A 71,431-nucleotide genomic window follows, 5' to 3' on the forward strand; every position below is an offset into this window, starting at 1 on the left:
AGCATAAAGGGTATGAAATAAACTAGCAGTAAGCTCAGCAAATGCCCCAAGGCGCGTCCCCATTAGTATTCCCATTTGTGAGCTCACTTCATAAGACTAATGGAGTTGCTACCTGGGGACATTAATTGTGCATGACACCATTGCCGAGCCTTTGTGCACTCTTACTAATATCACAGTGCCTCCTTGACAAAACGCCTGCAAAGATTACAAACATACCTAAAATAACTGCCACATTCACACTCATATTTGACAGGGATCTTCAAGTTCAGTTACAATAGAATTACCATCATTTCTTACACCTCTGGCTTTTTATTACATTAAACAATGGTTGATATTGCTTCCTTAAACCAGTGTCATATTGTGTAAAATCTATCTATCTCAAGCTTTTCTATTAAGCCTCCCATTTATCAGGGGAATGTATAGCTTCCATATTTGACTCTTACTACAAATATTATATATTATATACTTAAGCACGCGTGCACACGTACACATGCACCCTCCCTCTGTTTTAAAGGCACAGCAATATTTTTGAGCTCTCGCAATTAATACCAAGAGGATCTGACATTGTGTAAGGTGCTCGCAGGTCTTCCAGTATTAATTATAACACGATCAGTTGGGAGAAGTCTTCCTGTGCCTGTGTTTCCTATTTTGAATTCTAGTGTCCAGGATTAAGATGATGGATGAGAGGATTTGCTAAATTCTCTGCAGCCAGAGCAATGTTGTGTTTAGGGAAAGAGATGAACAGGTCTTTTGCAGCTCCGACATTGGGTACGGCCTCTCCAGGGTGCAGCGGGTGGCACTGGTGGGCTCGCAGTGTCCTGCAGTGCTCACGCAGCGTTGGCTGCGCTGACCACTCCTCCCGCCGGCACCTGGGCTCCTGCAGGGCTCCCACAGCTGAGCAGAGAGGTGTCTCTGGGAGACCAAGGGAAATCTCATCCTTGGAGGCAGTGTGCAAACACAGTACAAAAATGAAATCATGAAAACCCTTTGGGGATTCAGAGCTCCGCTCCTTGGAGTGGGGATTTAGTCCCTGACAGATCACATCTACATACATATACACACATATATATAACCGTAGGAATCAAGTCTTGGGCTTTGTTTTCAGTACTGGCACCTTCCGTGCATCATCAGCACTTGATTCTGCTGTTTTGCTCTCTGCAATAGAGTCCCCTTTGATGTTTCCTTTTGGAGAAGAACAATGGTGGGCTGCAGGTAAGTTGACTGCTGTGAGATGCACAAGGAAACTTCTCTACACAACTTTTCTTGCTGGCAGGCAGTGTGGACGTGAGGCCATGGATGTGTTTTCAGCTGTCCCAGGACCTCCTGATTTTATCAAGTGGCAGCACTGAGTGCCCAAAGAAAAGTCTGATTTCATATTCACAAGACAACAAAACGCTTTGTCAAGGGATTGTCCTCTGTTAATCAGGGCTTACTTCAGATTCCTAACTTCTGAGGAGGCCAAGACAAAGCTATGTCCTTTGGTGCATCTTCACAGGGTTCCCCTGGAGAATGTCTGAGGCAAGTTTCAAAGACAGGCATTTCTGCTCTGTCAGGTTTGCAGCTGGGTGAAGTTGGGTAACTTGTTTTCTTGGTTCATTGCAGTGAGTGATGCAAACACAGGAGACAACTGCAGCTGCACCAGTGCTCACCGCTGTGTTCCACATCCAGCACACCAGCAGCCTTCCAGTTCACAGAGGGCACCGGTTCCTCCTGGCATGCCTGAGCTGCAGAACTGCTGGAAAGAGCCACAGCCTGGAGTGGAATGAAGGAAGAAGAGAGCATTTTTGGCAATGTGAGTTCAGCTGCCTCGAGAGCAACACCCTCCTGGGGTGAGACAGCCAGGGGCATGCTGCTCAGAGCCTGGCAGGGTGCGTGGGGAGGGCTGGTGTCAGCTGGTCCTGCATAGTGAGGACCTGACCTCAGGAGACAGAGGGGAGGTTTTGGCTCTGGCAGGGTGTCTGGAAGGGCGGATGGGTACAGTAGGGGCATAGATCTGAGTTGCAATAGCTTGGACATGCAGGTTTGGAGGATGACCTTGTAGCAGTTCAGTAGTGGACACTCCTATGTCTGTTTCTTGAGCCTAAACAGGGATTTATTGGTAGTAATATTAGATATTAACTTGTGGCGGTGCCTGGCAGCAGGTGATCCCAACTTCTTTAAAACATTGCACTACACAACTTGCTGCAGCAGGAAAAGGTACAGAGGAGACCACCAGACACCCATCTCCCAGGTGAAGAGCATCTGTCCCACCACCTGTGAAGGCAGTGCATGGTGGGGTTTGGACAGAAGCAGGTCTGTGCTCAGCTACGGTGATGTCCCGGGCAGACAGACTGAGCAGAGTCTGGGGGCTAAGCTCTGACACTCCGGTGTGGGTCCTTTTCAGCAGCAGGACCCTGCACTGCAGCTCATGGCCCTTGGAAATGCCGCCCAGCCCCATGCTGCCCAAGCAAGAAGTGAGAGCGGTGTCCTCTCAGAAAGCCAGGGCTTCCAGGGACTCCTCCTGCGTCCTGCCACGCAACCTGAAACGCGAGACAAGCTTATGCAACAGACAAGAGGAGCTACCTGGATATAAAAGTCAGCTGGTCTTTGAATCAGGCACTGAAGGGAAGCTTTGGATAAATGAGTTTGAGCTGAGAAATAAACAGAGTGTGCATAAGGATGATCTGCCCCTTGGAGCTGGCACTCTGCGTTTTCCTGCTGTCTCATTGACTTCTTGCCAAAAAAGGCTGAAGTGCCAGAGTTTTGTGAGGAATTCTGAAGTTAGGACTTAAAAATACTTCAAACACTTGGTTTAATAGACCTTTACATCAGCGTATTCCCAGTTCCACACAGCTCCCTAGTGACACGGGACCTTTTGTCAAGCACATATGAAATTAAGTGAAATAAAAATCATATTAAAAATTATTACCATCTAACAGCCATTAGTCTGCACATTGCTGTCACGTCTTGATGGATTTCTCACTTAGTTCAATGAATGTTCTAACGACAGTGATAAAATCACTCAGAAAAAATATAATAAACTGTTAACCCTTTCTGCTGCTGCTTGTTTTTCAAAACCCGTTAGGGACTGCTCAGCAAGAAGTTGCTCCCAGGGTGAGCGGATGGCGAGGAGCGCCTGTCACTGCCCACCTGGGCACGCCAGGGGGGCTGGCAGTCCTGCCCCCTCTGCCCCAGCAGGGGAGGTCACGCAGGGCTGGGGACGTGGCTCTTGCTGCAGCCTGGTGCTTCAGCAGGTGCTTACCAGAAAGGCCGTGCTTTGCCTGTCCGTCGAGCCCAGGAGGTGAGCGCTCACTGGTGCCAGGAGCCATGGTGTGGGTGCAGCACGTGCCTCTGCTGCAGCCCAGGGACCTGCTGGTCCCTGCCTGCCCCACACGCTCCGAGGTGATGCAGCCTGACCCCGCCAGTGCTGCAAGCCTGGGTTTGGCAAGGCCCATGCCAAGGCTCCTGTTTTCCTTTGGGAGTGCTGGGCAGACTCTACAAAAATAATGCCATAGACCAGCAGCACATGGATACTGCATGGCATCTCTCGTTCTCCACAAAGCTGACTCAGTACTAAGCAGGTCTACAGACTTGTCAGGAGTGTTTGGAAGAAGACGTGGCTGTGAATGCCCTAATGAAGCAGGAGAGCAGCTGCTTAGCTCCAGCAGGAGCAATGCAATCACAAGGAAGTGTTGCAATGATGAGACCTGAGAATGAGACCTAAGCACATCTCGTGAGGGGACACCAGCTCCACGCTGTGAGCGTCTGCTGCGGTCATTACATACGGGAGTGAAAAAGAAGAGGGATGCTGCTGTCATGCTTTGGACAGGGAAATCAGACCAGGTGCCTCGGAAGCAGAAAAGCAGCACTGCCAGTCTGCCCTCCACACAGCACGTCTGGCACACACTGTGTCGGGAGCAGCCTGCTCCGCTTTGCTGACAGTTTGGGAGTGACAGAAACCCAGCTCTACGTGCAACAGCCGCTTGGCAAGCCCTGCAGAGCCCTCAGAAGCAGCGTGATGGGGGACAGTGGCTTGGGTGCTTGGGCACATGTGAGCTCGAGCTTGGAGTAGATGTGAAAGTCCAACACGGCTCCCGTAGAGGGGCATCCGCAGTTGGTTATTAACGTAGAGCTACGTAACCAGCAATCAGCCCAGCCTTGTTAATAAAATACATCCATCGGAATCACATGCATTGTGCTGTATGCTGCTGGAGCTCTCAGGCTAATAGCAGCCTAGGCAGCCTGGCATCACAAGGGTTTGTTAGGTCCTGCAAACTTAATACATGCTTACTTCTACATAAAATAGCTGCTAAGGAAGTAAATGATAGACTGCAGGGGCAGGCACTGCAATATAATAAACTCAGCTGGCACTTTTCCTGCGTTGTATTTGGCCTCCCACGTTCAGTGGAGGCCTGGCTGCAGGGCAGTGTGTGCAAGCACAGCCGTGCACGTGGAAGTGCCGCCACTCACACGAGCAGAACAGGACCCCCGCACGGTTTCCAGGTGTGTCGCCAGTTCCAGTAGTGGCTCTTCTCTGCTTGTGTTCCTTTCACGATCTGTCCCATGTGAAAGAGGCCAACAGCTCCTGACTTCACATCAATCTTTAAACCTTTGAGTCTGAGTAGCTTTGAAATCACGCAGAAGGAGCCTGCCCACCCAGCTGCTGAGAGCATTTCTGATGGTGGGGAGCGGGGAGGGAAGCGAACGTATTTTTGTGAGAGTTGTCACTCAGCAAATTGTTCGGTGAGACACCTGATTGCAGTATTAGAAAGACAGATTGATGTTCTCAGGAAGATCAATGAATTCGCTAGGTTTCCTGATGACACACAGCTCGCTCCCCCCCCCAGTGTAAGTGACAGCCCGCGCCTCGCTGCCCGCTCCCTCCGACGGACGCGGGTACCGGGGCTCACCCAGCCTGCACCCACGCCAGGCGGCTCCTGCACCGACCCACCAGGGGGGAGCCGGCAGTGTGAGACAGCCCATGGAAGAGCAGCAAAAATTAGCAGCAATTGCAGAGAACCAGGGACAGGGATAAATGAGCTGCTGGGCAAACTACGTTAGGCAGAAAGCAAGCGCTGAGCATGTGCGAAGCCAGGCTGATAACCGCGACGGGCAGGCATGGGGCTGCGAGGAGCGGCAAGTGGTGCACAGAAAGCACGGGGGATGTGGGGGGCAGGCTGTGGCTTGGGGGGCATGGGGGAGGCCCCAGGCTGGGACCAGCCAGCGCTGCTCAGCACACCCCGCACAGCCCGGCCCAGGGGCTCGATGCCCTCCGGCCTGGGGCAGAGGCCGCCCAAGGGACGCGGCACCGGGAGGGCGTCTGTGGCTGCTGCAGCACAGCATGGAGCCTGGGAGGAGCTCAGCGATGGAAGAGCCAGGTGTTAAATGGGAAATCTGATTGTTCATCCTTTGTTTTCCTCCTTCCATGCCGAGAGTGAATTAAGTCAAAGCCAATTCTGAGGAGAAGCAGATCTCTCCTACCATCCATCAAGAACGAGAGCACGGCTGGGCAGATCTACAAGCCTCTGAAGGCCTGTGCAGAGATGTTGTCCCAAATCTCATCTCCATGGCTCATGGTGATTGATCTCAGCTATTCAGATCTGTGGAGCTCAATGATTTCTCTCTCCTAACCTCTACCTGGTTCCTGGCTGTGTTTTATTAGGAAAAGATTCTTGTAGGATGGTCATGATTTAGAAATAAACTTAATCAGCTCTTAAATAATGGGATTGAATCCATTCACTGCTTGTAACCCAAATGTGCGTATCAAAGCTGCCCAGTAGCTATCCTGTGCTCCAGGGAAGTTCGCTTTACATGCTTACATTACATTTTGGCAGGAAACACATAGAATGAAAATGTGCCCCGGGTTTCGGGGAAAGAAGGTGTTTCTATGTCACCAGGCAAGCAGCTCTGGAAGGAGCGGACACAGTGGATCGGACAGGAAATCCAGGCCTGGCTTCTCTCTGGGTGCTTTCCCAGCCAAGCACCAATGGCAACCACAGCTCGTCTGCTGCTGCTGCCCTGTGGAAAACGGGCTGTCAGAAGTCCTGGCTGAACTGCTGGGCTGAAATGTGCCTATTTTATGCACCTTCGCATTTGTAGGGTGTTAAATACCTGCCTTTCTGAGCTTGGGGCACTGGTTATAATTTTAATACAAAGAGTTACAGACATGGGACTGGAGCTGACCTCGAAAGATCACCTAATCTCTCTATACAGCAAGGCAGGTTCACATATTCCTGGATGATTCCTAACAGGTGTTTGTCTCCCAGTCTGCAGAACCCTCCTGTGACAGTCCATAACCTGTTAGCTGCTCTAGAGTGTAACTTGCTTATGCTCTGGAAGTTGTCTTATTGCACCCGGATTTTGCTTCCTGCAATGTTAGCGTAATAATTCAGTCCTTCCCTTTACACAAGGAAAATGGACTACTCTTCCTTCTGTCTCAAACTTTCCTATGCTCACAGACTTCACGGAGTAGATCTGTGCTCTAAGCTAAGTAGTTCCTGTTCCACCAGTTTTCCATCACACACTGTATTTTCTAATGCTGGTATTTTTGCATTGCCCTGGGATTTTCTTCCATTTTCTGTTTTCCTCTGAAAGGGAAAGATGAGGCCTCCCGTGTGAGGACTGAAGCTGAATGTTCACTTCAGGATAGAAACATGGGATGTCCTCTGCTTCCTAGCATAGAATCTGTACCAGAGCACCACGTTGCTGACAGATGCAGTGGTGACTGCAAACCCTGGATCTTCCCTGTCTTCTGCTGACTCAAGCAGCAACACATACTCTGCATTTGCATTTGATTTTTCCTGCTTCCACGTAGAAGTGTGCTTGTCTTTACTGAGTTTCACCTAATTGCTTTCAGACCACAGCCAAATGCATGCAAATTATTTTAAATTCTACTCCTGATTCTGAGACGCAAACAAATCTCTCTGCTTTGCCATCTGCAGCTTCTGCTTTCTGCCCAAGCCCCGCATGCAATGCTGACAGCCGGTGTGCCCAGGACCCGGGGACGACTCTCCATCAGCCTCCTCGGAGCGGAGGCTGAGGCCTCTTCCCTCGTGACACCCGGCTCAGCCCAGCCCGGGGGAGGCGGGGGAGCAGGAGCGCGCCGCAGACGTATTGCTGGTGTAAATTAGATCAGACGGTTACTGCTGCCTATAAAGAGGTCTGTGTAACTGCAAGTGCACCACTCCAGAGACAAACGCGGTGAGTTTTTATCATTGTAAAACGAAGAGGATGTCCTATTTAGTATAAAAGGTTTTAGAGGATAGGTTACAGTCTGGTAATGAAATCCAAAGGACATGGAAACAAGATAGTTTATATCTTTCATCCCCGTTTAATGGATTTGGGGGCTCGTTTTTGTTTTTTAGAAGTACATGTTGGGGAGCTTTACCTGCTGCTGCTAAACAGAAAGGGAGTAAGCCAGGGGCTGTGAGCCTTGTTCTTGGAGCAGTGCATGTGTAATAGTTTTGCATAGTACATAAATTAGACTCCCGCATCCTAAATTACTGTTTAACATGCATTAGAGAACATGAATATTTTAATGGGCAGAACACAATAGGAGAGAGCTGCTACCCACCGTGCTGTCGGTGAGCTCTCAGTTCTCACTGGTTATCACCGCCACCAGACACAGGCACCCGAGCGGCTGCAGGGCTGGCACTGCCGGGGCAGGACCATGCCTTGCAAACACCCCGGCCTGGCCAGGGACCCTGCTGAGGTGGCCCCTTGGAGCCGGGCAGGCTCTGCCCTGGGGAGCACCACAGGGTTGGGGGCCTTCACCTGGGTGCCCCCACCCAGCAGCGGTGGCTCCGTGGGGCAGCGAGCTGTAACAACCATTCCTCTGTGTAAGGTGGCCCTGGGCTGGGTGCTGGGGGCCTGCTCCTGTGTGCAGCCCTTGGCGGCCAAGGAGCATTGCTCTCTCCGCGAGCTCTCCAGGGAAAAACTCTACCTTCTGTGGCAGCTGGCAGCCCTGGGATGCCGGGCAGGGGCCCTGCCTCTGCCAGGATTAATAGCACAGCAGATACCCTGCAGAAGAGCAGGAACTGGAAAAATTAGCTATGCCCAAACTCTGCTAAATGACCTGGCAAACAGTTCCGTCCCCTCCCTGTTTGTGCCTGAATACATCTTATTTGTCAATGGAAAAGTTTCCTCCTAATGAATTTGCCACAAAAAGGAGAAAAATGGCTGTGGCCTCAACTCTGAGAAAACGGCAAATCTGATCATGGCAATTAAGCAGGCACACGAGATGGAAAATCTGTGGGCTTCCCGGAGAGAAGGGGTTAAATTGCCATGGAAACAACCATGCATTATTTACATGGCCTAATGAATAAAACATTTAAGTAGTAGGCTAATAAATTTCAGAACACAAAGCAAAGTAAGCTATGATTTAAATATATGCCTCTGATGAATATAACTTGAGTTATAGAGCTGAAGCGGTGGGAGACCCAGCTCAGTTTTACACCCTCATCTCACTAACATGAAGGTATATCTTCTTTTTAATAAATGATTTTTCCAACGAGCACACAAATTGGCATGAAATTCTCTCCTGTCAGGCATCCTGAAGCCTTTTCTAATAGCTTTTCTTGTGAATTTCTGTTGAGGTAGGAATGCTTTTGTTTTTGTTTTTGTGTTGTTTTTTCTTTTTTTTTTTTCCTTCTCTCTTTTTTTTTTTTTTTTCCTCCTCCTGCACATTATGCCAGATTTCAGAGCAGGATAACATTAGCAATCAATTTGTTAAACTGTTAGCAGAACATATGTTGGAAGGTTTCAAACAGACCCAGACTGAAAGATGTGTTGTTTATTGTGTATTGTATATACGTCTGATCCATATGGCTCGAAGTGCAGCATCCCTTTGTTTTCTGCCTGCTGTGGGTTTCTGCGTGCTCTCCTCGCTGAGCAGGAGGCGGACTGGGGGCAGTGAGCAGCTCATGAGCACGGGGTGGATTGCTGGGGTGAGGAGCCAGCATATTTGGTGTGCAGGATGGGAGAGTCCTCTGCAGCCGAAGGTTACCTCTTTTGGAACATCCCTTTCTTACATTTCCCACTGCTTAAGCGGTCCCGAGGGGTAGGGCTGATGCACATTCCAGGGAATACTGCATGTGCGAAGGGGATCTATTGCACTGAGTGAGCTGATCTGTCGCTGATTTCCAAACACACCCTCAGTTTTCACAAGCGGGACACCGAAATCTTCCCTGGCCTCAGAGCAGTTCCACACATGGTTCCACACATGCCCTCGGCGGTGCAGCAGTCGGGGAGCGGGGCAGCAGGGGAGGGGGCAGCAGGGGAGGGGGCGAGGCACTGTCCTGGCGCTGTCCTGGCGCTGTCCTGGCAGCCCTGCTGCTGTCGGACCCGGGGCTCCCCCCGCAGCGCTCGCTCCTGCCTGTGCTGAGAATTAGGGTTTCTGCTCAGGAGTGAGGGGCTTGACCACCCACCCTGCAGGCAGGTGGGACGCTTTTATTACCTGCACCATTTTCTTACCGCGGACAGGTTGAAATCTGCAGTTGCTATTTTTAGAAGGATGATATCTATCAATTCAGGTAGCAGATTGCTGGCCACGAAGATAGATGAAACAACAGCTGGTGCTTCTGAAAGAGATCAGGATGGTGAGATAGCTGCTGCATGCTGAGCCCGCACACTTCAGTCGTCAGCGGCCAATTTGGATGCAAGAGGCCGCGCGAGGCCCGTGGTCCCGCAGCCACCCCAGGGTGCTCCTGCAGCTGGGGAGCCCTCGCGCTGCTCCCAGCCCCACTGCCCCTGCAGCCCCCGCTGCCCCCGCTGCCCCTCCTGCTCCCCTCAGCCGGCCAGCAGCTGGGTTGTGCAGCGCTCGGTGCCAGCCTCTCCCTCACCGCCACCCCCAAGCTGCCACTGGGGCCGCGCTGGAGGCTGCCGTGGTGCCCGTGCTCCCCGGGCCGGTGGTTGCTGCCGCAGGTGCAGTGGGTGGCAAGGCTCAGCATGGCGCTGCTCACCCCTTCCTTCAAGCTTTAGCTCCTCTGGCTTGTTGCTGAGCAATTGGCCCCTGTTGCAGCTCTGACAGAGGAAGCATCACTGTGGGATGGACTCATAGCTGGAGTTAACCAGCAAACAAGCAGGCTTGCCCTTCACCAGTCAGTTGTTACTTTTTTTTTTTTTTTTTTTTTTTTTAACAAATTTTGCTTGGGAAGATCTCAGTACCTCATCACTAGCAGCCTTTGAGGAAGTCCTCAAAGCCCAGCAGATGAAAGGCTCACAGACAATCTGGGTACAAAAGGTTTCTTGTTTTCAACAGAAAAGTTGGCTTTGATTTCACTCATTTTAAATTCTCTTTACTCAAAAAGCATAATTTAAGCTTGAATCATGAAATATTTGCTAAAATTAAATTTTGAATGATGTACATCTTTGCAAAAATGCCCTTTTTAGTCCTAAAACCTGATGTCTTCTGGAAGAAGTCTCAAACTGGGTGGTATTTCTGATGAAGCAGATAAGCTTCGGAGACATCTCTTCATCAGGTCAATGCGTGCCCAAAAGCAAATTCCTTTCTAACAACTTGCCAACTAGTCAATAAAAGAGACATTATCCTTTGCCTTGATCATCAGGATTTTTTGGTTCAGAAAGAATTATTTTCTGGAGAAATCCTGGAGTTAAAAAGAAAAAAAAAAAAGAATGAAAGATCACATTGCCTATTTGTAGACAGGAGATTGGGGAGGGGTGGGGGGAGGGGAGAGAAACCAGATGAATTGTGTTGTCTAAACAATTTGTTATGAATTATCCAGTCAACTGTAATGAAAACATATGGACAAAAATCTCAAGAAACTCGTCCAAAGGTTTGAAATCTGAGTGATGCTGATATTGATTGGGTGTATTTTATGCAGCTTGGTTAAATGGTGCTGCAGTGCAGGAAAGGGCACCTGAAAGAACTGCTACGGCAAAAATTGCACTGTATTTTTTTTTCATACCAGAAATTATTTTGATCAAGCTTATGTTTATGAACATGCAAAGTTATTGAATTCTTTTAGATGCAAGATTTGTTTTGGAGATGGATAGGAATGTTAAAAATATTTTAACGCAAAATTTCTAGGTGTCTAATGCCTATACTTAAATGCTGCTGTGAACTATTCCTACAGAGGTTCAATTTTTGCTGTTGAAATAGCCTTCCTCTTTATTTTATTTCTAAAAGCCTGAAGGAGACTTACTTAACAATGAGCTAACTATGACTGGAAACCAATGTATTTACATGGAAATTACAGATCTTAATGTTGAGGGTTCTCAATTACTGTAAACAAAATATATACTTATAGTAGTACCAGAAAAACTGTACTCCAAAAGGAAAATGGAAGAGTTTCAGAATTTCAGGATAAAGCAAAGAGCCTTTCACTTTGTATAGGAAGCTTTCAAAACGCTTCGTTTTATTCTGATTTTGGGAGGACTACCTGAACCGTCAGGATGTCCTTCAGCTTCGAAGGAATGCGAGGTCTGCTGGTGCACGGCATGCTTTCTCCGCTCCTGGTGGGTCTCACCCTGCAGATGGGCTGGGGGGGTTCCTGTGCCCTGCGGAGCCCCCCACCACGGGCAGCCCCCTGCCATCCCCTCCTTATCACCCCCACCCTGCCCAGCACCCACTGCCCCCCGAGGGGTGGCTCCCCCAGGAGAGCCGCAGCGCCCGGCCTGCTGCCCGCCCCCGTCCCGCTCTCCCCCATTAATAGCACCACAAATTAAATGACAGCGATGCAAATGCAGAGCGCGGCGTGGGGAACGCTGCTGCCTGCATAATGGCCGTCATCGCTGCCTGCATCCCGTCACTCTCCTCCAGGTAATTAATTGCCCTGTAAAGTGCTTTGAGATACACTGTATGAAAAATGCTGTATAAAAAAGACTGATACAATTGAGCTGTTGGTATTTAAAGTGGTAAAAACCAAGCTAGGAAGACTGTTAGCAAATACATTTTTCGTCACTCTTCAAATGAGAAAGGTCCATAAATGAAAACTTGGCTAATTTGTTACACACACACACGGCAGTGTTATGTTTAAGGTACAGGCGTACACAGGCCAGAATCATAATTTCCATGTGAACTAGTTATTTATAACTACTGACAGTAGGAATTATGTGAAATAAACATAATTTATAGTTATTCCAGGAAAAGCCATCAAAATGAAAACTGATAAAGGTTTCTTTCAGCTAAAAAGGTATCAATTTGTTAGAAACCAATGGGCAATGTTAATGCACCTGACAGAGTTATTAATATATTTCCAAACTACATAATTGTTTATAGGCAGTCCACCTGGCTGGGCCAGGGACCACGGTGGTGGCTGTACGGTGAAGGATGTTGTGGGGTCGACTTATCCATTGACTCTCTTCTTTGAATTGGCAACTCCTGTGTTTTACAGCAAGCACCAGAAGCAGCTCCGGCGCTGTGACAGGCCCCTACCACCAATACTGCTTTTGTATGTGGATTGATGGGATTGTCTTCTTGGTCAATTCTATTTTTTATTGACAAATGCTTTATTTCCTGCAGAAGTTGCCATTGCTTACTTAACTACATAGTATTTTTCATAGTGGAATGTGAAAATAAACCCCAGGACCAGTCTTTGTAGGATGCACCAGGCACCACATGCAAGGCAGGGGCAGAGCAGAAGCAGTGGAAGGGGCACTGAGCAGAGCAGTGCGTGGAAGTGAGGAGCTTCAGGACCTCTCCTGACAGCAGTAACTGCAGGAACTCAGTGACTCATTTTTGTTCCTTCTCAACAGTTCACCAGAATTCTTCAGACCTGCAGTGACGTGCTCTGTACCAGCATTTAAAATGTTCCTGTAAAGGCTTCCCAGAGCTTTTCATTTACTGCTTTTACGGTTCAAGGGCTCTCACCTGCATTTCATATTATTTAATATTGCCACAAAATTTGAGAGAGCAATTTCAAATCAAAAAAGAAAAGAGCAAAGGAGAGATCCTTGATCCAGCACTGTGCTTCTACCTGTAACAAGGAAATTGCCAAGCTGTAAAAGAATTTGTTCAGGTTAGATTCTACTCACAAAGCTAACGTTGAAGATCTTTGGTAAAAATGTGGTTCTAGCATGTCAGCTGGTAAAGTATTTCAGCTTACATACATGAAAAAACCTCCACTGGCTGGATGTAGAAGAATAACCTCTGCTGCTGGAACAACTTTCTCATGTTTGCTGTGGGAACATGTGCACGTTCCGTCTCCAGATTGGTCAGATATGGAGTACAAAGATTTTTGTGCATGCTTCTTTAAGTATTCAAATCACTTAGGCAGATCTTTCCAAGAGATTTTGATTTTTTCTTGATCTGGAATTAAAAATTTGAAATAAAATTATTAAACCAATAATACAGTGTGGTTTGCTGCTCTGTCTCTGAGCTTCTCTTTATCCATTAACCCTTCTAGCACTGTTCTTCCCCATGTTTTGCATTACTGCAAGGAGATTTACTGCTCTTGTTACTTCAGCAACGTCCCTTATGGGCCGCTACTGATTTTACCCTGTCTGCCACTGTCCGTAGCACCATGAGAACATGCTGTGGTTTGATGGCTGATCTCAGGTACCACATGAGGAGCCACAGTGGAGAAGCCTCCCATAAGCTATTCCCTGCAGAGCTGGAAGTGGCCAACCCCAGCTGGGACCACCTAGTTCAGCAAGAGGGACCCCGACAGATTCATATTTCAGTCCTAATCTGTGATCTGTTCCCACACTGTTGGGTCTTTGTCACTTGATGCTGCTATTCAAGGTATCCCCTTGGATCGTCACATGAGCAGCTCGCTTGGCTTATTTGATACTGCTCTCAGTCGGTTCAAATCTTATTTATCAAATAGACAGCATTTTGTTTCGATGGGTGATTTTTCATCTTCCATTAGTGAAGTTGTTTCCAAGGTTCCCCAGGGCTCTATATTGGGCCCGTTGTTATTTTGTGTTTATATGCTGCCACTGGGTTATATTATTCATCAGCATGGAGTAGCTTTCCATTTCTATGCAGATGATTCTCAAATTTATTTGTCTGCTAAACCTAGCGCTGTCTCAGCTGTCTCTGTGCTATCAGCCTGTCTCTCTGACATCACAAGATAGATGTGGCAAAACTTTTTGCAGTTAAATTCAGACAGAAGAGGTGAGGCCTGCCTCGATACCAGCATTTTATTTCCTGCGATGACACTCGCAGTATGATCACTACCAGGATTTCATCGTCGTGTCCCCCCTCATGCACTCCTGCTGTACCTAGCTGCTCCCCGCTTGATTTGTTAGCATGCACAGCATCCGACACTTGCCTCTGTCTGCAGCGTGATTTGTGGCTGCCATCGGAGGTGCTGTTCTGATGCATATTAAGGCGGTGGGATGGGGAACAACATCCTCAACTCCTGCTTGTTGACAGCCTCCAGTCTGCAAAGGCTTTTGCTTGTTGGCAGCAAAGTGGAATGGTGTAAAGTGTAATGGGTGTTTTTGAAATGTTGCTATGTGTGTAGGTGTTTATGATCATGTAGCATTTAAAGTACAAGGTACAAACCCCAGGTAGCCCCGTGTATATTCTTTCTACAGATGCAGTTTGGAGTGTTTACTTGTTAAGAGAAGAGCAGACAGTCCTGAACTACCACCGAGGACTGACGCTGGATCTCTCTGGGTGAACCACTGTGTTTCTGCTCCTACCTCTCAGCTCCTCCCTGTGGGCTGGGGGCAGCCTGGATGCTCACCTCCCACTGGCTGTGAGCCAGGCAGTGCAAGCCCACACTGCTCAGAAGTTTTGCACGATGACAAACGCATTACAGTCATCGGTATTAAACCTGAAATAGCTTAAAGCATGTATGTGATGGAATGCAATAAAGCAGGCTGTGGGTTTCAGGACCTGTTGGATGGAGGAGGAGCTGCGTAGAGCCCCTTGCTGGGTGCGGGGGCTGACGTGCCGCGGCATGGGACTCCCACAGTGCTCCCAGGGGCTGCTGTGCTGGCGGAACTCATGGTGCTGATGTTAGAAGAAGGATTGGATCACACTGAGGACAAGGGACGTTTGGTAGAGGCCACCAGGAGCTGCAGCCCGATCAGCATCCCCTTTCACTCGCGTGGGTTCATTTCCTTCTCCAGCAGCGTGCTGGTGCGGCGTGGCACAGCCTCTGCCAGTGCTCGACATCCCCCAAGCCCATTTTGACATTTGTGGTCATCCTGGAGCAACCCTGGCTTTCACTCTTCAGTGTGCTGCCTGGATCTTTAAACAGTCCTTCAAAAATAGTCAATTTGTTTCTATAAGGATGAACCAACTAGCTCTTTCAGAGACATCAAATAAATCCATTTCATACATTATTTGTTAACTTCATCAAATAAAGCACAATTTTATGGCTTAAATGTCACTCTCCACAGCTCATTGAGTTCTTAAAAACAGCAGAGAGACTTGCCTGTTTACAGAAGCAAAAATTAGGCAGGCAGCTTTCAGCTAGTGCAGGGAAACTGTTAATTCTTACACTAGGAAGAATCATAAAATATATTCAATGTGGAGAGTGTGCAATTTGACAAAGACAATTTGATTTGTCCATGGCTTTTAAAATATTCATACCACTTTGATGGACTATAGTTTTATAAATATGGATTACCATTAACTGGCACAGGCAGTCGCTGCCTACAGATAGTGTTGCGTGAGGCTTGTTCGGAATGAAGGCGTCCAATAAAAAAAATCATTATCTCTGCCTAAAAACCCTAATCAGTAATGTTTGGTTCATTTGCAGCTCAGAGGTCAGTAATTCACTTTAACTGCTTATGTGTTTGTGTCATTTGGGAGGAAAAGGGTTTCATGGTTTTACTCCTCAGATCTAGAAAGTGCCTCTGGAGCCAGGAGGCAGGCAGGCACCGGAGGAGGGGATGGAGCAGAGGGCTCCAGAGCTGCGCAGCCCCTGGACAGGAAGAGGAGACAACAGCAGGGCCAGCGGCAGGGCTGCCCACGGAGCACAGAGCCAGCGCTGGTGGCCGTGTCTGGCCCACATTGAAGCTGGCAAACAGCGTGCTGTGAAGGCACAAGAGTATGTTAAAAATAGGAAAGTCCCTATCCTGGATGAGCAAATGGGAAGTGGCTGGAATTCAGTGAAACTCCACATAGTCATCCGCAGTTTGCTGGAGAAATGCCTCCCTGTTGTGCTCGTGCTGTTTGCACGGCTGCAGCAGCCCGGCTCGGTGCTCGCACGCCACGCGTGGCCGGGTGTGCCCTGCCTCCTGGGACAAAGCGAGGCGGCGTGCGGCACGCACGGCAGCAGCTGCAGCACCACTGAGACCGAGGGAGCGGCGCGCGGCACCTGCCCAGCACGGCGGCAGCTGCGCAGCCACGGCTCCCTGAGCGTTCCTGCGGGCAGCAGCAGGAGGTCTGGGGAAGAGCAGGGCCAGCCGTGGGCAGTGAGCACGGGGCCGTGCTGCACGGAGAGGGACCGGACGGCCAGCCATAGCGCCTGCACCGGCACGGCCCAGCGAGGGGTCAAGAAGGATGTGCAGAGAAACTTTACTGCTGCATCTGTCAGAGAGTTAAAGTGGCTCTTTAAGAGAAGGAAAAATGAAGAGGTTGATAATAAAACAAATTAAAAACATAGAGTTGAAATCCAAGGAAAACAACTATAAGATTGGATATTGCTTTTGTTGGCTTCGGATCAGAAACGAAGTCTAGGAGTACGGGTAATGAGCACGTTACACACTACTTCAGGCTTGTTGAAGCAATAAACTAAAAGTTAGCATGTTCTTGGCATAAACTATTTTCTGTATGGTATGTACACAGTCACGCATATGCAAGGAAGCGCTCATGAGTCTAGTAAGCAGCCCGAGAACCTGAATTAGCTGAGAAGTGCTTGAGTTGCTAACAGTAATTCAACTTGTGAAGTAGCTTCGGTTCCCAGCCCAAAAGTTTATTCAAGTTAAGAAAACACATCCTCGGATTAAAAAGAGTATTGCACCACTGTCAATTTTCAGACGTTGCCATCAAGAAAAAAAAAATTACATTTCAGGCTGACGAGCGACTAATCAAGGCAAGTGAAACGGTGCTGCAATAAATTACTCCACAGCGAAATAAACCACACAAACAGACCGATGATAATAAATGTAAATTATTTCTCTGAAGAAATTTTCTTGGTATATGAGTAATACGAACCATCAGGAAGGAGTCTTCCTTAACATTAATTACAGAAAATGACAAGTGAGCTGATGACTGCGAAGGCTCATTATCTGAGAACATATTCACAACTTTGCAATTTGCGCGAGATGTACTCGGGCTAAATTAATCTCCCTTCTTTGCATGAGCCTCTTCTAATTTTCATGTTATTAACAGGTTTGCAGTATCACTCAGTGCTTGTCACTCTAATCAGGTTTCGGCATGTTCGCAAAAGCGAAGTGTCATTTATAAGGATAAGCCCTCATAATGGCGCTCTCTTTCATGTGGAGAATTCTACAAGGTTGCTTTTAATAAGGTCCTTTAATCATCTCCCTTTGCTCAACTTTTGGCCCCTCTGTTTTTTCATGAAGAGTCATTAAAAGACTTTGAAGTTCATCAGGGATGAAAAATTCACGACATTGTTGCGGGTGGGAGGCAGCGGGGCACGGGCTGCGGCCGGGCCCGGCCCAGGGCAGGTGGCGGCGCCCCCGGTTCCCCCCGGCTTCCCCCTGACACCCCCCGGCTCCCCCCGGGCCCCCCCAGCACCCAGGGGCCGGAGGGCGGCGGGGAGCGGCCGCCCCTGCAGCGCCACCCGCTCCTCCCAGCCGTGTGCACGCAGCAGCATCCTCCCTCCTCCTCTCCTCCTCTCCTCCTCTTCTCTCCTCTTCCTCGTTCTCCTCCTCCTAATCAGCAGGCCTGGGGGGGGTCAGGAGGGGCCGGGGGTGGCCACCAAGTGCCATCCCCGTGGGTGCCGGGGGAGCAGCGGTGCTTTGGGGGGAGCGCTAATGGAAGGCGACGTTGCTGTAGGTTTGCGGCGTGGCTGGGCTGCTCGGAGGTTAACCTTATTCTTCTTCCTTGATTTGATAACACCGGACTGGTGTTTATGCTGAAGCTTTTGAACACAATGGAAGGAGGGGGAGCGCTTTATTAAATTTTTGAAATTCATTTAAGCAGGGATAGCATAATGAATTGCCAGATCTTGTGTGCACATTGTCCCCGGAAGCAACAATAATTTAGGTGGACATAAACCAATATGTAGATTAAAAATGTTTAAGCCAAGTGTCGTAAAATATATAAAAACATAAGGCAGAATTAACATATCAAACTTTAGCATTATAAGTAATGACGGGTCAGATATAAGGTTATGTCTGCAAAATTGCATTTCAATATAATAAATCCATTCAAACTCTGTCCAGAGACACAAATTGAATCTATAGACGAAGCAACTGCAATCCATTGAATGTTATGAAGTATTCAAGTGAAAACAATGCATTTAGAAAAGGAAATTGAGTATTTTAAATATACAGGTGCTTGGTACTTCCATATAGCTTCATGCTCGTACAGATTTGTATACACTGCATACACAGCCTACTTTTGACAAAGTCCTCAAAATGATGAATTTCTGATGGAAGACTTGATATTGCAGCAGATCTGTTATGCACCGCTTATCCTGTAACACAAACCATTAATAATAATCACACTTCCCACCGTACCGAGCTCTCTTGTTAGGATTTCAAAGCTTTTGTCACTCCACACGCCCCGGGAGGTGGCAGCGCGCAGCGCTCGGGCGCAGGCGTGCAGGGAGCGGGACGGCGCAGCCCTGGCTCCACTTGGCCCCGCGCGCAGGAGCTCCCTGCTCCGCCTGCACCCCGCTCCACGGCAGCGTTTTGCCTCCCTCTGGTTTCTCAGCCTAACCGGCCCAAATGCTGGAAACTTCTGGCAGAGTTTCCCTGCCTCCTTCCTGCAGCCCAGACAGAGCAGGAGACACCATGCTAACGAGCGTGGCTGGGATGCTGCGAGCCCCAATATCTAATGAATATTTGATAGAAGCACAGCCCTTCCCTAGCTACATTAATACATTGCTGAGCATTATTACTGCTCGTAATGCACTGCAAGGCTGGAGCACAAGCATGGAGCTGTGGAGGTTTTGCTGCAGCTCACTTTTGCCCTGTGGCCATGGGGAGGATCAGAGCTGGCACCGTGCTGCTGCCCCGCAGAGCAGGGGCACGTGGGCAGGGCGGGCACCCAGCCGCAGCACCCTGCGCAGTGCGGACAGGAGGCAGGCAGTGGTGCCCCTTGTGCCTCTGGAGTGTCCCTGGCTGCAGAGGTGGGCAGGGCAGCCGTCTCTCCCGCCAGTCTCCGTGTGGGCTTGCCGTGCTGCTGCCCTGGCCAAGAGGGGACCGGTGCCTTGGGGCCATGGGGCAGCTCGTGTGGCCAGTGGCAGGGGAAAGGAAGCGGGGACCCTTCCCACCCAACTCACGTGGAGCAGGAGAGGGGCAGGGATGGGGGAAAGCAACAGGCAACCCCTGCAGCGGGGTGAGGGACGGCTCTGGCGGCAAGGCCTTGCAAATGGAGATTAAAAGGTGCTTTTGGGAGCTCGTGTGATGGGAAACGCAGACTTTAATAGACATGTTCATCTTTCGGCAGTGTGTTTTGCATGTAATAATGTCAGCACACTTCTCATTCTGGCAGAAATTCCACAGATAATTGGAAAGAAGTAAAAATGAAAACATTAGAATTTGCCATGTCATATGTTAACTTTTTATTATTGTATGATGCCAATGGTCCACTGACAGATGCTGTGTTATTAACATTTGATTAAAAATCACTTCAGGTCTAAAGCAGCCTGTTCAGAAGAGAACATCTTGACAAGCCTGGTGGTTTGTGATTGACAATTAATAACATTCTGTGTGTCACAACAGAGATAGTGTGACTTATTGGTGCTGGTGTAATGCAACACTTTTCATCTGAGCTCTTCAAATTGGTATATAGAAATAGGAAGGAAAGAGTCTAATTCAGCTGACTTTGATTACAAACAAAAGAGAGTCCATGCAGGTTTCTCCATCCCCTTCCCCAGAGCAGCCTGGCAGCAGTCAGAGCCCGCAGCCTGCCTGTGCACAGCAGGGGACGGACTCTGCTTTTGTTACACAACCAAACTTGCCTGCAAATCCTCAGCATTAGTCCATGCAGGTATAACAGTTCTTTGTAGCAGTAAAATAATAAATAAATAAATAAATAAATATCTGCTTATTTAACAAATTATAAGGAAATATGATTCATTTTCTTAAATATGAAAATGATTTGTATCTGGAAAGATGGTGTGTCAGCCCTCTGAGGTTTGGCTGGGGACTCTCCTAATTGCACACTACAACAAGAGATTGGATATCCGTCTGTCAGTAGTAAAATTTGTTAAAAATATGTAAATTATCTTCTTTGGATAAGGTCTGCAATGTACCATTTTAATTGCCTTTACTCTAGCAAAGGTGAGATTCTGACAAACTTTTATTGTTCTTGACCTCCTTGAAATAAAGCTTTAGCAGCACTGAAAACATTTATATCCAGATGCAAATGTTATTGTGCATTCAATGGCTGCATTACAGTGAGTAGAAATCTGGGCAGTTCTGTTTAGAAGCAGTCCAGACCCCTGCAAATCCAGCAAACCCCACCCAAGCGAGCCCTTGCCAGCCTTGTTCCATTATTTGTTGGGAACGCCTTTCCAAGCACAATGGAGCAATGTGTCCTTTGCTCAGGGGCAGTGAAGAGCCTCGACGACTCCTGCAGAGGAATGGCACCAGCACGCTGCCCGCGCAGAAGTCCCCGTGTGCAGGGCTGGACGTGCAGTGCTGCCGGAGGGGACAGCCCAGAGCACTTGAGGACGCGTTCGCTCTGCTCAGAGGGGTGGCGAGGAGCGCTGGTGGGTCTCGGGGGCCGCGGGGTCAGCCTGCCAAGCTGGTCAGCCACACGGGGCCCCCTCCCTCCCCGGGCGCTGCCTTCTCCCTGCTGAACTTGGGCCGGGCTTTGCCACGCAGAGCACGGTTACAGCTCCAGACTGAAGCAATGCAAACACTTTCCCAGCCCTAATGCAGTAAGCAGGGGAAATAATTACAGATTTCCAAGGTTCAACAGGGAATACTTCTGAGAAATGCGTCCTCCACTGGGAGTTTCATAACCATTTAATCTAATTTTTCTTGATGTTTTGATCTTCCTTTTAAACAAGGCATTTGTCATTAGCTTTCAAGGAGACAAGTTGCTAATACATTACACTCTTAAAAGGCCCACAGTTAGTGTCAATGTCTTCTGATGGCTGTTCACTAACAGCACATGAAAGAATTGCCAGCATCAGTTCCTCTCCACTTGGTTGCAGCAGCGGTGACGGCACCAGCCCTGCTGGCGGGGTCACCTGTCCAGGGGGCAGGAGCCCAGCTCTGCCCACCCACCCCTTTTTTCCAGGGTGCTTTCACCATCTCACTTGTGCTTGGATTGTTCTGCGCACTCCTGAACATTTCTAAGTGGATATAAAGTGAAGATTTATTAGGAGAAGGACACTTAAGTGAGAATAAATCCTCTACCAGAGAAGTCCTGTTCTCCCATGAATTTCACTCCTGAACAGGATGACAGTCTCTGACATCATAGTGGCTGGAGGCAGCTCTGGTTACTAATTAGCTCCAATGAAGATCATGGAACAGACAGAGCCAAAAGATGGCAGGAGGTGAATTGGAGGAGAGAGGTGCCCGTGCAGAGGTTGCAGGTGTGGTCCTGGTGGTCCCCAGCACAGCAGCATCCTGCAGCTGCCTCCTGGCCTGAGACAGCCTGGGGGAAACTGGAGAAGTCTTTGGGAAAGGGGGTTCAGAGCTGGAGGGTGAGAACAACCTGAAGCCAAACCTGAAGCCAGGTCCATGGGACAAAGACAACCTGCTGCTTCAATTCCTTTCCAAAAGCAGAGGCACAGCCGCACTCTCCAGCCTAAACTGACTGTGGGCACTGCCCTGTCTGCCACAGGGCACCCACTGCAGGGCAGGGCGGGCAGCTCGTGGGGCAGGCTTGTGGTGCACACCGAGTCCTCAAAGAGTGGGAACAAAGCAGATGGAAAAAAGTTTTGTTTTGCCTTGGTTTGTTTTGTTTGCTTGGTTGTTTTTACATCTTGGATGACATAACTTGCATATTAAATAATAATGAAACAATAAATTACAAGAAACTAAACCAGAAGAATCTGTATGTGGAGTTTGGAGTATTTATACACGAATAAATCATTCATGATCTATAAAGCCGATGTAGCTAAATGCTTCATTTACTGAACTTGAAAGCATTTCACAACATATCCACCTCTGGCCAGCTGGGTTTAAGGACAGACGTACAACTCCACAGAAGTGTCTGTTGATTAGTGGATCGTGGAGGTTTGCAAAACCCATCCACTACTCTGTTGGTAAGAGAAATAACACATCTTTGATCATTTTCAGTATTAACATCTCCATGCGTCTCACAGGGCTGCCCACCTGATTTTCCAGGCAGTTTCTGGGGGCAGCTGGATCCTGGCTCCTTCAGACACCCCCACACGTCAGAAAATCCACGAAAGGTGCCAGGTGAAGGGAGGCTGAGGCTGCCAGCTGCAGCTCTGGGAGTGGTGCCTCAGTAACCCGGGCTGCTCTGAACCTCCCCTCACGTTCCTCACTGTGCAGCCCAGGCTGCAGCAGGAGGCAGCTCGCTGCTCCCAGCTCCCCCATCTTCACCTCAGGCGGATGCTTTTACATGCCCCGTGTTGCCTGCTCAGGGCAGAAGCCTAAAAGCTGTCTGCTGCCATCCTAGCAGCAAGCTGCATGTGTGGAGCATCCAGGCCACCCTTCCAGGTGAGATCCAGGAGGAAGGCAGGCACCTGGGAGGCAAGGATCCATCGCTGCTGCTCTGCAGAAGACCAGAGCCATCAGCCAGCCATCACCAATGTATCTGTGCTCTTGGGTCTCGCAGACCTAGAAAGTTTGCTCCGTCCCACAGCACCCCAACTGCAAGAGCTGCTCCTGGCATTAATTGTGGAGGAGACCAGAGTGGCCTGGTGCTCCTTGCTTTAATCGCTACACCTGTCATATGGTAATTAATGGGTGCGGGATTTCTTTTGACAGGAATTCAATGGCCTGGAACAGACTTTGTGCCAGTCTTTTGTGCCTCAGGCAAAGTGCTTACTAAGTAATTTTATGGATACCAAGCTCAAACATTTCACAATTAGCACTTTGCTTGCTTTCCTTTGTAAAAGGCAGGGCCTTAACTCTCCCATTGTGGCTGACAAACCAGCTTCACAAAAGCTTAAGGTGCTCTTTCCCAAGCATTGTTTTTGCAGGTATCAACCTGTGGAGCAAGCTGGGTCTGAGCAATGGAAATCCCTGCAGATGCAGGGGTACCCAGGGCCCCCCAGGGGGCCCTGCCCCAGGAAAGAAACCAGGGGTGGCACCACATCGCCTCCCCCCCAACCTTCCCTACCCTCCCACCCCTGCATTTCTCCCAACACCTCTGATTGACAGAGGTTTAAAGACAAACCCATGCAGGAAAGCAGGTCTGCCTGCAGGAGCAGCAGGGCAGGCAGGACGAGGTGCAGGGCTGCTGGCAGACACCTCCCCGGGAACCTGCGCGGCGCTGGAAGCAGGGCAGGGCGCGCTCGGCACAGAAATATCTTACAGTAAACAGAATATTGTTTTATATGAAACCATTAAAAAGGTCCCTGAGGGCGGCCCTAAGTATATATTATATTTTACTCTGAATCCCTGTTTTGACTTGACTTTATAACAAAACCATGTTTTCTGTATTTAAGCAGATGCAGTAAAGGAAAGGTCGTGACTGGTGCTGACATGGAAATCTCATTTGGCTCATGGGTCCCCTTAGGGTCTTTATGCTGTGTGGTACTTTAAACATATTTCAAAGTACAACACTAAATGTCACCCTTTAATAGACAGAGGCATTCCAAGTGTTTCTTGAATTTCCTTGGAAAGTGCTTTCCTGAAGCCAGTGGCTCAGTGATGTTGTGGTTTATGCCCTGGTGCAGCAGGGAAGGTTCTGTCACAGCCAAGGAGCAGCACTGCCCTGCCTGCCATGAGAGGCACATCTGCTCACCCCACCTGGAGGTTCAGGCCTGGCACTGGCTTTTTACAATAGCTGAGAATCAGGAAGAATTGCAGGAAAAAAAAAAAAAAAAAAAAAAAAAAAAAAAAAAACATATTTACATATTTAGCATATTTCAAATTAATTTCCTTCTTTCCCTTCCCTTGTCCTATTTTTCACACTTGTTCAGCATCTCTTTTGGGTTCTTAAGTAGTCAATTTGACTTTTTTTTTTTTTAAGTGCTTAAAGTCTAACAGAATCTTTACAAGTCACCACAGCCTGGTCCTCAATCCTGAAGTGTCTTGAAAGAGCAGATAGATCTTACTCTGCTGCCAGCCTCAATATACAATGAAGATGAGCAGCTAGCCAGATGGCCTGGAAATTTATTTTATTTCCAGAGAATTCATTTGGTTAATTTCTTCAACAAATAAGAAATTTACTGAAGAAAATCAGAGGGATTAACACTGGTGAGGAAGAACTGAACTGCCTTAAAGTAGCTACATCTCTGAAAAAAACAGCTTCATTACAACAGCAAGATTGGGCTTTATTTGAAAATGAACATTTTCATTTACAGCTTATCCTGCAAGAGGGAGGGGCAGAAATGTTTTGTAAAGTCTGAGAGGTGAATCCCTGCTCAGCTGCATGCACCATCTGGGCTGATCCCAATCAAATATAAGTTCCTTGTTTGTGCTCCATCAGGATGAGTACTTCCAGTTTTACAGTTCAGGCAAAGAAAATCGAAAGAAACCACATGGATCCAATTCTGGCTCTCGGAAGGGTCATTACCATGGCACTTCTGCAACCAGCCTGGACAGGGAATCATCAGGATCCTTTCCTTGGCTCTCCACAGGGCTAAAATTTACGGTCAGTTTATGCTGTGTGTACTGTATGCAAGCTTATTTTTCTCTTAGCTGCTATAAAAATTAAAGATTTAGGTATATACTGCAAAAGGTACTACCAATTTTATGTACCAGCATTTCTCTCCCATGATCAGGGTATAAATCCAGCTTTTTCAGCATGTCTATAAATTACTCTTATCAACAGGGCAGTTATAGGTCAAGTAAGCAAAGCCAGATAAACCTTTTGTAAGTTCTCACTATTGTTATCATAAACCTCTCAAACACTTCGGGGCTGCTTTGTTGCGTGTCCTCACTTACAATCAAACGTGTCTTCTCCAGAGCTGTCGGAAAGGTCTCTTCTAATAGCATTTTCTTACTTCTGAATATTTACCAGTGCTTTTTAGTTAATTGGTGGCAGTCTGCTTGGAAATTGATTCTGCCAAAGAGCCACGTGCCGGCTGCTCAGTAGCTGATGCGACACTCATTCAATTTGAGTTTGAAAAGCACTTCTGGAATTTCATCTGTTAATTCTGTTCTCAGAGCGAGGCAGTGGTTGCCTGCACATACATACGAGCGTTATTGCTGTCAGGATGTCCCTGCAAATAGCCGATTTTTGTCTTAAGAGAAGCATCCCAAGAAAACTAAATGACTTGTAATGGAAATCAGGAAAACTTTAACGTACATGCCCAAAGAGGGACACTAGTTGCATAACTTCTCTCCAGATTCACACAATGAAATCCATAAGGTAAGTGTGGGCAGCCTTACCATAACAGAGCTGCTTCTTCCCAGGTTCCCCATGCGAGCTGCATCCCTTCAATGGGCACCAAGGGGCAGGACCCTCCTGCTTGCAGCGTCCTGCTCGCTCAGAGGCCACCGTGCTAGAAGCACTTCCTTGTGGCACGGCCACCAGTGCCCAGAATGCTTACTGCAAGTAGGGCAAATAGGACTTGTACCTACATGGTTTTGCAGTTTTCAGAAGACAAGGTACAATAAAAAAAGTGAATGTGACAGTCACCAGAGGTGAGGTAGCTTCAGGTCAGCATCCAGTGCCTCCAAACCAGACCAACAGCGTCACTGCACGTTTTCCCCTCTACCTTTTCATCCTATCTGTCCTCGTAAATATCTCATTTACTGTGATCATTGTGAAAAACAATATTTTTGTAGTGTAAATGGAAGCAAATATTTGAAGTCACATGGTGCTTTCTTTGCATTAATTAGCAATTTACTGAACAAATATTGCTGTGTAAACCAACAATCAGTATCTTGTAATTAAAAGCCTGTTCATGTTTATCTGTAATCTTTCCCTCAAGATAAAAACCCTCTGAAAACCAGCCTACAGATGTTTCCAAAATGGAAAAAAAAATATCAATATAAAGAAACTCATTGAAATAAGTAAAATATAGTCTGATGATTCTGACAATGTACATAGTTGACAAAGATCACTCTAACATTTTTAAGCCTCTGTCTGGACAGGGATGAAGACAGCGAAAAGCAGCGTGTGGGGGCATTGTCTGGCTTGCCCTCCTCTAGTGTGGGTTTGGGGCTGCAGAAACTTCGTCGCTGGCCCTGCCTTCATGCCGGCTGGGTGCTGAGCAGCGCTGCTCTGTCAATACGCCCTGAGCTGGGAAAAGCAGAGAGCCCAAGGTACATGTACAGTCAACACTAAGACAAGCTCCATGCATGAGGGCAAATCCCCTGAACATTTGCAAATACATCCGTGCCCTGTGTACTCAAGCAGCTGCATTTTTAATAAACCACCGTGCTCTTTTCAAGGGGTTAACTTTTGAAGATACTTCTACAGTTCCACATTGAATTCTCCCCAGTGGAAAAATTCTAATCTTCATTAATATTTAAAAATGAAAGCACTGTATTCTCAGTAGAATACCAGACACAAGGACAAATTAATCTCTGGGGTAACCATTGAACTCTGTTGCATTACACTAAAGATACGATTCTCCAGTTCCTTCTGCTGATTAAAAGTGAGGCTAAAGACCAGGACTTGTGGGCCTGTCCCTGATGCATTGCTTACTCAGAACGCCTCAAAGGATTTCTGGGAATAGTTTGTTTGCAGATGTTTGCTTTGCAGTTTGTCACCTGTGCCACGCCTGATGTGGAGCTGCCGGGCGAGCCCCGTGCTGCTGCCCACCCGCCGGGCTGCTGCCTTGCAGGTGTCAGCGCCTGCACCGAGGGCGGCGGGCGCAAAGCCAAATATTTTCTAAGCAGTTTATGGTTGTTTATTTTCTAAGCAGTTATGGCTTTTTATTTTTAAAGCAGTTATGGTCATTTTTGAAGGCAACGCCATGGCTAACACCAGTGCCATGCACCTTGCTCTCCAGGAAGTTTCCTGGCTGATTCCACTGCTGTGGCAGCCTGAGTGCTGGGATCTTGACAGGAAAATCCACAGCAGGTGTGTGTGTGTGCGTGCAATCCACTTTCAAACAGTGTCATGTAAAAAACATTATTGCTATAATAATGTTAGCAGGAAGATATTTAGTTCCACTGGAAAATAAAAGTCAGCCGTCAGCTGGTAACGGAGCTGGGACTGTCCTGCACATCCCTGTCCCCACTCGGCCCCAGTTGCCTCTGCCAGCCTGGGCAGCCAGGAACCACTGCTGAGGGCTGGCATGTGGATGAGAAGTCCAACATCTTGAAGTGTTAGTAAGAAATACTTCCTAAATATTTATAAACCTAGCCCTCTATCTTTCTACACTAACAAATATTTTGCAGAGTTCTCAGGCATTCATGCACTTGTGCAATAGCCTTTAGTGGTGATTCCCCCAGCTTTCCAAGGTATGAGCCACGCTCAGTTCACAGGAACATCTCAGAGACCTTAGCAAAGGAGCAACCACCACCCGAGGGCTTAAAACATCACCTGAGGGCTGAAGGGGTTTCTGTCCCATCTCAGGAGATTGTTCTTCCCAGCTCTCACGCACAGAACTGTATTCACTCCAGCTCTTATACACCAAAAATGCCCCACCATTATAAAAAGGTGGAGCTACAACTTACAAGTGTCTGCTTAAACTGTAAGAATATTCCAAAGGCACAGCACAGTGAGAGGTACTGGGATTCAGGACTTACTTGATTCCTGTTCAAAGGAAGGCGTGCTCCATTTCTGTTTGTTCTTGGACAGTTAAGGAAATACCTTCTCTAAAACAGTTTCATGTTATTTTCCAATGCAGGATCTCCATCCCTGCGCTCAGTTATCGATAGCTGTTTCCCAGTCACAACTTTTCTCATAGGTACTCACATTCTACCAGTTAATGTTTTGCAGAGTCAAACCATAAAATTGCTACATTCAGTAGAAGTCATACATCAATAAAAATAAAAATTTGAGTCTAGTCCCATTTTGTATTTAACCCATTTCCTATTGGCAAAGCTTGCAAAGATCTTTAGCCTCCAGATTTCCCCTGGTCAAACAGAATAAGGTCTGAGTGGCATTAAATATCACTTTTGCATTACACACATTTTTCTTTCATATAGAGTGTCATAAGTGGATAAAAACCCTGATATTCTAGGTACCTAAAGCACAACACAGCTTCTACTGAAGGGACCTTTAGGGATAAGAGGCTAGTGCACTGTTAAAGATTAAAACCCAGCCGTCTGCTTTTATGCTTGAGAGTCCTTCGCAACTCCCTGGTGACATCACATTCATCTCACTGTATTTGAAAAATGCATTTAAATGTCAAAACTAAAGTACCCAAACAATGGCTCCTTAGCACACTAACTGTTAACACATTGCTTAGCCAAACGCCTTCCTCAAGACATATGGGACCGGCTTTATCCATAAAATATACCACAAGAAACACACAAAGTCCCAGAGGAAATAAATACTCTCTGCTGTACTCTGACCTGGTTTTTCCTCCCAAAACACACTCATGAAGACATGTTTCACTGCAGGAGTGGACATCAATTTCAAATACCTTTCTGCAACATTGCACCTTTGTATGGCTGAAGAGATTTTCTCCAGGCTGAAGCTGCAGGGCTGAGGTTTTCAGAAGAGAAGGATTCATGAGAAGGGCTTGGGTTGATCCCACTGTCAAGCCTGGTTCTATCAGGAGCAGGGGGCCCCATAGCTTTTTAGCTCACACAAGGAAAGCAGAAGTTTCTGATACCCAACCCATATCATCTCCCACCCTGCGAGTGTTTTGCACCCAGCTGCAGGTGGCCTGCATGTATCCGAACCCGGTCCCCTCTGTGCTCGCGCGCTCTCATTGCAGCCCTAGCCGGCCTCCCTGCCGCTGGGGTACAGCCCTGAGCAGCCTCTGCTGCCCTCCCTGCTGACCCTGCCTTGAGCAAAGGTCAGACTAGAGACTTCCCGAGTCCCTTTCTGTCCGAGCTAACCTATGATCTCTCTTGCTACCACACAAGCTATTCCAGGGATATCTCAAGGTTTACATTTGGTTCGGTTTTAGGACTATGCTCTCTCAGCCCAGCACCTCTCCGAGCTGATATGGTTGCTACTGATTGCAGGCAAGGCAAAGACTTGGGTGCTGCACGTGAGCTACATGACGCTGATGAACTACCAAGCACCACGGCATCTCCCTGACAGCAATGCAGAGAATTGCCATCAAGCATTCTCCTACCAGCAGCTCAGAAGTAGTCGTGAATTGGGCCAAGCCTCTCTGCAGGACTCTGGTGGTTATGTCCCTGGTGAGTTCAGAGCTGGATATGTGGTTACCTCCAGGGCCACACACAGCGTATTCTTCATCCCAATTGAAATAAAAGTGTTCAGATCAATGAACTCAGTAATTTACTTCAGACAGACCTAATCAGAGCAAGGCAAAAGAGAGGCAACTTTGCAAAATGCAAATGAACTTGACGTCAGAGATGCAGGTAATGGGAATTCAATGGCTGTCTGTGTACAGAGCAGCAGAAACATTAGTTGCCCTTAATTCCAGCTGCTTGATCAGGGATGTGGGTGGCAGGTAGGAGAGAAACAGGCTCCTCTTTTATGGGGTGAGAACAGGATGCTCAGCTTGGAGGTTCCTTAAAAGCCCTCTGCCCTGCCCACCCCTCCCTAAGGGCTCTGCACACCCAGCACCCCAGGGCCATCAAGCTGCTGAGGTTTCTCTTCTCCCTGGACAGGTCCCAGTGCTCTGAAAGCACAAGATAAAACTGGACAAGGCCACCCTCAGTCCGATGGGGAAACAGAAACTGCTCACAGCCAGTAGCTCCTACTGGGGTGGAAGAGCCAACATCCATGGGGCTGTGGAAGGGCAGAGGTGGAAAGCAACTTGCTTGACTGATGAGGCTTGTCTCCAAGTAGCATGAACACCATTTTCTTCTGCTCAGTAACAAATCGCTGCAAAGCCACTGATGCAGCTGGCTTGGCACTGCGTGAGCATCCTGTAGTGGGCAGGGCAGGATCAGGACTCAAAAACCAGTCTGTAAAGGACTGTGCTGATTTCTGCTGCATTTTAGGCTCTTAAGAGAAGCATCACACCTTCAGACCAACTGAAGGCATTTGTGCTTCCCCACTCAGGGACCCCACGCCAGGGTGCCCCGTGCAGTGCAGGGCATTTCTGCGGGGTGAGTGCAGCCCCAGGCACTCTGCAGGGAGGCAGCTGGGTTCGGTGGGCTGGCCAAGGGCTCCAGCACCAGGGAGTCCTCGTATCCTGAGGACATCGCTGTGACTGCTGGGGAGGCCTGGCCCTTGATTGGAGCTGGCAGCTGGGAACCACAGAGCAGCCGTGGAAAGGAGCGAACCTCTGACCAGTTTGCTGGGAGAAGCCCTGTTTTCTTTTGGCAGTTTAGAAATGAAGCAAGAGGAAGCTGTGCTTGTGCCATGGCACTGACACCGCAGAGGAAGTACTGGCTCTTTTTCAGAGGAAAGCAGTTAGGTCTTCATAATGGACTGCAACTTTCTAGAATAATTTAATTTTTTCCTACTGTTACGATGCCAGAATTTCAATCAGACAAAACTGTATAATGGATTTCTTTTGCTGGGCATGTTACATAAATTGCATATTCAAGTACTATAAAATATTTGTAACAGACAGGTACTTTTCTAAATTGGGTCTGACAGTAAGCAATAGTGACTGGAATATTTATGTGATGGCACCTATGTAATGAGGCAAAATACAGGGTGTGAGACTGTGAAAATGCCAGCAGGAATCCCATGCAGCAGCTTCCAGCTTTTCTCCTCTGCTGCACGGGGATCCCAGACCAAACAACAACTGCTCTGTCATCAGATAGTTTTGGCAAATCCCATCAAAGTCTCACCACAATTTAGAACAGTTTTTTGGGTTCCTGTAGCTGTCCCAGGTACAGGAGCTGTCACTGTGCCTCCGTAGGCTAGGGCAGCAGGCGAGCCCTGCTGAGGGCTGCCTCAGGTGCATTTCCTCCATTTGGATGCCCTCACAGCAGGGGTACCAGGGAAAACCCCTTCCTTTCACTGCTCTGGGCATCCTCAGCACTGAGAAACACATCAGCCAAGCACCCCGGCTCCCCCAGGTGATTGTGCGGTGGCAAGAGCAGCTCCTGGCGCCGCCTTGCTGCTAAAATCCATCACCACCCGGAGCCTCTGCAAAGACACTGGCACTGTGCCTGCAGGAGAGGCTGGGCCTTTGTCCCAAGTCCTTTGGCACTGGGTGGCTGTGCTGTGCCAGCACCCCCAGGCTGGCTCCGAGCAGCTGCAGGGATGTTCTTGCCCGTACCGCTGCCCCCAGAGCTCACCCGAGGACTTGCTCTGTTGCCAGAGCCTCCCTGAGACTAAACACTCCTTTCACTAACATTTTCTTGACAATCACAGTTGGCGGGTCTGTATTTAGCCTTTTTACAATTAAAATATTGTATTGATACAAATAGGCTCTGGCAGCCGCTTCAAGAGGTTTTTAATTGAATGATTATTGTATTAAATAACTGTTTTTAATGGAGCATGAACTTGCTTAAACAGTGACTGCGGAGCTATCGAGGTTCCAGAGAATTTCTCAGGTATTTCCAGCTTCTCACCAATAAATATTTATGTCATGGCAGCAGGATTTCCTGGCTGGCCAGGCGGATGCTCCCAGCCGCGGGGAGCGCAGCCCTGGGCCGAGCAGCAGCACTGCAGGCTGTGGCTCCATAGGACCCATGACTCCCCACGAGGGGATGAAGCCAAACCTTTGCCTCGCTGCCGGCCCCCTGCCCCCTCCACAAGGGCATCACAGCAGAGACCTGCCCCAGGATTACAGCGCGCTGCCCTTGGCATAACACGGTTGAGCCATGGGGCCCTGACACCCCCTGAGCCACAGCCTAGGGAGAGCACAGCATCTGCTTGTCACTAAAACCTCTGTGGTGCAGACACCTCAGTCTATCTCGCTTCAACAATAGCTCACGTCAATTCGTATTACACATGAACAGCAGAGGCAAACATGAAGATGAACCCTCCAGAAAAGGCCTGCACAGCTCTTCAGCATGAGCAGGATTAATCACATAATAATTACCATACCAAGTGATAATACTTGCGTCAGATCAGCCTCGTCTCCCCAGCTCCCAGGCAGAAGGGACCTATTGAAACCAGGGGAAACAATGGTTGTGGTACATCCTTGCATGAACAGCAACACCCCCCTTCCTCCCCGCTTAAATCACCGCTTGCATTAAGTCCAGATTTCATGATTTATCAAATCAGGAAGCAGGGCACCAAGCCAGCAGACCACCAGCCCTATGAAGGGCTCAGCCTTCCCTTTAACCTTCTGCTTCCAGCAGTGCCTTTCCAGCTGCATCTACCACAGCTTCTGAGCAAGGGCTCCTTTTATCCGCAGTGCTAAAGTACTACAAAACACAGCCAAATATGCCCAGACCCAGTAGCAGGACCTCCAGAACGTGTCTGACCAGCAGCACGGTGTCACTCCGTTGGGATTTCACACCAGCACATCCCAGGTGAGCCACAAGTTCCTGGCAGCAAAATCTCACTGCGGAGCAAAACGGGACCCACTCACACACACCAAGCTCCGCGTGGACTCAGCGCCTGGATGTTGCTGGCAAAGCCACAGGAGAGAGGAGGAGGTGGCTGGTACCCCACCAACCCGCCGGCAGCAGGGAGAAGCCCTCCCTGGCTCGGGTGGCCGCCACGAGCCTCACTCCTGCACGCCAATGAACGCTCAATTACTCTCCCAGCTCATGCAGCTGCATACAGTGTGCACTATTGGCTTATTGCCTCCATTAAGGCTCCAATAACTTAACAACAGATCAATAAACCATTATCACCCTCCGGCTTTGAAAAGCCAGTCACCCCAAATCCACCCAGCTCTGATAAGTCCAGTTTCTCATCACCAAAAGGCAGAGGCGATTTGTTAAAGCCAGGCGCTGTCAGAGCATCCTGTGCTCTGGGTTTGCTCCCTCCACCCACCCGCATCCCAGCACCCTGCACCCCCGCCTGGAGCCAGCGAACCCCAAGGCTCGGGCCCCGCCGCAGCCCTGCAGCAGGAGGACGCGCAGCCACAGCACCAGGAGGCTGCCCCCGGGGGCAGCCCCAGCCCCGCAGCCCCCAGCAGGCTCCCCACGGCCCCCCCGTCCTGCCGCCCCACCTGCCACCCTCCCCACTGGTTTCCATAAGAAAAATCAATATTGTTATTTTAGCTTTTAAACACCTGTATGGTTCTCACTTCTAAGAGTAAATTTGCAATTTGAAGTGTTAACAATTTATATTACTAAAAACTTAAATTAATTCAACAATTTTCAATAAATCATATGCAGCTCAATAATAAGAACACCTTTTCTACATTTGGATTCCTTCCATTACTGTTCCTGTTCATCCTGTGAATAAAACAGCTTTTTAAAAACAGTGCTATTTAAAAGTATTTTCTGAAAAGTGATATTGAATTGATACATTAGAGGAGAAAGTTAAGTTCCCTTTGTAAGAATCGTAAGAATCATACACTTCCTTAACAAAGAAAGTTGTCTCTGAATGCAGTAATTTAGTCCTGAAAAAACTGACAAACAAATAATTCCAACTAAACTAGAGAAAGAAAAGAAGTGACTTTTAATTATATAATCTTTTGATGAATTTATTTCTGACAGTTTTATAGGCTGACAAGAGAAAGTATTTTATATGCAAAAAACATTATTCACTCTCAGCTGTTAAAGCATAAAAATTGTCAGATGATTTTAATACAGTTTTAAGTTTAATGTTTATTGTCAGAAAAAAGTCCACAGCAATTACCAAGTCACATGGACCTTAATTCTTTGCATTTCTGACAGCAAAAACAATAAAATATGTTTTTGCCCAAACCTTTTACTGTACGGATTTATGAGGTTTAAAAGACAGCTGTTTTTCTTATTTTTATTTTATTTTTATTTTATTTTTTTTTAAAGGAACCAAACTTCTAGTGATTTTCCAGCACGAGACAATCATTTGTCTTAACTTGAGCAAGTATCATATAAGGCTCTGGACCTACCCCTGAGTACATAGTTCAGACCTCTGTACAAATAAATATGCTTTCCCTCCATAGCCATCTAAATTAAAACAGTTACCTGTTAAAAGTTTTACTTCATAGCAGGCAGTCCCCCTTCCTTTTCCCCAAACCGTGCTCTTCAACAGAATGAGGCAATTTAAATCACAGCAATTTCCATCCGTCCCAAATCCTTTGGAAGTTCACATATTTCTCAAGGAGATGGAGGACGACATTAAAACCTAACTTCTCTTATTTTCCAGTGATGAGGTTCTCTTGCATTTAAGGGGTTTTGAAAATGATCTCTGCAGCCCACTACTATAGAACTGGGATTCCACGGTAAGAAGAAATCCTACTTACATACCAGGATTTTAGAAGCAGCTCCTGTTTTTCTCTTCCAGAGTACTGTCAAAACACCAAAGTGTTGTCCTCTGTGGTGACAGAGGTGTTGAAGAGAGGACTTTGCAGCTGAGGTTTCACCAGATGCTTTTAGCCCTGCTAATTCTATGGGGCTTGCTTTATTTTGCCTATAGGAAAGTTTGTGCTCACAAAAGGCATAGTATGGCCTGCAAAGGTTGTGAAATGGTACATAACTAATGATTTTTAATATCAGAATAATGAAGCCAAGCTGAGAAATATTAATCTTTAAAAAAAATGTAAAGAACTACAGCTCTGTTTCCATGGCAAACCACATTTTGCACATTATCTATCAACTGGGGATTACGGTGGCATGGTAAATAGAAGGGGTAAATACAAGAGAGAGGCACTGCGTCTCCGTCTGCAGAAATCAGTGGCGCTGCCAGTGTGCAAGTGTAGCAGCATTCCCTACAGCTGACAGCCGGCCCCACCAAAATGGCAAGGTTTCCACCCAACCTCCCCAGCCCCTGGAGGCCCCACAGTGCCTCAGCCCCAGCTCCCCATGAAAGCCCTGCTCCAGGGCTCAGTATCTCACTGCAACAAGCGGTTGGCTAACAGGGGTTCCTCTACATCGGAGTTTATTTCTTGTCCTCGTATGGGAGGTTTTAGAATTTGCTGTCACAGCAGCAGCAGCTGCCTCATCTTTGCTTTGAAACACCCGTTTGCTGCAGCTGCTCTCCCGTGAGACATACCGAAACGCTGCCTTTGCTGAAGGGCACCTTGAATGCAGCTGCAGCCCCTCCAGGCACTGCTGCACCCTCCTCGGGCCGGGGGCTGCAGCACCCTCCCGGGGAGCTGGGAGGTGACGGGGAGCCCACGGCCTCAGTCCCACCCGGAGCAGCACTGCCACGGACCTGAGGATCCAGCTCTTGTACCCCATGGCACTCGCCCCCACCAGCAAAGGAACAAGGAAAAATCCCACCCCAAGATTTTGCAAACTTCCTGGAGTTTGCAAAACCCTGCTATAAATAGGCCCCTAATAGGACACTGTAATGGGATACAATTTATTTCCACATCTGATGGGCTGACCTTCATCATCACTCGAGGCTCTACTTGTCATGAATTATGGGCAATTCACTCACTAGTGGAAATAAATTGTATTACCAGTGCTCAGCATCGTGTCCTCTGCACAGCACACACAGATGGACAACAGCTCTTTGCCAGTGCTGTCAGAACTCGCTTCCTCCCACACTGGTGCAGAATCCTCCTTTGGGGAGCCACTCGGCAGCTATTTGACCGGACAGGTCCGTGAGCCAGCTCAGCATCCCTGCGCCTCCAGGGCAGCGCTGGCCGAGCTGCCGCTGACCTCCTGGCTTCCAGTGCTGTGGCACAGAACCATCATCCCTTTTTCTAAGGGGATTATAGGACATCATGGGGATTAGATTTAGCAATCTGGGCCCTGTGCCTCCCAGAACACCATCTGCCCCTGGCTCCTGCCTTGCTCCACCCTACCAAGCCCTCCACACAGGTGACAAGTGAACGGGAACCATGAAAAGAGGTCGTACCATTAATCAAGCACAATTAAGACCAATATAAACACAAGCATTTAATATTGAGCAGAGCCATGGTGATGTTAAAAATGGAGGCTGGCATGGCAAGCTGCACAGACCCCAGGTAGCAGAGCCCGTGTGCCAGCCTGCCCCCACAGCATCCCCTTGTGCTTCAGCGTCTCGTGTCAGCATACACCGGGCAGGGGGCAAACAGAGCGCGGCTCCCGGAGCCTGGACACCCACGCCATCCGTCCCAGGCCCTGTGCTGCCCCGGTCCCCACACACCTCCAGCCACCAACACAAGTCTGACGTTTCGCACGGGCGTGTTGGTGGCAGCAGTTTCAGAGCAAGCCTAATGGATGCATTCAGGCTTGTGATTAAGCATGAGCCTATGGGCACACAGCAGTTAGCTGCTGTGCTTCAGGCCGTTTGTTCAGCAGATCGCTGCACAGGGCGCTACAGCCTGGCTGGAAATGGCAGCACCAGCACAGGGCCGTGGTGCACCAAGAGCCTGGTGGGCAGCGCTGTGCTGCGGCTCCACGCTGCTTCCCGGCCATTAGCAGCATGGAAAGGGCAGAGATGGGCCGCGTGGGTGTGGGCAGGAAAGAAGAGAGGTGCTCTGGAAAAACTGCCCTGTGGATCCACAGCCACACAGGTGGATAAAGGCCACAGATCTCAAGTTTGAGACACGAGGATGCAAGCAGTGTAACAATGCTTGGAAGCCAGCACAACGATTTCTTAAAATAAACCCTTTTCTTCCTTTGCTCTTTAACAGGCAAGTGTGGAATGTGGAACAAAAATGGGTTTCATGCAGAAAAGCTCCAGCACACAGCTGGGCTGGGGGAGCAGGGTAGGAGCCTCCCCCCACTCGTGGTGCTGCCGCGGAGGCGCAAGCAGCCCCGGTGCACACGCAGCGCCCTGCCTCTGCCGAGCTGTCAGCGGGCTGGGAGTTATTGCCAAGTTCTGTATTTATAATGTGCTTGCCCATGCATACACAATAAAGGATTTCTTGAGCTATGTGGTGATGAGCTCCTGTGTAGCTCAGATTAGAGAAGAGCTTGTGGTTAGTATTATGCAAGGCACACACGAAGCAGGAATTCATTATTTCATGCTAGAAATTCTGTACCTGGAATTCTCCTTAAAAAGGAAAGAGCAGCTCAGGCTTGCCAAAGAGCAGCAATCCCCTTGTTCTCCATGAATATTTCCAGACCCTCTTTCTCCCAGCAGAGCCCCGTCCCTGCCTGCAGGAGCACAAGTGGTCAGCCTGCACCACGGCAACTCATTAAAGGCAGTAGCAAATATCACAGTTTATCAACAATTCATCAAGGCCCAGACCAACAAGTGGCCAAACATGAGGTAAGTTATAATCCACAACATCAAAGAATAAGCCACCCACTACCAGGAGACACTCCGGGCCCTGCCAGGGGGCAGGAGCAGAGCAGAGCTGCCCTCCCACCAGGACACGCAGGCCACCACAGCCATCCCTTGCGAGCACCCTGCATGAAGAACACTCTGAACTTTGAAGGCTTCAGCTCCCATAGCTTGGCTTCCCAGTACCAATTTGTTATTGAGTTGGCAGCTTTATAATTAGCTGAGAGGAATTTGCTGTTCTGTTTCCTCTTGGATTCACACAGGTGAGCTCTCACAAGAAACATCCCTTCCCTTGCCAGCTAATGAACTTAGCTGCTCCCCTAAGACTGAGTCCCTTCTCCAGGTCTGCAAATACAGTGAGGAATGGATACAGCAAGTAATACATCAGCATTCTTCAGCCACTCTGGCTTGTTTGTAAATAAATTAAGTGACAGAAATGCCTTCTGCTTCTCCTGATGTAGGCACAGAAATAATCTCTGCAAGCCAGTGGTTCAGAGCTCCATCCTCGAGCCATGGAAGAATGTCAGTGCTTCTCTGCTGCTTGAGTCAAGCCAGCTAGCACTTAGATGACTGATGTGCTCTTGCTGCTAACACCTAGGCAGTAAATCAAGAATTAGCCTACATGAAGTCTAAAAGGAAAAAGATTCATTAAAAGTTGAGCAGCAGATGAAGGCAAGCTTTGTTCTGTAGTTCAACATAGGCAGATTGGAAGGAGGATCAGAACTGTAGCAGCAGAGGAGTTCACATACTGAATGCTTTTCCTACACTGATGCAAGAAAACTGAGTCTATCCTCCCTAAACACAAACACTATCTTTTTCTCCTGAAAGTTACCCTAGGCACGGATTTCACAAAACACTAACTACATTTAACCTTTATGACTCTTTTTTCCCTATGGACTAGGAGACTTAAGGAGAGCTAAAATCCAGAAAAGATTTTGCCCTTTTGTCAGCACCATGCAGTTACTGGAAGCCCCAAGGAACACAACCAGCTCCAGCTCCCCCCAACATGCAGGGCACCCCCTCAGCCCGACACTTATGGGGAGAACCCCCTGACCCCACATCAGGGTAAGGCTTCTGAGTTAAAAAGCCTCCAGGACGCCTGGCGGGGTGATGGCTGGTGAGCACCCTCCTAGGGAGGCAGCTGTGTGCTCCGGGGGGCAGCAGCGCTGGAAGCAGGGGGCTGGGGCATTGAATGGAGACTGCTCTAAGTCTCTTGCAAAGCTTTCTAGGTTAGGAGGTCCTACTGCAAAGCAAGTATATAATGTTTTCCAGTGGGTAGAGGTTTAGAGTATACGAAATGCTTGTTTATCTTTCTGTCTTGTAACTGCGTAGCATCAGCTGCTTCTTGTGCTATGCATAGTCTAGAAGCGGCCAAAATCGTTCAGCTTCAGCCATCAGGGTTTTGTGGGGTGCAGGTAAAGGAGGCAATGGAGGTGTTCTCAGTGTGCTATGAAAAAAGAACCTTTTTCTCCCAGTACTGTGGCTCTCTTCCAGCCCCTCAATAGCTGAGCTATGCCCTGAGAGACTTGTGGAGCCTTTTATGGACTTTTTTTTCTAGCTTCTTCTCAAGGAGAATGAAGGTCCTGACCTCTTTTCCTGGCTGCCTGAAATGATCCTTTTCCATAGCTCTTCCTCTCTCTTTGAGAGGTACACGAGCACTTAACTATCTTCTTTTTAGTGTTGGCTCTAAAACAAGCTTTCCTGTTTTTTTTCCTTATATATAGCCCTAGTAGGTAACTTGCTTTATGAAACATGGTCAATTTTCTAGGAAAAAAGGCCACTCCTATGAGAATGTATATGAGAGTCCCAATGGCTAAGTAAGAGACTCCAAGAAACTTCTGAGTGCACATTTTAAAATCAAAGCTTGGGGATGCAAAGAAGCATTGCAAGCAGGTGCATTATGCCTCTTTGTGCTTTTTTGTTGTTGTTGTTTTGTTTTTTGTAGCTGCTGTGAACACCCTCCCTTCCCTTGAGTCAGACGGCTCAAAATAGATGAGTGCCCCATGTCTTTGATGCTGAGAGCTTCCTTTGGTTGAAATCACTTTAGTTCAAATAGACTGAAAATACCAGCTTATTTTTAATAATACATTATTATTAAAATGCTTATAGGACAAAAATCTGTCACTCTTCTTAATTAATTCTGCAGAAACTCAGTGTATGTTTTTCAAACAGTAAGGTACTACAAGGGTATTTTTCCTGTCTTCCTAGCTGCAGATGTGTAGAGAATCCTAATTAAAACCTTTAAGTCTCATTCCATTTACAAGAAGGAGTGTATCATTTTTCTTTTAGCTTTTTTAATACAGGGTCTCAATGCCCATTACAAAAATTCCAATGCATCTTTGAAGTTAGCAGCTAATTATATTTCTCCAAGTTATATATCTGGAGTTCTAGAAGTGGGGAAAGGCAATTACTTTTTTTCTCATTTAGCATAACAATCTCCAAAGCTTTATTGGAGCTCCAGTGAGTCATGCTATAGATCAGAGCCCAGGCTGGGAAGAGGAGGAATTTGGGGGTAAGGCAGGGTGCTTACTCAGCTCTTCCTGGCTTCTTCCCTTGTTAGTATGCCATCCCCACCAGGATGCTCTCTAATTGTTTGTTGAATGACCGCAGTGCTTTTTGCCTCAATAACTTTGCTTGGTAGGTCATTCAACACATTCATTATGGGGGCACCTGCTAGCACTGCTGTAGCTAAGGGTCTGTCAGCATTTTACGGGAGTTTATAACTTGGCTGTAAATGCTTGTGTGGAGCTGAAAATTGTTGCATGATTTCTCCCAGGCAGAAACAGGCTGGTTCAGCCCATTTGTTACCATGTCACTTCACCCAGGTGCTGTCTTCAGGCTGCAGAGAGCACAACTCCTTTCTGTGCGCTGGGGCCACTGTCCCCTGCTCAGCACCTGCACTGCGCTGCTGGCTTCGGGATGGAGCTGGCTCTGTCCCCTGCAGCACAGCAGCCACCATGCAGGGTGCAGTCCCCCTGCCGTGCTGCTCCCCTGGCAGTGCCTGACACCAGCCTGATGGGAGCAGGGATGACGATAACCTCCGGGCACTGCGGGGCTCCAGGTGCCCTGCAGCTGCTCGTGGTGCTGGCGTGGGTCTGCGGGGGGCACCTGGGTGCTGGCACCTGGTCCTGGGGGAAGCCTGGTTAGCTGCAGCCTTCATTAGCCTTCCTTAGCTGAGTTATTACAGGCTGACAGTGCTCTGCTACTGCTTTAGAAGGGTCAGTCAGTTACTCTCAGAACTTTGCCTTTTTTCTTTTCACAAAAGTAAGCCTAAATGTTTCCTGAGATGGACCTGAAAGTTGTGCATTAGCCCAAAGTCATGCATATCTGGGCAGGCTGTGGTACCTGGTGATCATGGCATAAATAGTTCTGGTGGTTTTCATCCTACCAAGGCTGCACTTGAAATAATGTGAAGAAAGAAATAGAAAACCAAGTAAACTCTCCCATGTGCTGGAACGTGGGGGCGAAACTGAAGCCAGTTCCCAGGCGGCTCACAGCTCAGCCCCCATACTTCTGCCAAGTACGAGAGCTAAGGCGATGGGCACCTCTGCGCCTGCCTGCACCAGGGACAGCGTGTCTACCCTCTGGCAGCTGTTTCATCCCCTTCACTTCCGTGTGTCTTATTGTTGGGGCTGTCCCAAACCCCTGACTGTTTTTCCAAACTTGTCTGCTAGCACTCTGCACATATGCTGACACCAGGGGTGAGTTCCCAGAAGTGTTTTGTGGGAGCAAAGGAAAAGGACTCAAATGGACAGAGACCAAAATGGGTCCGGGCAGCTCTGTTGGCAGCAGGATCTCTTTGCGGTTCATCTTCCTGCGAGCTCTCTCCCTCTCACCCTGCAGACGGAAGAGACGCTGGCGGCTTCAGGAGCGGAGGAGAAGCAGGCAGGCCCCGCAGGCTCCAGCCCCTGCTGCTGCTCCCAGGTGGCGGCCGTGGGGCCGTGGTGCTGGAGGCCCTGTGAGGCCGGCTGTCTGCAGCCCTTTCCTGCCTGGTTATTGTGCTATTGGGCTGAAAGTGCTCCCAGAGCCTCGGTCTCCAGCATGCTGCCTTGAGTGCTTAGCCTAGAAATGAGGTCCGAGCTGTGCAGTGACAGGGAAATGCCACCCTCAGTTGCCCTGCACCAGGCAGAGCCACTTCCCCATGCCTCTGAGGACAGAGCCCTGCTCTGGGCGTGAGGACTGGGCAGCTGGGCCTTGCCCCATGGCCATGGAGTGGTGGTCACTAGGTCAGGGCTGTCGGCACATGTGGGCTGCAGCACAGAGACGTTTCACTGCTGGGGAACCAGCAAGAAATTAAATTCTCCACTTGGCTGGTCTGGGTGACTCGGCTTTGCTCTGCTGACTTGTTCCTTCATTATTTTTTGGCTGTTAACTGACTGCAAGCTTGTCTTGTCTGTTTAATGCCAGCACAACAGCTCCATGGGAGGCAGAGCCTCCCTGGTGTTGCCTGAGCGTGCTGCATTACTGTCCCCATTTTGTTCCCTCTGCGGAGAGGAAGGAGAAGCCCCAGGTGCTGCAGGGCCCAGCAGCTGCCCAGGGGTTTTCTCTGTGGCCGGAGCAGCCCCGTGGGCTCAGTGGGCTCAGTGCGCGGGGGCCACACATGTGTCCTGGCCAGGGGGACAGCCAGGGCTGGCCCAGGCAAGCTGTGGACAGTCATTATTAAGATTAATCTTCCCATCACACCTCTTGGAGCATGACAAGGGAATCTCCAGGCAGATGGGTTTGTGATGGACGTGCCTGTCCTGGCTCTCTGCAGTGCCTGGTGCAGCCACACCTGGAGCCGTGGAACCAGGGGGATGAGTGTGCAGGGGCTGCCCATCACTGGGCAAGGGGTGCTTTGGCCCCCAGAGGGGCTGCAGGGAATGCCTGCATGATTTCTTGATTTGTCAGCTCCCTTTTTGGCATTGCACTCTGTGCCAGAGACAGGGCTCTGCCCTCCGGGAGCAGCCATGGCAGCTGGGCTGAGCCAGGGTCCCAGAAGTGTCTGAAGCAGTTACACAGTGCCTGGGGCCCAACTGATGCCCAAAATATCTCCTTGCTGGGCTTTGGTACTTTCCAGCACGACTCCACAACGCTGGCCTGCCTTATCCGTGTAGCTCATGGCATGTGCTGCAGCATCACTCTGTCCAGAGCTCACGGGACACAGGAGGAGGAGGCACCCAGTTCACAGACCTTGATTAAGCTGGCACAGGAGGTAGCACTCCTGGCAGCAGCATTAATTTCCTAGCTCTGTGTGGCTGCTGCTTCCCACCGCACACAGGGCATCCATTGCATTGCTCTGTCATTCTGAAGACCTGCAGCTTGTTGGGTTTGGGGCTCTCTATGGACAGCAGACATGTTACTTGTAACGTGCCACTCTGCTCTAAGTACACACTTTTCTGTCTAGACTTTTGCATTTTGGAGACTGCACTGGGGACCAGGTGCAAGTGCCCAGGAGCTGACCTGGTCTGGGGCTGGAGCCATGCACCCAGGCAGACCTGGCCTCTCTTGTCCCAGGTGTTTGGGCAGCTGGCAGCAGAGGGGTGCTGGTTTTGTCCCACTTGATGGGTCTCTGCTTGGGAGGCTGACTGCCTGGACTTGGATGTGGAGCCACTGCAGCCAGGCCCTCAGAGCAAGGCTTAGCAAGCATTGTAGAATTTTGCTTAATTAAGAGCAAGTGGAGGATTTAAAGATTGGGTTTTCTTCATCCTGTGATAAATTAACCTTCTTCTTGCTCAGGAGGACAGGCAAACACTTGAGATCAATGATCTTGCTGATGCTTGGCCTCTTCCTTGTTTGGAGGGGGGAAAAAAACACAAAGTGTGTCAGCCCAGGCCCCTGCTGCTGCCTTGGGGGGCAGCAAATGGAATGTCTGTGGGTAATGATGATGAATGGCATGATTCATACCGAAACTTGGACCTAAAGCTGGAATTCTAGACCCTATTCATGGAATAATACAGCTCCTGCTGTGCTATTTGGTGGAATTTACAGTGCAACCGGAGGCTCTGGAGTTCTCCAGGAAAACCTCCCTGAAGACAGGGCAGTCCTTGGGCTGCTGACTTATGCCTGCATTTAAAGACCAAAGGGCTCATGTCTCCATGTAGTAATGACAGTATGCAAACACTGGTTTGAGCTCAGGGAAGCCAGCATGGCCGTGTGCTGCTGCAGGCAGGTGGGGCAGCGCTTGTGGCTCCCTGCTCCCAGGCACTGCACCCCGAGCACCGTGTCTTGACCCTGACCCGCTGGGCACCATCCACGAGCGGGGTTGTGCTCAACATCAGGGATTAGGCAGAGGGTCAGAGCCTGAGACCCGAGCAGCTGTCGGGAGCTGGGGTCCAGAGCTGGGCCTGGCAGCCCCTGGCCCTGCAGCCTGAACTGAAGGGAGCTGGCACAAAACGAGTCCTAGTCTCTAGTCTTTTCATTTTTGAGCATTTAAAATAAAATAATAGTATTTTCGGTTTCTCAGAAATTGCTAGTTAGATGATGCAACACCTGCTGCTCTATCCAAGCAATGCTGGTCCTGATCTGTAGTTTTTGCTTTTCTAAACTCCTTCTTTAAATGTATTCTTATACAGCAGTGTTGACCTTTTCCACCAGCCCCTGTGGAGTGAGGTTGTATCTTGTGTAAAAGTCATATCAAATGGGCCACAAAAAATCACTCTTGCCTGATTAAAATGAATAGTCTAGACGACGTGTGCATTTTCCTTCTGTGTCGTTAGCTTTGTGTGAGAGCTTGCAGCAATCAGGGCATTTATGGGAGAAATACAGCTACAGGTACTGCTAGCTGCCTTAGCGGATACTAATTACAATCCTTGTAAGGATTGATTTGCAAAGAAAATTTCTATTGCCTCAAGGACAAATGCTTGTGCAAATCATATTATTGTGTATAAAGAAATTGGTAACACTTTGTGAAACAGTTCATTTATAAATACTTTACTATTTATTAAATTAAATGGTATAACAATCCTTTTGGTAAGTTAAAAAAAATATATTTTTTTTTTTCTTCATTATTTCTGTGCTATGAAACAGGCTATTAGATTTTGGTCTATATCAGTTGTTAAGATTTTATCGTCTGTGCTTTTTGTAACATGCTGCATCTTAGACATCTAGGGCACCCATGCTGTGCTCAAGGCAATATGGAAGGTAGCTAACTTCAGCAACCCTTTTCCATTTCCTTAATTTGATCCTGAAATTCTAGAAAAGAATAATTCTGAAATTGCCTGTTTTTTGGAGCATGGGATTTCAATGTGGCAAATAACACAAACCACTGGTTATTTGTATTTCCATGGAGGGTGGTGTGAAGCCAGGCCTTGTGTCCAGATTCACCATTGTCCCCTGACCACACTTCCAACATGGAAATTATGCAGTTATTTTATTCCTGTTATGTATTTTACCTTGAGATATTAGGAAAGGAAGAACTGTGCAGGGGGAGATGAGAACATTAGTTACATTTATCAGTAATCAAGGGCCTGCACATTAATGGTGCTGTGCCCACAGTCCCAGGTTTACCACCTCCATTCCTACTTGGAGAAAAAGAAGTTGACCTTGCCTTCTAAAATTCTTGCCCACTCTGGCAAACAAGCAGACAGGACATCTTTACTGAGCTAGAAATTTCTCTTGAATGTACCCTCTTTAATTTATGTTCCCTCTCACTTCATTGCCTGCAGCAAAACCCATTAATGGTGGCAGTTTGTGACACAACTGCAGGCTCCTCTAATGGGTAGCTCTCCTGCAATTCCACAGCTCTCTTGCTTCAGAGGAATTTGCTGGCATTGTGGTGCTCAGCTTCTCCCCCTCTATTTCCCAGACTCCAGAGACTAATCCTTCCTTCAGTTGGTTTTGCTGCTACTATGGCAATATTTTCTCCCCCATAGTGGTAATCATACAATGGTCTCTGAGAACAGCAGGAGAAACGGTGCCTGTTAGATGCATAAAAGGTAAGATGAACTACATGTCATAAAACTTTTAAAAGTTCCTTTTTTGTGTTTGTGCGGGGGTTATTTTATATGGCTTTTGATATGAAGCTAAAATTGCACATCAAAAAGGATAATGCATCTTTAAGCTGTTACAATGACTTCTAAATTTTTCATTTAATGTCAGTGAGGAAAAAACCCCCTCAGTTGGCTGAGTTACGTTGGTGAGATGGCTGTTTCATTCCATAAAGTGTCTGCAGTGGATTTGAACAGTAGGAAATCCAAGGGTGATAAATAGCTATTTCTAAGTAAATTTCATGCAATTGCCCTTTGGTTAAAGTCTTTCCTCTCAGCACTTTCCTGTGCACATAGCCCAACTAATAATATTCAGGAGCAAGTGCTTTCCAGTGTGACAACTGATTGCACTTTGAAGCAGTAAATGGCTGATTTCATAATTGGTATAATTTTTCACAAGTACCTGAATGTCATATACAGAAAGAATAAGCAACCTGGACTTAATACGGGAGCTTTTTCAATTCTCCTAAAAATCAATAATGTATTAAACCCCTCTAACTGATTAAAATAATGTGAACCCTGAGTAGGTTTTGTGAGGAAGGCAGGTTTCTTCAAGGGTGGCAGATTTATGGCAAAAGGGTTAATACATGGGGAGAATGGGGATATGTTACAGATGGAGTCAGTTTTCCTAATTAAACTTTTATCAAGATTTTCCTGGTTTGAATTGTTTCACTTAGTGCAATGGAAAAGAGCATTTCCTTTATTGTTCAGGCCAGCACTTGCAGCGTTCACATGTGCTGAGAGCACTGTCCTCGCGGAGAAGGTGATTATAATAACAAGAAAGATGGTATCCGTTCTGAAGATTACATGCTGGCTCCAGAGGATTCCTCTGCCCTGTGACAGGAAAAGGCACAGAGCAGTTTTTCAGCAGTGAGCTTGTGTTTTCACGGTGTGTGGATGCCTGTGCAGCCTCCTGCATGGGCGGTAGCCTGGGGCACAGGACCAGCTCCAGCCTGGGGAGGACGTTGCTGTAGCAATTACTTTCCTGTGTGGTGGGCAACTTCTTTTTTTTTTTTTCCTCTTTGCATAGGAAAGTTCAATTAGTGTCACAGTGACATGAATGTTATTAGCAGCGTTACAAAAGAAAGAGCCTATCTATCAGGAGATAAACGGAAGGTGCTTTTTTTTTTTTTTTTTTTTTTTTTTTTCCTCAGGATTTTAAGATTTCTTGAAGTCCTTTCAGGAATACTACTGAGAATAAATATTTGAAGATATATCAAGAAAACATTTGTAAAGAGAAAAGCACAGACGCAGTCTGACAGCAAGGACACGCAGGCAGGTGCAGGGGTTCCTGGCCCCACGATGGCTCCATTGGGATGTCCGGCAGCCGAGCATGCAGCCAAGGTCGGGGGGGGGTGAAACCAGTGGGATGCTTAAAAACCCGAAGACTTCCATTAAAGCCTGCCCTGGCTTCTGCAGCCCATGGAGCTGTTTTAGTCCCAGTGCCGTTCTCCCCCCAGCCAAGTGGCACTGTGTCCCCTGCCCCCGGGGGACACGTCCCCACCTACCCCCCAGTGGGCACCCGGGTGGCAGCTGAGACCCTGCCTGCCCTGTGCACTCACGGTGCTCTGCGGCCCCGTCCCTCCCCAGGAAGGCTCTTCTGTCCCCGGAGCTGTCATACGCAGGTGATTGGGGAATCTACTGAAACTTCACTTCTCAAGATCAAACATCTTAAGCTCCATCTTATTCACGTTTGTCTACTGTTTCTAACTCATTTCCTATTTTCCAGCTGAGGAACTCTGCCAGAAGCACTCTTTGCCAGAGATTAAAACAATTTAGGAAGCAGACACCCAATTCCTTTCTGTGGATAGTAGGCAAATTGGATATCTGTGAGAAGCACGCAAATTTTATTATCAACAGATAGTTTGCTACTTAACTATCCTTAAGAATCCCCAAGTATTTACAGGTTTTTGTCGAGTGTCCCGAGCCAAACAGAAGACATCAGAGGGTGCTCTGCTCTCTGGAGGGACCTGGAGCCTCTTGGCCCTGCCTGGCCCCTGTCCATCCGTCTGTGCACTGTCGGGTGCACCTCCTGCGCCGTGCTGCCACGCTCCAGGGCAAGCTGCTCCTGGGCTGGGTGCTGCAGCCCCATCCCTTCCCCGTGCAAGTGAGCAGCAGCTCAGCACCGGGACTCCTGTGCTCAGGATGTGGCTGCGTGTGCCCAGGGCAACCGTGCAGCCACTGCCTCGCCCACCGTGGTGTCAGAGCCTTGTGCTCCGTCTTATCACTGGCTTTGGAAGGGCTCCCGCAGGGGCTGAGGTGTGTCTGCTCCCAGAGAGCCGGCCCCTGGCTGGGGCAGCTGTGGGCATGGTGCGGGGGTACCATGCTGCTCCGGGGAGCCTGGCGCTGCCACGTGTGGCGTTGCCATTGTCACACAGCTTGTGCCACCGCCACCAAGCACAAGATACTGAAGTGAGAGCAAGCGTCTGGGAGAAACGAGCAGAGCTCAGATGCCACAGGCCAAAGCACAGCTGAAAAGGAGTCTTCATGGTAGCTGCGCTCTGTTCAAGGCTCCATGTTTCATACCCACCAGAAAAGCTTTGTTCTGAGTTCGTTGGAGGCGATGTGCTGTTATCCTAATGCAGTCTGTGCTCAGTGAATTTGCTTGGATGTTTGTAATGAGGCCAAGGGACATGTGAAATAGCATTTATGTCATTAGCAGTGGCTCTCATTGATTTGTATCAAAATAGCTGTTTTAAATGTAATTACCACTAATTTGTGAAAATGCACCATTAGATATGTAAATTCATTGGCTAATGGCTGCATGAGGCAGACTACATTGAGTGGGATGACGCGGGCTAACGAAACCGGCACCATTTCTCAGCTTGCTAAGCAGGTTCCTGTGAGCTGGTGGGTGCCCGAGGGCTTGCTGGGCTCCCCCGGGCCGCACCAACAGCAGCAAGCACCGGCAGCGGGGTGGGAGCAAAGGGGACCCGGAGGGGCTGTCCCAGCAGCGTGGTCCTCAGCGCCCTGGTGCGCGGCAGCGATGCCTCACGGCCCCGCTGTGAGCGTGGTTCATGGGGCTCGGGAAGGTACTGCCAGATCCAGGAAAACAAAGGGGCGATGGCTCTTAAATTTACACAAAGATCAAAAAAAATCATGGGATCGTTCATCAGGATTGCTGTAGTTCTTGACCACATAGTAAATGATTTATTTAATCTTAATATATTCCATAAAGAGTCCCCATATTTCCATAAATATGTCATATCTACCTAATACATAGTAATGAACCTGCTCCAAGGGTAAATAAATAAGATCTAAGCTCAGCAAGCCAATGTTTATCAAAGGGAGATATACAGATATTGAGTCCTTTAAAGTACCATTCTTCACAGCAATCGCAGCCAAGTTAGGCAATTTATAACATGTCAAGTCAATTAGAAGTCCCAGTGGGCACAGCGTGAGCCTGGGTGTGGAAAGGGGGAAACCTCTGACGAGGAGTGGGTCCGTGGTGCGTGTCCAAGGGGTGTGCACTCCTGTGGGTGTGAGCACGCTCGTGCACGGCCGCACAGCTGGCACACCACTGTGCAACGCCGCGGGGAAATGCCACCAGTGCTGCTCCTCCCTCACTGGTACTTTGGAGCGAGGGGGGGGATGATTTCCAATACATTATCCCTCTACTATGGCTATTTTAACATGAGTTACTTTGTACTGAGATCTCTTAGTTTCCACGTTTAGAAAAAAAAACTTATTTTTTGTTTTGAAGTTTTTTTATTTATTTAAAGCAATTGAAGTAGTTTCAAGATAAATTTTTCTTGGATTGTTTTAATTTTACTTATTGCATTATTTCCATGGAATTATGTGTAGCAGTGCATAGCATAGCATAATATACTAGTCAAGTATTAGTTTTTATACAAATACATTATGATACAATTGCAAATGGAATTAACTATTAATTTGTAAAAGTTGCACCTTTTAATCTTATTTTCTATAGCAAAGTATTTCCTGTCTGTGTTGTAATTAGTTTGACAAAGTCAATAATAATAGAATATTCTGATTATGTCAATATGACATGTAATATTATGCACTTCTACTACTATTATGCATATTATGACATGACTTGACATGATATGACAGGTCACATTATGCGCTACTACTGATGTCATAAAATAATGTAAAAGTAATGAAAACAAATTTTGAAATGAAAATTTTTTAATGAATTCATGATTTTTTCTAAGACAAATTCCTAGGCCAATCGTCTTCATTTCCAATTTAAAAAAAGTTTGTTTTCTTTTCATCCAGGAGGCAAAAGGGTTCTGTAACGTCTCCCACGAGCAGGGAGCCCCTTGGTTTTGATCTGCTCACCAGCCCCAGCTGCTTCCTCAGTGCGCAGCTCACTCACAGCCCACACGGGCACCTTGATGCCACAGCCCGGCGTATGGCACGTCTCACCCGCTCATGCACGGGTGCTCTGGGTGCACGTGCGTGGGTTGCCCCGGCAAAATGTGCTGCAGGGCCCCTGTCCTGGGGCACAGGCTGCTGGAATGCGGGGCTGCGTGGTTCCCTTCCCTTTCCCTCTGCCTGCTGCCTCCCGGCTCTGCTGCCACTCGCCCTGCTCTGCTCGGGGCACTCGCAGAGCGCGGGGGTCAGTCTGCTTCTGTCCCAAGTAAAATATTTTATTCTTCACCCTCTCCTTTACTGCCTGCTCGGTACTTTGGTCACCCACAATACAATCGGGTTTTGTGCTGACTCTTAAAACCCTGAAAAGTGGGACGAAGAAAACTCCATGTAGAACTCGGCCGTGTCCTGGCAGCTGATAAGATGTGTGTGATGGAGACGCTTGCTGACATCAGAATGGCAAATGGTTTATTTGTGAGCATTTAATGTGAAGTGTGCAGCATGCTGCTCCTATTTTATATTCATTTTTACTGAGATACAGTGATAATTCTCACCTCCCAGAGACACAAAGCAGTTTGGAAAACATTTATAACAAGTCATTAGTGAGCTGGATGCTTAAAACTCCGAGTCTGTCCTGGTTTCATATACATTGTACTTCTGAAGGTGTAGATTCCCTCTGCAAATCATTAAGAAAAATTGGCACTTGCTGGCAGGTAGGTAGGAGTTTTAGTGGCCTGGAGATTTAAGCAGAAATCAAATATGGTCACCAGGGAATGTAGATTGTGCTCGACGTTCTCCTACCTAAGAACCAGTCAGATAACGCAGCAGCTGGAATTTGGATTCATTTTTAATGAAATACTTTTTGCAACAATCCTACAGCAGCCCCAAATGGTGGCAGATCAGAGGACTGCCAGGTGGAAGATCTCCGCCTGCCTCAGCTCAGTCACGAGCCCTTTTCTCTGCGCCTGGGGAGCGGTGGCTGCGGGCACGCGGCTGAGCAGGGGAGGCAGGCGGGGGCACAGGGCGTGCATGGGGCGGGCAGCATCTGGTGACTGCAAACGCCGCACAAAGGAGAGGCCCCTGGCAGCCCCCAGCCCTCTCACCTGTGGCCGTGCACCAGGACACAGCACCCAGGCGCCCCTTCCAGCACATGGCTCGGCGGGGTGGTGCCAGGCGCACCCGGTCCTGCCGGCTGGGTGCAGCCCCCGCAGCCCCCCGAGGCGGGGCTGGTGTCCCTGGGAAGGGGAGCACTGCTCCAGGGCCCACCGGCCCTCAGGGTGCGGTGGGCAGGCGAGCACCCGGCCAGCCGCTGGGCACCGCTTCCCAGCCTGCTGGGCACCTCCAGCACCTTTGGGTGCTCTGGCACGTCCTGTGGCCCCCTGGCAGCGGGACGGGGGCACCAGCAGCACGGCTCCCTATCGGCGGCCTCGCTGCCAGGTCACTGCTGAATCCCCCGGCACCGCTGCCCAGCACAGAGGAGCCACGCGGGTACCTGGGCTCTGGAAGCCTTTCTGAGGGGCCGTGGGTCTCTGTGGCAATGCCGGCCAAGTGTGACAGTGCAAGATGGAGCTGCTTTCTCCGTACCTCTTGCACAGGAGGGCAGGGGCCGGCCCCTGGAATATTCCCCACCTGGCAGCAGGGGGAAGTGGTGGGAGAGCCCTGCAGAGCCCATCCTTCCCTGCTGCCTCTGCCCAGGAAGGTGTCTTGCTGGGGCTCTGTCCTTTGTGCATGGGACGGGCAGCACATCTGACAACTCCTCGCAGGCACAAGGAACCCTGGTGATAAAAAAAAAGGTCATTGAGAGACCTCACCAGGGTCTTTTTCAAATGGAAATGTCATTTATTATTATTTAGTGCTGAGAGTGCTCAGAATAAAGGCAGCTGATGGCTGGGGAAGCTTCAGCCCTGGCAGCCTCTGGCCTCTGTTCCCAGTCTCACAGGACGTGGTACAGAGCTCCTCTGAGCTGCTGTCCTCCTGTTTGGCAGCTGCAGGACTTCCCTGCCTGCCCGCCAGGCATGGGGCTGGTTGGTGAGGGGCTGGGTGCTCCCCACACGAGGTCCCCATGTCCAGCCTGCTGCTGCCGTAGGACACGAGCATGCAGCATCCTCAGTTTCTGCTTGAAACGCAGCACACAGAGGTGCGGGAAGTGTCCTGCAGTGCTGGCTGCTGCCGTCCCTGGTGCCGCCTGTGGCTGCCAGCTCCCAAGGTCAGACAGGGCTGCCAGCACATCGGACCCACGAGAGTTTCATACAGAGCTGTGAGGCAGCAGGGGATGTGGGTGAGGAGCTGCAACATCTGCCACTGCCTCTTCAGAAACCAGGGGACACCAACAGCTGCTCGGGCACAGACGTTCTGGTCCTGGTGGCCCAGCTGCATGGCCCAGCCCCACACCCCCGCCAGCCTGCAGCTCCGGCTGTGCCGCTGGCACCAGGGATTGCAGCCACGCTGGCAACACCAGGCTGCCGCCAACCCCGGGCTCCGGCTTCCTCCTGTCCTCCCGAGGTGCTGCTGGGGCAGGGGAGGGATTCCTATCACCGCTGCCCAGCAGCACCCGTCTCTGGGTCAGAGAAGGGAATTATTAGTGCAGCCACCACATAAAGCCAAAATCCCAGCGAGGGCCCACAGAGGAGCGCGTTGCCCAGGCACAGCAGCCCCCACTCCCCAGCTCCGCCGCTGCCCTCCCTGCCTGCAGCACGGGCTGGGGCTGTGCAAACAGCCCTGGCTGGAGCTGTCTCGGAGCAGGCGCTCGTTGGCGTGCCACTGCCACGTCCATGAAAGCAAATGAAAGAGTTTTGATCCAAATTGCATTTCCCCTCTTAGTCTGGAGTATGTCGGCACATTACAGCCTATAATATTCCACTGCTGCTCTTTTGCATGATTTTTTAATTAAAAAACTATGGAGTAAACAAACATTCTGCTCTGGAGTAGCCCTGCAGAGACCCATCGATAGGCACATTTACATCCCCACACTTTTTCAAGAAAGTTTATATCTTAACAACAAAAAAATAATAATAATATTACCCACCCAAACAGTTAGTATTGGATAAAAGTTTGAAGTGAAAGGCAGCTGGCAACCTTCTCCAGCCCATGAAATGATATTAACATTTTATTATTCTAAGGTGAGCTTTTTGAAACGGAATTTTAAATGTTACCCTGCTGTTCCAGAACACAAAAACCTTTAATTTTATGCAAATGAACAGCGAGGAGCTGAGCGCTTAATGTAAACGAACACTTTCTTTGTAGGAGAGGTTGGAAGAGAAAAAAAATTTCCCAGGGATTCTTTAATTGCTGTCTGAAATTATGTAAATCCCACCGCTAGGCAGAACGCAATTATCCCGTGCCCCTCTCTGCCAGCATTGCTAATGTCTAACAAAATATCGGTGGGTGACATTTAGTCGAGGTAATGCAAATGAGAATTAATTTTTTTCCAAGACAAAGGGCAGCTAAAAGATCACCTCATTCATATACAGCAGAGGGGGTGTGGGGAGGCAAAACCAGAGGACTCCGGCAGGGAGGGGTGGTGCGGGAATGAAGGAAGACAGAGGAAAGTTGTAGTTGTGACAGTCCACGGGAAGCTGGGACAAGGCCAAAGCTGATGAGCGTTTCTGTATCTCTTTATTTTTTAAAGGAATGAGCCTCTGGGTGGGGGGCAGGTTGTTTGTTTTTCTGTTTAATTCATGGTCATCCTGACAAGGGGGTAGGGTGGGAAATGTGATTGAAACCCCCTAATGGCTCTGCCTTGTGTTGAGTAAAGACTGCTTGTAATTTATCACCTAGTTGTGCTGATAACTAGCAATAATTCTATTAAATATTCAAAGTGAGGCTTTCGCAACACAATTATCAAGTGGGATTTGTTGTTTCAGAAATCCTTCATGAGCACAAAAAGGTGCAGAGAGTGTGCCGTAGGGTAATGGGCTTCCCTTGCTGCTGCTGCCACTGGCTCTGGGGCTACCTCCTGGAAAGCGACATCCCTGCCAGCATGCGGAATGGGGAGGGGGAGGCTGCTTCTATTTTTGTAGCAGAGATCAGGGAATTCACATAGGATTTTTCCTTCTTTTCTCTTCTTGTTTTCCTTTCTGATTTTTATTTTTGGTTCTTGAGTTTCATAGCTATCTTTGCTTCTAAGTCCGCATCTAAGAGCTTGCAACTCTGCTTACCTTTTAGAAGAGAAAAGCAAGCCCCAGTGGGAGATGGTGCGAGGCAGGGGCAGGTATATGTGAAGAATGATGAAGTACATAGATGCTCAGAAGCCTCCAGATCAGGGTAAGGAGTGCTGCTGGAATTATCCTTTGAAATGTACACTCTCTGCAGGGAGGCCCCAGGGATCATCCTTGCTGGAGGAGACGGGCTGAGTTGCACCATCTGCTTGGGATTTAGGACAGGCAGATCTGTGAAAATATGAATTAAAAATACAGAGTACCAGGAAAGAGTTTCCTCTTGCCCATCTTTTGATATTACACTGAGCAAACCTGGGTGGCTGGTGCTGCCTGCGTGCCACGGTGTCCTCGCGGCAGGGCTCCGCTGCCTGGGGCGGGCTCCAGCCAGCACAGATGCTGCCACGGCTCATGCCGATGCCCCCGCGCTTCGCATCCAGCCCTGGCGTGTCAGCACCCCATGGTCTGCCTCAGGCAGTGGGGCTGGCGGGCAGGGCCGGGGTGGGAGCGCTCGCGCCTGCTGCAGCGGGTGGTCCCAGCGGTGGTGGCAGAGGGCGCGCAGCCCACGGTTCGGCCGGGAGCAGCCCAGCTCACATGCCTGACTCTGGTGTGTGCTGGCACTCATCCACAGTGCCTCGGCAGGGGCACCTACACAGCACCCTCTGGGCTGTGCGCTGCCCCAACGCGCTGCCCCACACTGCGAGGGGCAGACCTGGCTGCGTGACCCCAGCAGCGCAGCCTGCGGCCACTGCACAGCCACCTTGTGAGTGCATGAGCTCCAGCGCTGAAAGGAACAGGCAAATCATCCATTTCCTACCGTTTCCTATCGTGTTCCCTTCCCTTGAGTTGCTCAGCCTGGTGCATTGGCATTCCCAAGTCACCCACAGGGAGCTCCCCAGGCTGCCCAGCCCCTCCTGCAGCTGTTCGGGGAACCACGGGGCTGCCCTGCCAGCGGCAGTGCCGGGGATGGAGGTGGATCGGTGCCATTGCAGGCAGAAGCTGCCCCTTGCCTGCAGGGCACTGCTGCCGTACAGACAGCAGCTGTCCTTGTCCTCCTAAAATTTATAATCTTTATAATCTAAGATTTAGACTCTTCAAAGCTTTATGCCTGTCTTTAACCTGTAGCACATGCATAGTCTCAGTGGGATTTCTCATCTGCTAAGAGTTAAGCATGTGCATAAATCTTTGCAGGCTTGGGGCCTAAGGCATTCCTGCTCGCACATGCACACACATTCCTGTGCACACAAGTCATGGAACAACTGCCGTGCAAATTCTCACTCACAAGGCTGGCTGTCAGAGCAGGGAGGCATGCCGAATCCTTTATGCTCACGCCAACCTCCTGAGCATTTCTTAGGCTTTTTGGATGCTGTGGTGGTGTTGAACTTCTGACACCACCTTTAGCAAATTCCCATTCTCTGTCCACATTTCTGGGAAGCACAAGGAGGGCTGTTAGCAGGCAGTAATTGTGCTGGAGGTGAGCGCAAGCAGGGAGCAGTCATTCACAGTCACAGACAGCATTTGGGCCAGGGTGGGAACAGCAGGTAGCTCAGAATGAGAACTGTAATACCAAGTACTTGGCATGAAAAGGAAAGCATGCCGAAGGCTTGCTGCACTGTGAGTGCTCCTCTCGCTTCCCTCCCCCAAGGTGCGAGCTTAGAAACACGGCCAGGGCAACAGGCACTGCGCCCAGGACTGCCCTGTGCAGGCTGGCACTGTCCAGTGCAGCCTTTTGTGCTCACTGTTGTGAAGATTTTTTAACTGGCTTTATCACATCAGTTTCATTTTCATCAATGCAAGCCAGCCCAGGGTGAAATCCAGATAAGAAACCAGTGCAGATTTTTTTGTGGCATAACTGAATTGACAAAGCACCACGCCTACCTCAGGCATAGCAGCATTCTGATAGCCTGTGCTTGTGGGGCGTTCCTGCAGGTGTCTGTACTTGGCAGCACAGTGTTTGCAGGGGTCTGGTCTATGAGACTTCACCACACCAATATATAGCCTTTACTTTCTGAGTAGTAGTCTCTGCCATCAAGTGATGAAACAAGAAGCAATACACTTTACATTTAAAATCATCGCTGCAAAACTCCTTTTTTGTCCTCATGCAACGTTGATGTTGCTTCAAGTCATGACATGAACTTTCATGAAATTACTCTTTTCACTTCATATCTTGAGTTTGCAATGAGAATGGATATGGCCTTTTTAATTTAGGGTTAGAAAATCCAGGCAAAGACATCAGGTGAGAAGTGGCATTTCATAAATGTCTTGTGTTCTACAGCATTCACTTTGTTAAGGACGAAATCACATTAGTTTCCCTAAAACATCATCTGCACGCTGCACAAAGTTATTGCTGTTAGAAGCAAACCCTGGGAGAAGAACTGCACACACTGGCGTTTGTGATCTGCAGCTTGCTGCGGGCTGCTGCCCACTCGCCGCGCGGCCGCGAGCGCCCGCAGTCGCTCAGGTCAATTGCTATTTGTCAACGGGAGCCGTGGCTGTGCCCCAGGCAAAGTGCTGATCACAGCACAGCACCCTCTGAACTGACCCGGGCATTTAGCCTTTTCTGAGAAATATTTACAGAAAGGTCAGCAAATGCTTTGTGACAAGACGCTAGCACATCCCTAACCCACTCCCATCTCGCTCCATGCCTCGCTTCGTGTTCTGGGCACAGAGCAGCAGGAAGGGGAGGTCCTGCGAGCTGGCGTTTCCAACCTGTTCCTTAACATTGCAAAAGCACCTCAGTGAGCTGATCTGCCCGCCTGGGTGGGACGGGCTTCTGTAGGTGACCCAGTCTGCTTGCAGGGGACGCCTTGCAGCAGCCAGCTCCTTCCTTTGTGGCCCCATGAGGTCCAGACCCTCCCGTACACAGGAGCTCTGCTTGTTCTGATTGCAGCCTCCCCCGGTCCCACTGTACCGCCATCCCGCAGTGTTGGATGTGGGAGCTGTTGGAAAGAGAATGAACAGGGCCTGTTACTGAAATGCTGGTAAGGGGAGAACATGACAGCGGGGTTACAGGGAGGATGGCTCTGTGCACTGCCCCATAGCAGCACCAGCTGTCCTTAGCTGACAGCACCAGGTACCCCAGGCTCTGAAGCCAACTGTACCTCCCCATCCTATTGACAATCATTTCTTCTGGCAAACGTGCCTTTGCTGTGCCCACCATGACTGCGTGAGGTTACCTCAGCCACCAGGCACTTTGTGACCTGCCTGCTGGCTGCGTCTGGGACTCCTGGGCAGCGGAGGGAGGCGAGCAGGACCTGTCCTGCCTGGCAGGAGCCAGTTGTTACCTGCAGAGAGGCAGACAGACAGACAGACAAAGCAGCAGCAGGAACTGAGCACGCCGAACAGATTTAGCAGCTAGAAAGTTCCTTGTAAGAAAATAGAGCCGTGAGGGGCAAATGGTCCCGAGGAAGAAACAGGCTTACTGTCCCCGAGCATCCCCTGCCCTGAGATGGCCTGGGTTTCTAAGCAGATCAGAGTAAAAGCCTCCCGTAGCTGGGTAATTCTGCCTCTTTCCGATAAGCCAGTAACCCCATTAATAGAGAGTCTGGCATGGAGGGAGCTGTGCTGGGAAAGCGCTGCACCTCCACATGCACAGCAGATTAAAAAGGACTTAATCACAGTGCAGCCACAAAGTGCACTACATGGCATTATTCCTCTGAAATAAAATTTTATATACAGCCTATCTGAGAGCAGCACAAAATAAATACTTTTAAAATCTATGATTACTGTAGTTTTTTTTTTTTTTTTTTTTTTAATTTTATATTGGTGGCTGAGTTCTGCTCTTGCTCCAAAGGATTAGAGGGATAATTCTATTACAATTTAGTAACAAGATTAAAAGAGCCAGTTATCCATTTATGGGGGTCTATGGAAACGAGCAGTGGCTTCTGGAGGTCTCAGGATCTGGGTAGGTGTATCACTCACATCACAGACACATCCAAATCAGGTTAAGGCACAGGCAGGACATGCATGAGGTGAAAAGGTCTCCAGGGCCACCTGTCCTTGCATTATCATGAGAAGCGTTCAGGGACTCACAGGGCAGAAAGGACACAGATGGGCAGACTTTCCAGTGTGAAGAGTCATGGGCCAGAGAAGAAAGAAGGAAACAGCAAAAAAATGCTCTAGAAATAGAAGTGTCCACACAACCCATCAGGAAGGAAGCACCAGTACTGCCACATATCGATGTGAGGAGCTGTTCCACACAGCAGCCGATGCCAGGTGCCAGGGGTCACAGTTTTGTTTCTCTAAATTATCTGTGATTTTTCTGCGTTGATAAAAGCCTTGGCTCTGCAGATGAGAAGGCCTGAGGCTGGCAGTGGGAATTCCTGCTGGGGTGGTGAGCTACGCAGGACATGGCTTGTCCTCCTCCCTCCCACATGATGCAGGTAACAAGGACAGCGCTGTAATTACACATCTGAATGTCAGCTTTGCACTGATGATCAGTTATACAGTTATAAGGATATTTGATTATTTGAGTTTAAAATGTGCTTTCCATGAGCATTACTGAGTTTCCATTGCAAGGATGTCAGCTGAAGATGACCATGGCAGGAGTCACACCCAAGTGAAAGGGAGGAAGGGAATTATTTAGCTCTTTTGATGAGTATGTGTGCAAAACCATTCACAGTGTCTCTAACTGGAAATCCATTGTCGGAAACTCCCTTGTAAAAATGTTGTACACGTCAAGCCACACACGTGCAAATGGTATGAAACACTCCGGGTTATAAACTAGCTGATGCTGTCATTGTTATGTGTATCTTCTGTACTGATTAACTGATTAATTGATATTTAATTGATTGCACTGTCAGAGTAGGACTTTAGTATGTGCTGATTGTCTCACCAACTGTTACAAGTCTGAATTGCATTTAGTATAAATCCATAGGAACTGAACACAGGAAAGGTGCAGAAACTGCTTTGGTGGCAACAACGAGCTGAGTTCATGGAGCACGGTCAGTGAGCAATGCTATCATTCAAGTACGAAAAGCTCTTTCTTCTTGCTTTTAAAAATAATTGTTTAGATAAATTTAAATCTAGCTGGTCGGGTGGGGTAGGAACTGTCCTCTCTTTGATTGTGCCAGCACGCCCTCTGCTCACGCGAGTACTGACCCAGCGCCCGTGCCATTCTGCGCCACTGCCTGCCCCGGGCAGGGCACAGCAGGACAGGGCTCGCAGGCAGGGCAGGATCCGCTCCCCCGTGTGCTGGACCTGCTCTGCTCCTGGGAGCGGTCTTGTGCATGTACGGTACTTGTTTTGCTGTTTGTCAAGAGCTTCTTTAAAGGCCTCTCTGCAGTTACAGCCTATAGCAATCTGTCCTTTTCTCCTCAAACAAACCCTTTATAGACTTGTTCTTGTGAAATTTATGGGTTGTTGGGTGAAACATTAGGAAACATTGCATCAAAAATGCGGAATGCTTTTCCCAGCCTGAACCAAGGTCTGTGGCAAGTGCTGCCTGCTGAGATATGGCCCTGACAAGCCTTTCCTTCACAGCAGCTGGAGCTCCTAAATAACAGCAGCCAGCACGGGGAACCTGGCCTCGGGGCTGGGGCACCTGCAGCCCCTTCAGCCGTGTCAGCATGCAGGACCAGGTCAGCCTCCGGAATTACAGAGATGCGGAGGATGTCACGCACCATCTTTTACAGATGCGTAAGTAGGCACGCCGGTAAACCCCCCGAGTTCACCGAGAGAACAAAGCTGGCTGCAAAGCAGTTCGAAATGAAGTATGAGAATTTGAGACGACCAATGGGTTTGCAGAAGAGCCACCAGACAATTGTAACAACGTTGTCTTGCTGTATTAGTTTAATGTCCACTTGAATCACTGACCTTAAGGTCTGAAAAGGACTAAATCTAGAAACGGATGATTTTTTCCATGCAACATGACAGAGGGGCTGTGGTCGCTTCTAAATGCAATTTTACGTTCACTTATGGAAATGCATTGTTCCTCGGCTACTTTAAAAAAGAAACCAATATATGTTCTCTTGAAAGGGGTTAGACCTCAATTATTTTAAAGCCATTGTGCAGCGCGGCGGTGACATCGGCTGGCGGCGCGGCAGAGCCGTACCAATGCTACCCCCTTGTGACCACAAGCGACGGCTCGGGCTCGGTGCAGCGCGGCGCCGGGGGAGCCGCTGCCGGGCTGCGGGGCGGGGCCGTGCGGGGCCGCCCGGAGCGGGGCCCCCCGGAGCCGCCCGCCCCCCGCTGCCGGGCGGGCCCGGCCGCCCCCCACCCCCCCGCCGCACCGTGCCCGGCCCGCAGCGGAGCCCACGGGGAGGCGGCGGCGGCCCCTGTGCCGCGACCTCGGGGGGTCCCCGCCGGGCTCGGCACCGCGGGGTCGCCCCCGCCGCCGCCCCCCCCGGGCCGTCCTGCAGCCCCGGCACCGCCGCGCTCGGGCGGGCGGAGGCGCGGCCGGGTCCGGAGCTTGGTGCTCGCACATCCCCGCCTCGCGCTGCTCGCTCTCTGCGTCTTGTTAATGAAAAGCATGGATGTAATTTCAATTAAAGATAATTACATATTTAAACTTAACATTAAATTCTGCACTAAAACAAAATTACATGAAATCTCAGTGTGCAGCCGTGCTGCAAGGCAGCGTGTGAGGCGCGGAGGAAGGAAATGCTGTTACGCCGTGCGAGCTGATCCCTTCCACGCGTATCTCCCACCCGCGAGATGCTTCCCTGGCCGGCAAGTGAAATCGAGTCTGTTCCCACACGCCACCGTCCTGGCTGATGCCTCACACGCGGTTGTGCTGGGCAGGCCCCGCAGCCACCCAGGCATGGCTATTACCGCCTGGTGTAATGCAGACAAAAAGTAAAAACCCCTGAGCGAGAACATCCGTCAGCGAGGTTGCAAATGGGACTTGGTGAGATTCTCATTACCAGCAGCAGTCACTGCCTTGGCTGGGCACTCAGTTCCCAGCCACCTCTCGGATCCATGGGAAGGAGCTGAGAGACAGGGCGGTTGGAGGAGCTCTGGTACTGACCAGGGTTCAGCCTCCTGAGTAAAGCCGGGAAGGTGTTTTGAGTTATTGGTAAAAAATGTGGTTCCCGGATGTTTTGTGAAATCCATCAAATGTTTGCCTAAGAAGCAGTTTGCTGAAAATTGAAAACTTTTTTGATTTTTCTTTACGATACCTCCCCAAATCCCAAACACATTTCATTCTCCCAAAAGCAAATGCATTTATTTCCTGTCCCCAACCACACTGAAAGCGTCTGGTTTGAGATAACATAAATGGATCTTTACTCTCCTTGCTCCCTGTTCGACCAGCACCTGCCTCAGCCCAAGGAGTCCAGCATTGTCCTCGTGCTTACTCGTGAGCACAGCGTGGGAGAGCAGCCGGCAGGGGAGCATCGAGCATCCATCGCCCCCCCCCCCCCGGCCCCTCCACTGCAGCTCCAGCTCTGGTCTGCCGTGATGCCCTGCTGTGGCAAAGCAAAGACACTGCGGCACCATCAAACCTTTACAGAGAGAGGCTTTTGTTTAATAAAACATGAAAATTATTCATTGTGTGATTTAATTTGATAGGAAATTCATGCTGCTCCTGTAATAATTATTATCATTATTGATTATTGCAGTGTGGCTTAGCAGCTGCAGCCAAGGGCCAGAGCCCCACTGTGCGCGTTGTGTTGGAGGACAGACCTTGCCCTCACAGATACACTGCACAGCCAGAGCTGGATGCAAATGCAGCGTGGAAATAGCAGTTTTGTGCTGGGTAAGGGTCAGGCCTGCTAGCAGAGTTATAGCTGCACCAGGTTACACAGTTTGAGGACGAGAGAGTCAAGACTTCAGCTCAGCAGATGCGGTGCCGTGGCACAGTGGGCAGTCACCCTGGCAGTGCTATCATTAAGTTTCAGTGCGAATGTTGCCTGCAGAGCCCTTTGCTTCCCTCCCTGGCAGCAGCTGCCTTCCAGCCTGAGGTGAGGTGGCTGCTCCTCAGCTGGCTGGAGGCTGGGGGGAGGCTGCCAGGGTTGGCTCGTTCCCCAGGAGGATGCCCCGAGCTGGGGTGAGGGTCACAGCCCCACAGAGGGGCAGCACGTGGGCACCCCCAGCACCGTGCATGGCACAGCCACGGCACACAGAGCTGGGGCTGCTCCTTCTGCATCAAGTGACTGCAGTTATCAAGCACTGACAAGTGGCATTAAAATTTATTAGCCAGCATAAAGTTTTATTTAAGGGATGGCTAGAGATTTAGTAGGCTCTGCTCGTCCCTACTTTGGCTGTCGGTGTCACCTCCAACAACTGCCAGACACAGCCCCACAGCTCCGAGCCGCTGGCTGTGTGTATGGGATGGGGTCATGGGGACACCGAGCGTGCTGTTCCCCTCCCTGGCAGGTCCCATGGTGGCCCCGCTCCCCACGCCCGCTGCTGCCAGCCCCACCGTGCCACCCGCCCAGCGCCTGGCGAGGGAGCTCTGCCAGCAGCGCTCCCATTAATCAGTTTGGCAATCGTGAAATACACTACATGCGTACTGGAGTTTAAATCCTGGGCTCACTAATGGTTTACTACCCACTAAATCCCCTTCATGTTATTTAACTTTTAAACCTAAGGAATATTCCAAATCAAAGAGGCTCTGTGTCATGCTCAGTCCATCTCAAAGAGCCAGGAATTAACATCTCTTCATGGCTCGACAGTGCCTGCCGCACTGAACCACAGCTCTCTCCTTATTAATATTTATGATGGGGAGAGAAAGTTGCATAAATCTTAGTTGATACTTAATTAAACCCCACTTCTTTTGATTTCTTCTCTTTCAGCTTCGCTTAGTGTGGACTGTACAACTATTAGATGCTCATCCTGCAAAGAATAGCCTGGCACGCACAGCACACGCGCGGGGCTAAATAGGATTTAATGTCCGCGGCCACCCCTGCTTATCTCCTGTGAACGGTCCCCGCTCATCTGCTGGCTTTTGTCGTCTTGGGCTTGCTGGGACGTCGGCTGGAGGCTTAAGATTATAAAGGCCCAATAGGCTAATGGGAGCTGTGGCTGGAAAAGCACAAACCAAACTTCAGCCCCTTTGTTTTGTTTTATCTGTGTCTCGTGTCTGATCTTTCGTGTGATTCATAAGAAAACAGTTAACACGCAGCTGACATATCTTTGATACAATGATCATACAGAGGAAGCAGCTTGACCCCTGAAGGTTCCCGCATACGGCAGGATTGACACTTCACATTGACTTTGCTTCAGGCTTATCAACAAATCTAAGCCAATTTTATTAAAGGGCCGTGTGTGGTGTGTGGAACATGCCAGTTAGAGACAACTTCATTTATAGATGGCTCAGAAATCAGGCAAGTGCTTGGCTGATTTTCTTCTCATTCATGTTTTCACTTTGCTGGCAAATTTAACTTTAAAAAACTCGTTGTGTGTTTCAGTGAAGGATGGAGAGCGGTAAAGCCCCTCAACATTTCCTGGCCCTTTTATTAAGAACTGCGAGGGAGGAGGCAGGTCCGTGTTTCGGGGTAATAAGGTCTGGCAATGAGTAAGCGGTGGCTGGTGAGAAACGCAAAACGCCGCGGTTGCGGTCTGCCCCAGCCGGCCAGGGCAGTAAATCTCCCCGCAGTTAGTGCCGAGGGAAATGCTGCCGCACACCCTGCCCGTGCAGGCTCGGTCAGACCTGGAAACCCTTCCTGCACCGCAGCCACCAGCGGAGGCAGGGGAGCAGCAGGCGTGTGGCCGGGGGGTGAGAGCCCCTCGCGCCCCCAGCACCCGCAGTGCCCCCGCGCCCCTGCTGCCCCCAGTGACCTTGCCTGGGACACCCCCGCACTCCGGCTGCTCCCAGGGCTCCTGGGGCTGCTGTTGGGAAGGAAAACTGGGGGAAAACCAACTCCCCAGAAACACCAGCTTCAGCTAACCTCTTCTGGGCGGCCACGTGGGCAGCGCTCACTTTTCTAAACTGGTTTACCAGGTTTGTGCTTTATTTTTTAGCTCTATTTAATGTGCATGCAATATTTTTAGCACCGAAAGAAGACCAGGGCAGGGTCCCTCAGGATCAGAAGTGGGGCAGTAAGCAGCCAGCAGGATCCGCTGCTCTGAGGCATCATTTGGTAATTATGTCTCTTTTTATTCATGCAAATTTTATCAATATTATTTATATATTCAAAGCCATTTATAAATAATATATACATTTATGCTAAGGTAATTGCCTCAACTCGATTATTTGTCCCAGTTTTTATTGTCTATCCAGATGCTGAATATTAAAAGTGTGTTTTCTTGTGTACATTAGTAGCTCAGAGCTGGATGCCTTGTCATGGGAACAGCACTGCTGCATCCGTGTGTGTGAGGGGAGCAGGGAGAAGGCGCAGGGCAGCTTTGAGATCACGGTGCAGGAGTGGAGGGATGCAGGAGGGACCGGGAAGAGAGCAGGGAGCACCCTGGGGCTGGGGGCTGTGCTGGGGCCCCAGGTGAGGGCTGTGCACAGCAGTGCTGTCTTGCCCCAGTGTTTTGAGTGCCCCACAGAGCATGGTGCTGCCTGGGAGCCCTGGGAGCCCTGCTGTGCACAGCTCAGGACGAGCACTGGAGCATTCCTCCCAAAAGCAAACACAAAGTGTGCCAGCAAAATGCCCCAGGCAGCCCCAGGTGGGCTGTGCCCTCTGGGAGGGGCACAGTGCCTGGGAGTTATGCACAAACCCCATCCCAGCATCGCTCATATCCGCCTCCCACCTCCTCACTTACCAAAACTTGACATCGCAATGAAAAAAGATTAGGAGCATTGACAGGCCTGCAAAGGTGACAGCTACAAAGAAATATGGAGCAATCACATTGTCAGAGTGCCTATTAGGAACCTAAAAAACCTCAGCTCTCCTGCACAAGCAAAACTGATTTATTGCACAGCACAGTTCATGAACTCATCAGTGGTTTTGCATGGAGAAGAGATGGATTTTCTTTCAGATGTTTATGGTGTGAGCAGACTGTCCTGAAAGTTATTGTTTGATTTAATAAAATCAGTAGTGCTTGCGAGGGTGAAATAAGAACAGACCTGGATCTCCATCCAAAACACGAGCCAAAACCCATCCCGAGGCCTGAGAAAGGCCCACGCATTGCTGAGATAATGTTGCTCAGGAACGACCAGTACAGCCCTCACCGAACGGAGGACACCAGCATGGCACAGGGCTGTTCTCCGGTGGCAGCACCTGGCTGGGGTGAGGATTATGTTTCTGTCTCCCAAGAAACTCAGACCATGTCACCTTTTCTGATTGCCTTCCCCATTAAGGTGCAGCTTCCTCACGTGTTAGCACAGCCTGTGGCAAGCTGGTGTGACTGCTGTGCTGGTGCTGGTGCAGCAGGAGCAGCACCCGCAGCGGCTGCGTGATGCCCACAGCACGGTGCCCACAGCCCGATCAGTGCCCACTGCCCGATCAGTGCCCACTGCCCGATCAGTGCCCACAGCCCGATCAGTGCCCACAGCCCGATCAGTGCCCACTGCCCGATCAGTGCCCACTGCCCGATCAATGCCCACTGCCTGGTGCCCACAGCGCAGCGCTGCAGCAGCCGCCAGCACGTGCTCCCGAACCCCTCCCTCCGGAAAAGGGAGTCTCGGAGGTGTGAAATGAAGTAAGAGGCTTGGCTTCCTGACAATCTTGTACTTCTGTTAAACATGTAAATGTTTCCTTCTCCTGCATAGGATTATGCTTCAGATGCCCCGGGAACAGCTGTGGTTTATGTAGATTTTAAAGGTGAACTTTCATGCTCAGTGAAATTTTAAAAGCAGCTGATTTACACATGAATCCATTTCTCTGCAAGTGCCTATGTAGCTGTTTCTCTTCCTTAATGGCTTGTGACTGCAGAGCCGTGCTGCACACAGGAGGTTCCCCGGCGGAGGAGCCCTGCCTGTGGCATCCTGACCGCCCCAGCCGTGGCCGCAGCCCCGTCCCCTTGCCCTGGGCACCACGGCCCGGCCGCGGCAAGGGTGCGGCGGGGCAGGGCCTGCGTCCCCCATGGGTGGTGGAGGCCACCGCAGGGCTGTGCCCACCTCCACCTGCTGGGCGGCTCTCCCGAAGCCAAGAAGCCGCATTGCAAACACAAAAGGAGCGCTCCTGCAGCTACGGGTGCAGACCCGGCCGTTCGGTACAGAAGGTTGTTGGTGGGCAGCAAGTGGCGGTGACTTGACCGTCTGCAGAGCACATGGAATGAGGGATCAGTGGGCTGGTGTTGCCATTTAATGCTGTTTATAGCAAACATTTAAGAAAAACTCATGTCTGCAACTGAGCTGCTCTGCTCCGTCACACAGTGCTTCAAGGGGCGCACCCCCAGGTTTTGGGGCTGCAGGAGGTGACCTCAGGCACGCGGTGCATCAGGGACCGGCCCCGCGCCGGCTGCCACCACCGTGCGCTCCCGGCCACGTCAGCACCAGTCCCTGAGCCCTCGCTAGCCCTGACCCTTTAAAGACGCTCTCTCTTTTTCCTTTAAAAACACAAACTTTAAGTGGCTCTGAATAAAATAAAAGAGAATAACTGAACTGTGAAGGGTGATGATTGTATTTCTTTCACTTGTAAGAGAGACCTTTATAACTCTCTTGGGAGGAAAAAAACAATAATGGTCCTTCATGGATGAAGTGCTCTAAATATGGTGTATATTTTTTAAAATACCAGTTCTACAGTTATTGAAACAAATTATTGTTAAATGCATTTACAGCATAATAACTGTGCTAATTTGCTGATAAAAAGCATCCAGCGTTAAACCCCCCATACATTATTTTGTCATTAGCATTTGTTAGCTCCTCTTAGGTATTTTCAGACAGAAGGCTTTGTTCTGTATTTAGCACACAGGCCCTGCATTCCTCGCTCTCCCCTCCCTGTGGGATTTGCTTGTGCGCAGAACTGGAGCTTTTTTTTTTTTTTTTTAACTTCATGTTTAAAAACGGAAAATTTATTTCATTTCATTAATGGGCAAGGGAGGGGAAGGGAAGAAGGGAGGAGGGTGCGTGATTTAGTGAGCAGCGTGTCACGTGCTGGGCCAGCGTTAGCAACAGCCGGGCACGGGCGCTGCCCCGAGGGCTGTGGGGCTGTGCCAGTCCCCCCGGGCACGGGGCACAGACCCACGGCACCTCCCCGGCCGTGGCCTCACGCTGCTGCCCGCCACGTGTGGAGGCACCAGGCTGCACCGTGCTGGGGCCTCCTGCACAGCTCCTGCCCACTGAGACCACCACTGCGGGCACCCCACGAGCAGCATCTGGGCAGTGGGTGTCACCCCATGGGGTGAGGATGGGATGGGGATGGGGATGGGGATGGGGATGGGGATGGGGGGGTGATAATAGGGATGGAGAACCTGGGCATGGCCATGCCAGGAGGCAGGGTGGGCAGGGTGGGCAGAAAGGGGTGGCACGAGGATGCCTGTCCCTGAGCATCCCCCCGTGTCCCAGCGATGGAGCTAGAGGCACCGCGGCTGTGGGGACAGCCCCGTCCATCCCCACCGCTGCCTCTCCATCGGGCGGGGTTTTCTAGAGCCACTGTTTCCATAGCAACTGTACTGCGATCAGATCATCACCAGGGAAAAAAAAAAAAAAAGGAAAAAAAAAAAGCAGCTTTATTATCAACACAGATCTTCCCAAATTAACCCCTTAACAGCCGATGAGCACCAAGGTGGGACTCAGGTCTCATGTCTGGCCGTAGCAGGAGCTGATACCCACTCCCATCTTTCTGGGCTGGACCCCACTCTCCCATCTTGTGAAAGCCCCAGTTGCAAGCCCAAAAGATGGCAGCGGACCTTTTCCATGGACCTTTTGGGGCTGGGGGTTGCTCTGAGTGATCATGTCTCAACCAAGCCCTTGAAACATCCCTGGACAGAGGTTTTTCCCCTCCAACACCAGCTTGTGACGTGTCAGAGAATGCACCTAGGCACCTGGCGAGCGTGAGGGACAGTGGTTGAGCAGCCCTGCAAGGAAAGCTGTGGGAACTTGTCCTGGACCAGGCAGGCTACACCCTGTGCCATGGGCGATGAGGTCTCGTCCTGCTCTCCGGGCACACACCAGCGCACTGCTGCTGTAAAGCCTGGCACTGACATGTGAGGAGATAGTGTGGAAGAAAACATTTTCATCAATTTTCAATTTAAATGACGCTTGAGAAAGGCCCAGACTGATAAAAGGCATCAGAGGGTGTGAAGTGAGCACGCCTCCCGCGTCCCTGCCTGCCTGTCGTGAGCGACAGAGGACACTGCTGCACCCAGGGCAAGGCTCCCAGCCCTGCCCGCCGCACGCGGCCGGGGTCTCCTGCGTTAATGAAACATTAATTCTCCCAAGTCCCCTGGGAGCGTCTGAGCCTGTTGAGTGTCCCTCGCAATCATAAATGTTTATTATTGGCCATGTTACTATCAAAACTTTAAGTCATCCATTTAAGCAGCATCAATAAAAACACCAGCAGTGTGAAATGTGTGTTTCCTCGTGTAATGCGGTGCTCGGGGAGCCGTAGGAGTGACATATGGATCAGGTGGAGGGAGGGACGGGGAGCTCCGGGCTTGGGTCCCAGCCCACTTACCCCTCCTAGCTCCATTTAAAACGGGAGATATATATTTCCCCCCTGAAATCCTGAAATATTACTGCTAATTCTCGGTATGAATGTTCTCTGACCCTTCCTGTGGCCTCCAGATGCAGCCGTAGCACAGATAAATAATGACAGTAAGTAGCGAGGAGGGAATCAGAGCTCAGCAGCGAGGAGCGATGGTGCTGGTGGTGGTGGAGCCACCTAACGCAGCGCGGCCAAGGGGCTTTTACGGGGCCCGGCTCAGCGCCCCCGCAGTGCCGTGCCCCCTGTCCCCACATCTCCGTCCCGTGCCGGAGCAGCTGCGTGCGGCCCCACATCCCTGCTGCCAGGCTCCCCCCACTGCCCCGAAACCGATGGGCTGCAGAGTGAACACCTTAGACAAATCAATTAAGATAGCTACTGTATATTGATTAATACCCCAAGCTATAAAAATATAATTGATTACCTGAAGAAGAGCAGAGGTAATGTACAGAGAACCTGTCTGAAAAGTGATCAATACTTACATTCAGGAAACTCACCCAGGAGTATAATTGGACAAAGCAGAATTTGGGCCAAACCAAGCACCGGGAAAATAATTTTGCTAACAACAAGCCATTAGGAAGCCTGCAGGACTGACCGCCATCTATCCCAGGGTTAGTTTATGGCCACGGCAGCTGTAGTAACATTTTTATTTTCATTCCTTTGGCGAAGAAAGTGAGCCCCTGGGACCTGCTGCTTTTCCTGCGGCTGCAGCTCTCCAGGTGTGGGGAGGAGCTCCTCCAGGGGCAGAGCTGGGCCATGCTGAGGTCCCTTGAGGTTACTGCCATGGGGGGAGTTGCCTGGCACAGCCTGGTGTCACTGTGCTGAAGCGGAGCTGTCCCTGTGGGCACATGCATCTGCTGGCCCAGCAAAGCCGGGCGGGCAGCCCCAGGGTCCGACGTGTGGGTGGAGGCAGGAGCAGTGCCAGGCAGCCTCCCCAGCTCCCCTGAGTTTGCATCTGCCTCCCGGCCCAGTGCTGTAACACTCATGGGAAGAAGTTGCTGCAAGGGGAAGAGGGACGGTCCTTGCTGGAGAGGGGGCAGGCTGCCAGACCTGTCTGATCTCTGGCTGGCAGGGGCAGAGCAGCCTCCTGCCCCGACCTGCCTGCAGCGGGGCTCAGCCAGCTCTGCTTTGGGAAGTCGTGGTGCAAGGATGCAAAACGCTTGTTTTTTCTGACCAGCCTGGAGGCACCATGTGGACACAGCCTTTTCCCACACCAGGCAGCCCCAGGACCGCCCACCAGCACATGCAAATCTCGGGATGTTTCCTGGCTGCTTCTGAGCCTTGGCAGCATCTTGCTTCTGGCTGAGACTCGCGGGGAGGCTCTGACCCAGCTCTGCCGAGCGCCTTGCTTGCCTTCTCCTCCTTCGCCTGGGAAACGTGAGCCCAGAGCACAGCCCTGGCCCAGCGGAGCAGCTCTGCTCCAAGCTGCGCCCAACCCCAGCCCCCCCGGAGCCGCCTGCACGGCGCAGCCTGCAGGGGCCCAGTGCTGGGAGCCCCGGTGTCAGCGCTGTTCCCGTGAGCAGCCACGGCCAGGGGCAGCCCCGGCACGGGGACACTGCCTGGTGTAGAGGTACCGATCCTTGCTCCATCGTTGGCAGGGTGCTTGTACAAACGGGGGTGCCAGAGTCGCTTCCTGCTTCTAACAGGGCAAGGCAATTAGCGAGACATGCCGCGAGATTACAAAATGCAATGAAATACTTAAAATCTACCCTCCAGACTAAAGTAAATCAGACATGACTTTGACAAGGTGAAACCAAAGTGATGAAACCAATCCATTGTGCTTGGGGAATCGATCTCCCCAGCAGGGAGTAGAGAGGCCATCGATTCACAGCCTCAGCAGTCAGGAATGTCAAGCTGCCTGATCTAAATTTCTATATGCATCACTCCAGATTAAATGATGGAGGAGCAGGCCGTGTGCAGGCATCCACCTGCCCGGTGGCACCTGCAGGGACCTGCAGGCTGCAGGAAGCCACGAGCCGCGGGGTGCCTGCTGGGTGCCTCCTGCCCCCAGGAGCTGCGGGGTGCTGCCGGCCGGGGGGGCAGGGGGCATTCGGGGGGTCGGATACCTGCACCCTGCCCGAGCACCAGAGAGGGCCCAAGTATTATAGTCGCACTGTGAAACCTTCTGTAGTAATTAAGATTTCATTCTTAAGAATTAAATATTTATCTGGAAACATGAGCTCTGGCTGTGAAGACCCTGGGTTGGATCCGTGTCTCCGGACCGGGACGGGGGTCAGGGCCCGTCACGCGTGACAGCACACTGTTGGGGCAAATGCAATCAGCTGCTTTGTCATTGTCATACCAGGCAAGGCCATTAGTTTTGTCAGTGTGAGAATAAAGAGCCGTCTCTGGGGAGAGATGGAAAAACTCGATCCGGCTCCCAGCAGCCCTGAGGGGGTTGTGTTTTACCATTTCTTTATGACTTACCAGCTGGAACAAGAGCAGACTTAGCAGTCACGAGTGGCAGGAGCATTTTCTGCTTCCATCTCCCACCGGGAGTTTGTGACAGAATAGCAGGGACTTGTGGTAGGAAGCTGAAAAGCCAGAGAACAGATTGAGGAGGGGAGGGAAGATGGTGGAGTTGGGTTGTGCCGAACCTGAGGTACTTCTGGCGTGCCCTCTGCTCTGCCTCACCCCGCCAGTGGGCAGGGGGCTGCGTGCCCCCAGGTTTGGGTGTTTGGGGGACGGGCACTGCCCACAGCTCGTGTCACTGCACCACGCTGCTCGTCCCTGTCTCACCGAGCTGCCTTCTTTTAATTGTTAGCATACAGCACATTTTCAGCGCAGAGATGCTCAGGTGTAAGTTACGAAAACCAAGCAGCCGCAGCAGAGAAAGGCCGCGGGGGGAAGGCTCGTGCCCCACAGCGATGCGCCCTGCAGGGCAGGCAGCCGGGGGGGCTGGGACTGTGCCGGGCCCACCGAGGCGAGGGACAGCAACCGGCCCCTGGTACCCAGCTGGGGTGCTGGATTTGCCTGCAAATAATGCCTGATCTATGCACTCTTATACAATGATCAGAATAAATACATTTGGCCTCAACTTTTTTCATCCACTGAAGGAGTAGGTTGCTCTTTTTAAGCAGTTGTATCTCACAA

At 49.8% G+C, this 71,431-nt stretch overlaps 1 long non-coding RNA gene across 2 annotated transcripts; it reads right to left on the reverse strand.

The window, feature by feature from the left end:
• Positions 1-48,549: 48,549 nt before the first annotated feature.
• On the reverse strand, positions 48,550-54,746 carry LOC137842664 (uncharacterized). 2 transcript variants are annotated; one of them, XR_011089153.1, is made up of 3 exons: positions 54,180-54,746; positions 53,868-54,098; positions 48,550-50,444 (listed from the first exon to the last, which is right to left on the reverse strand). It is a non-coding gene; the product is annotated as an uncharacterized lncRNA (long non-coding RNA). The 2 variants fall into 2 exon arrangements; XR_011089152.1 differs by having other exon boundaries at positions 54,682-54,741.
• Between the last annotated feature and the right edge of the window lie 16,685 nt (positions 54,747-71,431).

Source organism: Anas acuta, chromosome 20 (genome assembly GCF_963932015.1).
Source record: "Anas acuta chromosome 20, bAnaAcu1.1, whole genome shotgun sequence".
Taxonomy (NCBI): domain Eukaryota; kingdom Metazoa; phylum Chordata; class Aves; order Anseriformes; family Anatidae; genus Anas; species Anas acuta.